The sequence below is a fragment of the Xiphias gladius genome, chromosome 6 (assembly GCF_016859285.1).
Source record: "Xiphias gladius isolate SHS-SW01 ecotype Sanya breed wild chromosome 6, ASM1685928v1, whole genome shotgun sequence".
NCBI classification, from domain to species: Eukaryota; Metazoa; Chordata; class Actinopteri; order Istiophoriformes; family Xiphiidae; genus Xiphias; species Xiphias gladius.
The window spans coordinates 17,880,502-17,941,449 of NC_053405.1; the positions used below are offsets into that span (position 1 = coordinate 17,880,502).

Here is a 60,948-nt window from a genome sequence, read left to right on the forward strand (position 1 = left end):
ATCTTTATTCTAAAATAGAGAGTGGGTGGAATATTCATAATTTTGGTATGCTTTGCCATAAATTTGTTAATTTCTAATTATCTAATGTGCACATTGACACGAGATTAACCACTTTGAACAGGAAGCTAAAGGAGCCTTACAAGCGCACAAACACAAACATCTTCAATGAAATTAACAGTGAAGAGAGAAATTATATTTCAGCTGTATTTTTTATGGTTGCAATGGAAAAATAAACTTGAGGAGACAAGGAAAGCAGAAAGGAGCCAAAATGAAAAGTAAATCAAGATGTTAAACAATGTGGCAAGCTCATACTTATTAAATATTAAAACCCCTAAAGGTTTCAGCTCTGCATACATTATCCTTGCAATGTACATTTAGAAGACGTGTATCATCTTCTTTCATTCCTGCTGCACGAGGTACCCAGTATTGCGCCTTGGCACAGTGCAATAATATGATTCTCAGGAAGATTGTTACCCGGGGATCCAAAGTTTGTGGCACTCGGGCACTTTTCTGGCTCCCAGGTGTAGTATACACTGTTAGAGATATTGGCCACCGCATACACACCATCTGTCTCTGTAATTCTCATTACTCTCCTCTGGAAGGAAACGCAGAACTCCTGCAAACTCCCAGCAGCTTCCAGGCTAAATAAGCAGTCACACACTGGGGATCACTTGCAGAAATTACACGTAGCAGATGAGTAAGGGACTTACTGACTAATGCACTGAGTTCCTACTTTGCTGTCTTTGCTTTAGCCTTTGCAGATAACTGGCTGATGCGCTTGTTAATGTTTAGCATATGTTGAGTGACCTAAGGTGACACATCAAATCAAGAGAACTAGTGGAGCTCAAAATTCTGGCTACTTTAACGATACTAAGAGTTGAATGAAATGACTGATGCAGGTCTGATTTCTGTACACGAAATATGAATCTACAGCCAGGCGACAGTTAGCTTAGCATAGCACAAAGACTGGAAATGGGGAGATAGCTATCCTGGCTCTGGTCAAAAGCAATACAATCCACTTACCAGCACATCTAAAGCTCACTAATTACCATGCTATGTCTTGTTTGTTTATTCTCTACAAAAACCAAAGTGTAAAACCAGCAAGTTGTGGTTTTACGAGGGATTATGTGCCAGACTATTTCTTGGCAACATGCAGACTCCAGTAAATCACTACTCCCGGCCAAGAAATAGTCCCACAAAAACTTCCTGCATAAAGAGATGTAATATTTTCTTAGTAAAATTTAGAGGCGCTGGTAGGCGAATTGTTTTTACACCTTTGGCCAGGCCAGGCTAGCTGCTCCCCCCTGCTCTCAGTCTTCATGTTAAGCTAAGCTAACTGTCTCCTGGCTGTAACTTAATATTTTCAGACAGAGACGAGATGGGGTATTGAAAGGAAAAGTTCAAAATGCTGAACTTTTCAGACTGTCAGGTTCGATCTGGTAAAAACATAAACAATTCTGTTACTTTCAGTGCTGGAAGATGTCCTTGACAGTTTAAGCTTGATTACATTTTTAGAGAGGAAGTGAGAAGAGGGTTTTTCTACGTTTGTGGTATGCTTCCCATATAAAAAAATACTCAGATTAACTGCTGAGAAGTTATGAATGTACAGGTGATAATAAATGCCATTAAATCTGGATTTCTAAATGGTCTTTTACTTATTTATTATACTGCACACAATACAATTTAATAAGCAGTGCATAAGCTCCAGACAAAGCTATCTACTGCAGACATTAGTAATCAGCTTTACTCTTCTCAGTAATCAGGAATTGTGTGACCACTGGACTAAACTCACAAAGCATAAACAACATGGAAACAAAGTACTGGGTGCTTTCGAAGATGGTAATGGAAGAATTTAACCTTAATCAGCTGTTGGAAAAGAATATCAGCAAAAAGCCCAATGGCAGTGGTTTAATTTTCCTAATTACTACAAATGAGTATGATGCCATGTATCCACAAAAAGAATGCAAACTTAGTGTAAAATTATGAGTAATTACAGAATTATAGAAGTTTGAGAAGTAATTAGGTTATGAAAATACTGAAAGTAAAACATAACAGTGAAATTAAAATGTCTAGTTACCACCTGCACAAGACGTCTATTTGCACGTTTCCCCTTAAAATAGTTATCTTGTTTTTTTATGTAAATGAGGTATGAGTGCTAAGGTACAATATGCGTCCGTGAAGAGCCAGAAGTAGTTATTTACATTTAAGTGGTTCACTCCAGAAGTGTCACATTCTCCTCAGCCTGTAATTGTCCAGACAGGCAAAAGCCATTGTTGAAGAGCTCTCTTTGAGAGCCGGCGTTATCTGCATTTTCTACATGCACCACTGAATGCCATAATTACTTCAATCACTTTTCAGTGCCTCTGCAGCACTCACACATGAACAGGTTTCACTTCTCCTCGACAGCTTTGCCATTCAATCAATCATGCACCTCACATTGGCAATTACGTGAATTCATTCACGTTAGTACACATATACTGTACAAGAAGACATGCATACACATTTTTATTCTGCAAGCTTAAAGTCAGTCCACCGCCATGTATTCTTTCCCTTTCTGCATCTTTTTGCCAGCTCTCTCACACTAGAGTAGACTCAACATCACTGCCGATCATGTTCCAAAGCATGCCTGGTTTCTTTTCATGGCAGTATGGTGTTACAATTAATCAGCAGAAACTGCTTGAAACTGGTAATCCAAGTACCCTTCAGCAGCTGAAATCTGAGCTCGCTGCAGAGGAACACAGCCAAATAACACGAACAAGTTATTACATTTGACTGTTGGCTAAACCTCTCCCCTCGAACAGCAACTGTCCGATTGTAGTTTAGCAACCGCAGCTAGGCACAGCAGGTCAAGCTTTGAATTTCTCCACGTGTTGAAGCGCTGTACAAAGAATAGAATAAACACTGTGGTTATCCACTTAAGAGTAAGCTGCAGTTGAACGTTAGCCTGTCCAGCTACCTAGCGTACTGCCGACAATGACCAAGCCTTACTTCTAGGGCTGCAACTAACGGTTATTTGAATTATCGATTCATCTGCAGATTATTTTCTAATTTAACAGGTTAATCATTTGGCCAATGAAACATCATAAAACTCTGAAAAATGTTCATCCCAGTTTTCCAGGCTCCAAGGTGTCATCTTCAAAAGTCTTAGTTTGTTCAGCCAACGGTCCAAACTCAAAGATATTCAATTTACTATAATGTAAGTTCAATAAAAGCAGCAAAGTCTCACCTTAAACAACCTGGAACTGTCAAAGTTTTGTCATGTTTGCTTATAAATAACTGGAACGTTTAATCAATAATAGTTGACGGTCACTGGGCTAGAAATGAAATGGCAACTTTTATCTACCTCTGTGCGAAGACAAGGACCTATTTTAATGTTTGACCAATGTTTCGATGGTTAATCTTAATTGTCGGATGTTTGATGAAGGAGATCTGTCAGTCCATGAAAACCAAACTTGATGAGTCTTGGAGACATTTCAGCTAGGAAGCCATTGTTTTTACATTATCTAGAAATTGTGGCAGATTAAACACTAAGAACAAAATGACGTGTAGTTTCTGGACCCTGAAAAAAAACAAAACAGGTACTGATAAACAAACATTTGCAAATAATCCTTTTTTGCACGTCTCTTCCACCATCACTCCAGACAAACCAGGTTACTCCCCTCAGATTACTACAACTAAGAGCTTTTAAAGCATGACTCCACTGAAGTGCTGCTCTAAACCAGACCAGACAATGTATTCCCTCAGGGAGGGGAGTGGGCCGCTGAGACAAAACCTCTCAAGTTAGAAAAGCACCAAGCTGCTGACCCGATGTGGATCTCATATCTCGCCAGCGTCTCCCCCGGCTACAAATATATATGTGTGTGTGTACTTTTCCATTTGATTTGTTGTTAGTGGTCAGGGACGATAATTGGGTAAACAGTGTATAGCTCACTGAGCATCTGGCCGACTGGAAAGAAAGAACTTTGTGGAAACTTTGCTGTTATGTATTTTTGTGGGTGGGAGGAGGAGGTGAGGGAGACTTAAGATATATTTATGTGAATACAGGATGAATACGTGTTTGTGTGTGTGTGTGTGTGTGTGTGTGTGTGTGTGTGTGTGTCTGTGTCTGTGTCTGTGTGTGTGTGTGTGTGTGTGTGTGTGTGTGTGTGTGTGTGTGTGTGTGTGTGTGTGTGTGTGTGTGTGTGAGATGCAGTAACATTAAGCCCCAAGGGAGATAAGAGCGGATGATCAGCAGTCTCTCTCATCCTTTTAATTTGTGTTCCATTAGATGAAGTGATCATAGTGGCACCACGCAGAGTGACAAAGAACAGAGACAGAAAAAGACACAAAAGGCTTTTGTGATACACAAAGATGCCACGGCAAAAGAAAGGAAATTTATTCTCCATTATATGAAAATACTTTGAACTTGTTTGAGCTGTTGGGAGCAACTGAGTGACGACGAACAAATCGCTTCAGCATCAGCAAAATTATCCTTTAATTCTTGAGAATTGCTCTATAATTTCACCCCTTCAGCCCTTTAAAAAGTTTTCAGGTAAGCAAGAGAAAATAAAGTAAAGACTCTTTTAGTCATAACCAATGAGGTATGCAACTATTGACAATGAGTGACAAGTAATCATTGCTTCGTTTTAATGTGTCACAAGCCAAAAAGCAATTAGACAAACTGAAAAAGATTTAACAAGAATTAGACACTTGAGGTTTACGCCTCTTTTGGTTGGTAAATAGATTTCAAGGTTTTCCTCGTAAAGCACTCTATTGGCTGCCTTCAGCATACGTTTATGAGTTTTTTTTCCCTTCACCTAAACTCAGATGATGCAAAAAAAATCTACTAGAAGTCCTCCAGATCTAGACTTCAAAGTAAAGATGATTGACCATTGGCTGTCTCTGGATCAGTCTGTTTTAATTCAACCTGCTGCCTCAGTGACTTTTTTTTAAATCTGTACAAAAGCTCTTTTTATACAGACTTTTTCCCTTTCTGCATTAGGTTTTGTTGTTGTGCCTGACCCATTTGATTTATTTGTGTTACCTTTCTGAATCGAGGTGCTTTTTCTTTGTATCGTCCAAATAATTTCTGTTATTTATATTGCGTCTGTAAAGTACTTCATAACTTTGTTTTGAAGTGCTATGCAACTACAGGTTGTTGTTAGTATTACTTTTTGAATAATGTGTTTTTAGATGTTGTCATGCGGAATAAAGTCAGTATTTCTCGTCTTTCGTTTGTCTTTTATTGTGAAGCACTTTGTGATGTCTGATCTATAAAGGGGATCCTTTATAAATAAAATTTACTTCACTTACTTCCAAATGTTTTTTTAAGCAACCTCTGTATATTATAAAACAACATAGAACATCAAATGTGAAATAATGTCATGAAATCCTCACATCCTCACTCCTTATTTCTGGAAAAACAATGAATTTGATACTAATTATTTACCCGTTCTTTCCTTAAAAGAATAGCTAAACAAGTAAATAAACATTCATTCACTTTTCATTTATTATTGGAAACTTTAATCAACATATACAGTATGTTGGATGTATGCTGCTTGCTTATAGACACATTTTGCATTTTTGCATGCTCAGATGACCTGCTGGCAATGAATAAAAGATTCTCTATGTTACATTAGCAATTAATTAGAAATAATCAAGTAGAAGTCTACCAACTGAAAACTGTCGCTAGTTTTCCTTGTAATTCATACCGAATTTGACAGGCCCCTCCGGGACACTTCTTGGAGATTATTAGGAAATTATGCAATGTTGCCAATTTCAAAAATCTGATCTTTGGGGATTTGATGTTCTTTGACTTCAATCCAATTTAATAGTAAGTTAAGAAAATCCTACTCCTTTGGTCTTAAAAATGAAAAGAAAACTTTTGGGGATACAAAATTTCACAGTGCAGCATATCTTTAAGACATCATATCTTGAATTATGCATTGTTAAGTAATCCTTGAGCTTCAAATCCTCCTGATGAGTTCAGTCTATCTGAGCCTCCTCTTCATCCTCCTCCTCCTCCTCCCTGCACAGCTTTGTGGATCTGGTGTACAGTGCGCGGAGCTCCCAGAGACGGATGTGATGTGTTCAGGCTGCAACGCCGCCGGACCAGAGCAGCCTTTAGTGTTTAATGACCTGTCTGTATGGCAGATATTTAGAGACACATACAAAAGTAGAGCCACAAAGGGGGACCCGCTGCCGCAATTCATCTTCATTTTAATTGGGAACATTTTGCGTTGCTCGCTCCTCCCCATTAATAAACCAAAGCCCTACAGCGGTTTCCCAAAAACTCATTAATGCATAAGATGCAGTCGGAGCCAGGTGTTGCAGGGGACACACCACAAAAGATATTTTTCTCGCTGTTTATCATCCTATTTATTGTCTATTTGTCCTTGTCTTTTCACCGTTATTATCATCATTGCCATAATCGTTCTCATCCTCATATTGCTTTCCATAGCTGCATTATTAGATGTGATGATATCAACAACATCACAAGTGATATCAAACAATAATAACAGAAGCATAATAATGCCAGAACATGAACAGAGGTAAACAGCAGCACTACTTTAGATTTTATTACAGAGTAAAAAAAGTCTTGTTACTCAAGTCAGTTTTGAGTAACACTCAGAGAGTCCGTATTAGACCAGGGCAAGATCTTGTGGGGTTTATCGATGCACAGTATTCAGAGAGACTCTTGCCCCCTCTGAGTTGAGCCATGTGTGTGAAACAGCACACAGCAAGGAAGAGGCGGTCTACAAAGTGCCACCTGCGGCTACAACTGCTGGAGCTGTTTTGGGAAACCGAGTGGTGTTTCATGCTGGCAAATTGATTCATTTCTTGTGCAGATAAGCACCCTTTTTCTTTGTGCCCATATGCTGCGAAGGCTTTGAAAAAACCTGTTGAAAAACACCTCTCCATCAGCACAGTGAAAAGGTACAGGGTGGGTACACACTAACAGCAACATCTTGCAATATACAGTGATGCAATCCAACTCAACATTACAAAGTACAGCTTCAACAATCACCGAGTCAAATCTGTACCTTTCTGAACATTATAAGATTAGCTTTGCTGCAGGGCTTTGTGTTGGGGTTCATTCTGTTCTATTTTTACACACTAATGTTGACAGGTTTATATGGAGTGTATGTTTGATAACTGCACTGCGTCCACCGGCTAACCTGCCTCAAAAATTTCAGCCCTGCCTCCGCTGTGGAGATCAAACAAGCTGCTGGACTTCTCGCCTGACGCTCAGCACCCAGGGGAGCCAAACACGTGTGTGTGTGTGGGGGGGGGGGTGTCAGTGCAGCTGCGGTGGTATCTGAGGGAGTAGCCGAATGTGGGTATGTCATTTGAGATTTACATAAAGAAATCCCTCATTATCAGCAAAGGGAACCCAGGCCCCGCTTCCCACCTGCTGTCAAATCCCCCCATCTTCCTCAGCACTGCCAATTTTTGCGAGACTCGCACACAGTCTCGGAGGTATCCGTCATATTAAATGTCAGCCATCCAAAATTGGGTCTATCCCAAACCAGAGCTCATTCTGTGAGTTTCCAGGCAGTGGCTTCCTCTTCGTAGAAACAGAGGTTATCTTTTCTCTTTTTCAAACCAAGTAAGATGAACAAAGGATAACAAATTGTGCACAACAGAAGAGGCCAAAACAAACCTCGATTTAAACCCCAGCTTTCATATGCTCACTTCACATCTGCTGCAGAGTTCCTCTAAGGTGTGGTTGTCCCATTAACTGCATGAGTCACAAAATGCCGGGAAAATATTCAGTATCCCAAGATGGAAACCTCCCTAGGTTAGCTCAGAGTGCATAATTAGCTATTAGCATCTACTGATCTGGCCAGAGGAGTTTAATAAAGTGGTGGTTCGTTTTGCACAGAAACTGATGAGGTACTGTGTGTTAATGGCTGTATTGTGGATAGTATAAAAGTGAGTTGGTAGATTTAATATTAAACAGCAGGAAGGTCATGCTAGTTTTGTTAATATCCAGAATGACGGGGCTCAACTGGAGCAGCAGGTAAGCAGCAGGAATTGTATATCCTAAAATAATTTTTTTTAAATGCTCAAGTTTTTGGCAGCTACATCTAAATAAAAACTACACTTCTTGTTTGTACCTGGTTTCACTTACTTGTTGCTGAACTGCCAAACAGCAAAAGAACCCAGTCTGGCATGTCTGTCTGGAGCGCCCAAAACTAGCAGTGGAGGTAGCCATGTTGGAAAAATGCATGTATACATGAGGATTTTTTTTATTTTTATGTCAGAGTATGTCATACTGTGAACAGGGTGAAAGTTTTCTCCTTCATGGATGTGACACCTTTGTTTACAGAGGAATTCCCGCAGCCTGAACCCCAGACAGGTTTATGGAAATGAGTGCTTTGTGAAAAATTCCAATGTATCAGTGTGATCCAAAGCCTGCAGTGTTTCATTTGAAAACTGTGGGTCAAAGCGAGCATGTGACTGCAGTCAGTGAGACCATATTTTAACTTGGTGAAAGAGCCTTACAGTGCAGCAAAGGGAAAATGCTTAACACAGACAGACGAGAAGACTCTCTTGCCGTATCTGCCAGGGAAGACGAACAAAAGCAAGCAGGGGAGTGTGTGTTCAAACGTTTGTTTTTAATGTTAACTAGAAAAAAACATATTAGCCCACTTTCTTCACCCAGGTCTACACAAAAATAATTAACTGTCACCGTATGAGACAAGGTCTCCCAATGGAGAAAAGTAGTTCACTAGCAAACACGCTCATAGTCACAGTTTATGTGCAGTTCGTAAACAATAATAAAAAATACAGCTGTTAAAAATCAATAAAAAGTATAGTAGTCATCAGTAAATGTAAAGTAGACTTATACATTTGCATTTGAAGGCATCATAAAGATTCAACAATGTAGCTACCACATCTGAATACATAAAGAAGCAGTGTAGAGATCAAAACACATTATATACAATTAATATAAGAGTAGAAACCACATAACAGACACATTGTGAGCTAATGTTCATCAAGGTCAGTTAATTTACTGAATTTCAATGTCATTTTTCACTCAACGCTCACTCGACACTCAATGATGCACACAAGGGTAGAACTCACACCTCTGATCAATATTATAACATTCCCCACTCCACACAATGATATAAATAAGACACACAAGATCACACTGCTACCTCGTATTTATATTCTTTACCCTACAGAGCAGATTGCCTGTTGGATTTTTTTCCCCACCTCATAGTGTGAATCGAGCTGTTTTCTCCCAGTCTCAGTTCCTTCATTTGTGACCTTTTAAAACTTGTCAGCCACCAGGTGTGATTTGTGCTCGAATTTATGATATTGATTTCAGTGAAGTGTATTAATTGTCTATTGAGCTGGCAGGAATGTTGAACAGAGATGGATGAAGATATTGGTGCAGAATCTCCTGAACCATGTCTGTGATGCACCTCAGAGGCACAAAAAAGACTTTTAAGTCGTACTGTTAGAAAGCTCCTGATGGCTTTATTGCTGTACAAGTACAAAACAGCCACATTTCAGAGGCTATGACCAACTGTATTTCTGAGGCACTGAAAACTACAAATTTGAGCGCTTGGAGGCGGTGGAAACAACCTCTAGGCACGACAAGGACATGCGGTACCATCACCTTTTAAGATGCTAAGTATACACATCAGCAGATGCTGAGCAACATTATCATTCGTCTGGAGTCGTGTTTCTGGCCACCTGATGAATATAAGTCTAATATTCACTCTTTTTAGCTCTATTTTTAGTATCTTCCAACTCATGAGGAAAATTTCTGTCTCTTTAGCCGCTAACTGCTCCACTATGTTCACCAGCTGGTCTCTAACCGTATCTGCCTGCCGTTCGGTGCTGGATAAGTAGTGCTCTGTGGTTTAAGAGCTTTTTCGCTCAAAACAGCTGCTTGTAATGTGTGGAAACGACTCTGGTGATAGCGTTGACAGTGAACCAAAAAATCAAAGTTGCTGGCCAGAAAACCAAAACAATGAGCTGAAAGACTCTTTAAAGCTATGTACAGCTAAGACAAACCCGCAGAGTTGGGTGATAAATCTCTGCGGGTTTGTCACTATGGAACCCATTTTACACACAAGAAATGATTTAATCCATTGTCAATAAATAAGTAGTAAAGGCGTATTGGACCTTATTCATGCTCTTATCATTCCCCTCCTATCAGTAAGACAACACTGATGAACAAATTAGGGTCTGTTAACGGATATGATGGTCAGGACTAGGCCCTTTTACTGTACATCCATTTAAGTTTTTCTTAACAGCTGTGGGGAAACATAAAAGCACAAGTGCAGCAGGTTGTGATTCAGTATCTCACATAAAAGCACTTCAGCAAAAAGGATGAATGCCAAATACAGGAGGATCCCTTAATCACCAGCCTACCAAAAACATATCAGCCTCCTTTCCCAGCGCTCAGCTGCCTCAAAGTACAGTTTAATTGGTGTTTGGCTAGGAAAAGTTAAGTTAAAAGTTAAGAGTTGCAAAACTCTTGAAAAGAAGCTAGAAATATCAATTTTTGGAAGCATTTGGTCTATAAATTTTTAAATGACATCAGCTTTCCTTTCATCCATCTTATTTCCATTGTGATTCTGTTGTCGTTTCTTGTGACTCACTGCTTGTACTGGCTGTGGATCCATTTACAGCTCCAATATATATCAACTCTACTGCCGCGTTCTTCCTCTAATTTTGAACACACAGCCTGTAGTTTATCCATATGTAACACAGGGAGCTGCATAATAAACCCTTTAGCACAGAAAGAGCAAGTGTGTGAGTGTGTGTGAACTTTCGCAGTCACAGTGAAAAATAAAGACTGGAGGTGAATGCAAGGATGCCACAACACATTGCTGTTATGACACCGTGGGACTATTGACTCAACAGGTGGTAGTTGCCCATGATAACTAGTGGAGACATTGCAGAACAGAGGTGTTGAACACAGATAATATGTAAGAAATATTGGAAACATTTTGTGTTTTTTCTTTTGGTGTTGGAGTGTGTTCAAGCATGTGCCACACCTGTATGGAACTGGTAGATTCAAATAAAGTATTTAAAATGTGCGTGACAATTGGTGGTGTGTCCGTGCGTGGCCCCATCTCCACTTATAAAAGTCATTACTTCTCTGTTAATCGCAGCACAGCACTTCAAAGCATCTCTGCTCCTGCTTCAATTACAGATAGATTCAGTCCCTGCATAACCCAAACAGTTCTTCGTCTTAAAAAAAACACAAAACAAAAATGAAAACAAAATCAAAATGGGGAAAAAAACGGTGGCGGAGAGAAATGAGGGTGATTGCTGGCTCCTCAAAAGTCTTGTTGCGTCTCCCTGTAGAGTCCTCCTTAAATGTTTTCATGTTTTCTACCTGAGAGGAAGAGGAGAGTGTGGTAGTGAAGGTGGTGGAGGCGAGAGAAGAGTACAACCTTGTCCCTTCTTTCTCCACATGCTTCTTCATTAACATCTGATGAGGGAGAAGAGGAGGGGGAGGGGGGAGGGAGATATGATTGTCTAGGCTTTAGAAAGAGTCAGAAGAAGTGATATTTTGGCCTTAATCAGAGCCTCCACTCGTTCAATTCAATAGTGCAATTAGAGACAAGAACAGAACAAAAGTTCAGATGACTCCGTAGTCCCTGAGAGACTTGAGCAGCACTGTGTCCTTGACGTCGCTGAAGACCCTGCGGATGTTGCTGGTGTCGGTGGCGCAGGTGAAGTGCGGATAAAGAGTCTTCCACTCGTCCCTCTTGTCGCGGTTGATGGCCTGCTGCTCGTACAACTTGCGGATGTAGTTCTTGGCGTCCTCGGGGTCTCGCCTCTTACCTGTTACAGGGGTGAGAAGGAGATGAGGGATGGAAGTGGACAAGAAAACGGCAGAGTATGAATTTGGGTTGGCAACCATTTTGATAATCGATAAATTGTTTGAATCATTTTTAAAGCAAAAGTATGAGATGATCCCTTGTCCCAGTTTTTTCTTTGTCTTATGTCATAGTAAATGAAGATGTCAACTTGTGCTTTAGTAAAATGCAACAGGCCTTTTCCAATTTTCTGACATTGAATTTGTCCATCAATCTTTCAATTAATCGTTTAATCTATGTAAAGCCAAAAATTGAAACAACCAACAGTCCAAAAAATAAAGATATTTAATGTACAATGACATTCAACTAGAGCTGCAACCATTAATCAACAAGTTGATCTACTATACTGATAATCAATTAATCATTCATCCAGTCATTTTTCAAGCAAAATGACCAAATATCTGCCGGTTTTAGCTTCTTAAATGTCAGGATTTGATGCTTTTCTGTGTTATATATGATAGTAAACTGAACATTGGTGCTGGACTGGTGGTTGAATGAAACAGGCTAGTTGCAGTCCAAAATTATACAGAAAAAAAGCTGCAAATTCTACTTTTCAAAAGCTGGAAGCAGCGATTGTTTGGAATTTTTGCTCAAATGACTCAATCAGTTTTGTGTCAATAGACTAATCGTTCAATTGATTAATCTTTTCAGTGCTAGTCCAATTTACCAAATTTTTCACTGTGTCAGCGTGGGCTACTTAACATCAGTTAGGCTTCAAGTGTAGTTACAGCAGCAGTCAGAAGGACCACACAGTCTCCACACAGGAGCGCGTCAACATGAGCACCAAAAGGCAGCCAGTGGTAGGAGCAGCTCAGAGTTGACGTTAAGGTCAAATTGACATCAAGGATCTTGACCCTCTATGAGTCATTATTTTACCCGGCTAATGCTGATGGTAAAACACAGTGGGCACATTGCAGATACACACACACCTACACACACACACACACACACACACGAACACAAATAATTACTTGCAATCACTAATTCCCACCCTGCACATACACACCTCACACATGTGCACCAGGGGGTTTGTGGGGGGTGCAGGGCTTGCGGGAAGCACAGTATCGGTCTGTGGTTGCCATGGGTAACAGAGGGAGAGGGTGGGGGGACTGTTAGGGCAATGCTATACAGCCTTTCACACCAGAGAAGCTACAGGCTGCCGCCACATCATTAAGCACACTAGGTACCTGGAAGTGACTCATTTGCAACTCTGTGTGTGTGTGTGTGTGTGTGTGTGTGTGTGTGTGTGTGGGGGGGAGGGGCAACAAATTGGCCAGAGGAAAACAACATCGCAACCCTTTTTGGTCTCTGAAATGATTCTGCCCACACTGTGATGAGAAAACACACCTGCAGACAATGAGCGGCAATTGTGCTTGGTGATGGTGGCGAAATCTGCTGGTGACCAGGCTCTGCCCCTGCGCTTTCCCTTCAATACTGTCGTCATTTCTTGTTTGGATATTTGAACCCCCACTTTGAGCTTCACCAAAGCATCGGATTGGTTTCGAAATTTAAAACCTGTTTTACTTGTGTCAGTGTTCCAACCAATATTTGAGCAAAAAATCCAAAACTAATTACAAAACTAGATCTTTGGTCACAAACCAAAGTATTGGCCAGATTAAAATTTTGACCTGACAATGATGCTAGAAGAAATGTTAAGGGATCCCTAAAGTTACTAGAATTTATCCTAAGAGGGACATTAATGGTGGCGTTAGAGGAAAGGTCAAGGGATCGCTAAAGTCATTAGGATTCATCTTCTGTGGCCCATGAATGTCTATAGAAACATTTATGACAATCCATCCAATATTTGTTGAGATATTTCAGTTTTGACCAAAGTGGTGGACCGACCACTGGCGTTGCTAAAAAGTGGAAAAATGTCAATTATAAGTTCCCAGAGCCCAAGGTGAAATCTTTATACAATCCAAAACCTAAATGTCTTCAGTTCACAATGAGAGCAGCAAATCTCCACATTTGAGAAGCTGGAACCAGAGAATTAATCATTTTTGATGACTAAATCCATCATCAGATTGTTGGGCCATTAATTTTTTTAATCACTTCATCCTTTAATCAACTAATTGGTTCACCACTAATCTAGTTTATCCAACAAGTGCTATTACTTCAGTATATAACGTCACTATAAACAAATACAAACACATGAACACACATTCACAGCTTACCTGTGAAGCTGGGGAAGTATTTCTGCAGGTCAGAGGTCTGGATTTTGTCAGCCAGGATGTCGGTCTTGTTGAGGAAGAGGATGATGGAGGTGTTGAGGAACCAGGGGGAATGGATGGTGGTGTAGAACAGAGCCAGACTCTCACACATTCGGTTCTGAGGAACAGAGAGAGAGACAGATATCATACTGGCAGCTCAGCAGTGTGTCCCTAATTTTTTTGTACTGTGCTCAACATAGGGGGGAGATTTTAATGTAGGTGAAAGAACTACACTAGCAAAGGCTTTGAGAGATGGACTTGATGAAGGAATACACAAGTCCTCCAGGATGGCTAGGCAGATTCAGATGGCTTGCAGGATGACGCAGAGGGAAGAAGCTGGGGGGGGGGGGTTTATGGGGGTCTGGAGCATGCAGGCCACGGTAGAGGTTAATGAATGTGTTGGAAGACTAAAAAGTGGCTGGGAGAGATAAACAGCTTAGTGACGGGATGGGAGGGAGGAACTGCACAAGAGGCCACAGAGAGCTGGAGAGGTTTTCTTGAGCAAGAGTGAGACCTGCTGGTGGATGGATGAAATGACTGCAGTTAGGATGAGAGGCACAAGAAAGAGCAGATAGATAGATAAATAGATAGATAGATAGACAGACTTTTACTGTTAATGGAGTATTTATACACTGCGGTGCGTATTGGTAGATAAGTAAAAGATCTTAGTTCAGATACATAGATACTAACTCCGCTTAACTCAGAAAAACTTTTTTCATGAGGTTTTTTCTGTTATTTTGTTCACATTCTGCAGTGGTGGACTGGGTGAGGGACCCATACTGTTGACAAAAAAGGCAAACACAGAAACACCCACACAAGGTTCTTACTATGGTCTCTCTCTCCTCCAGGACCTGGTCGTACTCGCTGAGGGAGGCTAGGAAGATGAGGGAGGTGACGTTTTCAAAGCAGTGGATCCACTTCCGACGCTCCGACTTCTGACCGCCCACGTCCACAATCCTGTCACGGACCCCAGCAGAAGAAGAATGAAAAGTTAAAAAATAAATAAATAAATAAGGCAAGAACGGAACAGTCTAGCGAACAATCTTCATATTTATTCATTAACGTAGGTTTTTTTTTTAATCTATTCAGCATTGGCCTGGAAGAATTAAAGGTTTGCTGCCTCACTAAAGAGTCTCCTAGCATGATTTGATGAGGGGGAAAACATGCTCACTGTCACCTCCATCAAGGATTCAAACTGGCAACCAGTCAGTTCCCACTAATACTGTTCAAACTAACATACATACAGTATACATACAGAAGTAGCTAAGTAGTTAGACCGACACGTTTTCTTTTGCTTTGGTTCTGCTTTTCAGATTTGAAATGAGGCCATGACACTTTGATTACCACACTTTTTTTCATGGACGGAAAAACATTCTAATTAACACTCAGAGTCAGGTTAGGTTTTCATTTTTCACAGCTCACTGTCAATCCAGAAAAAAGGGGCAAACTTGCTCATGAAAGCAAGCTTCATTAAAGATTTCCTTTTCTCAGTTTCGGTTGTTTTATTCTGAACTCTACCTCATGATTTAGGAGTAGGTTTCGTTTCATTCAGGAAGACAATGTCCCTTATTGGTGAACTTCGGTCTTTGTCTGCGTAGCTCTGTCAGAACTATACCAACTACATCAATACATATCGCATGTTCAAAATAAAACACACAGAGCGGCACCTCACTTCCCGGCAGGAGCTTTGTACGGAAATGTGATCCTATTGCTTCCAAGCAGGCGTGAGCAGACAAAGCCCCTGTGAGTCAATAGTATTTTTTTCACAGTGCAGTGAATAGGGTCGTATTAGATTTGTCCCTGTGAGAGGTTGATTTTCTGAGGATTGGCCACCTTAGTGTGATGGTTTTGATGGTGAAGGAATAGTCATGGATGCCCGTGGTGGGGAATCTAACTCGCAGCACGTCCTGTTCTGTGGGGATGTAGTCTTGGCCGGAGATGCGTTCCAGATTACTCATGTAGCTGAAGGAGAGGAATGAGGGAAGAAAAAGAAAGAGAAGGTTTTACAAAAGTGCTAAAAAAAGTTTTTTGACACTAGATGAGACTTCTGGTAAAACATATTGCCTCTGTTTACATCACATACAGCCTTGACCATGTCAAAGAAACTGAAGTAACACAAGAAGTATGATGAATTAGTGATGATAAAAATAAAAAAAAAACGGTAATTAAAAATACAAGAAGGGAGCACACCCTTTGTACAGATGACGGTTTTACGGCTCGTGTTGATACAAGCTCTCATTAGCTAATGTTGACTGCCCGTCTCTTATCATGTACACACCATGATGATTGAGCTGCTGGGTAAACACAGAACAGCAATAGAAAAGAGAGAAAACAGAGGGAGGCTGAGCCCAGGCTTTGTTCTCTGACACATCAGATACTTGGAGCGTGAGGCTCACACCTACTCGGTGTTAAATCTTTTCATGCTGATTAGAAAGACCCACGCTGAGGGTAGCTCTGTGGTACCTGTTAAGGTTTTCATTATCAGCTTAAAAGTTGATTAATGTAGCCAGCCTCACAAGACGGTTTCTTTTTTTTTCCTTAAACTCGTACATCAACTGGTGATCTCACATGGCTCAGAAATGAATAATTACTGTGAAGTCTATGAGGAACTAGCCCCCTCCAGTGGTCTGAGTACAAAATACTAGGACACAAGGATGTGGGGTTAGAACAAAGACAAAAATGAAATGCATAAATCATGTCACTGGATTAAAAATCTGAAAGCCGTATGAAAAATATTTAAAAAGGTTTTTTTTTTATAGTGACCATATCAAGAAATAAGTATCTTTTGTTCTAAGATAATGTCATAAAAAGCTTATTTTCTTGAAAACATAATTAATGATTATGTTCATTATCAATTGATCTGCTGATTATTTTCTTGATTAATAGATTAATTGTTTGGTCCATAAAATGTCAGAAAATAGTGGAAATGACAATCACATTTTCACAGTGTCCTCAGAACCCCTGTTTAGTCCAACCAACAGTCCAAAAACCAAAGATATTAACTGTAATATCAGAATTAAAAAGAAAAGCAGCAAACATTCACCTTGAAAAAGCTGAAATTTTTTTTATCATTTTGACTTTAAAATGATTCAAACAATTGTTCAGTTATCAAAATAGCTGACTACTTGATTTTCTGTTGATCACCCAATCAACTAATCATTTTAGCCCTTAACTGATTTATCACTAAAACAAGGCAGTTTTCACATAATGACAAAAAAAAAAACACAAAATGAGAACCAGTAATCACTGTAAGAGGAGCCCAAGTGTAAAGCAACTCATCTAAACCGACCTTCTTTGCTGCGTTTCCACATGTGAGTTTTGGTACAAAGGTCAGATGTGGTGTAGACAAACAATACAACAATATGTGCCACATGTTCTCTTGTGACAAATTAGCTGGTAACAATATTATATTCTAATGGTATCAATACGCTTGTACCAAGTATAATTTTTAGCAAATGGAAAGTTTTTTCAGAGGTTGTGTCCTTACTTTACTACAGATATTAAACTTCTGGAACTGTTGTGCGTTGTCGCTGTTCAGCCTTTTACTTATGTTTTGATTTTTTTGTTTTATGCCTGTTTGATAATACAGTGGAATGATGACACCTGCTGTTATCCCTTGTGTTATCTAGCCATGCAGATAGTTTTTAAGTAAAATGGCCAGATATCTGTTTCGGAGATTACTACCACCATCCCAATACAATAACGATTAGTAGGACTTTGTTAGTGGTTAACAAATGGTTGAAAAATCACATTTAAATAAATTGACATCAGCACATTGTTCCATACTGGATAAGTCACAGATTTCCACATCAACAGAGGAACTACTTTCTGCCAATGAAATAGTTCCTGTAGATTATCCACAGTAACAGGGAAAGAGATGTATCTGGAAAGAGACATTGTTATTGAATTTTAAGTCATTTGTCATGACTGTGAGCACCACAAACAAAACTCTGTTCATCTCTATTGTGCTGGTTGTCAGCAGAAATCTCAACAACAAAAAATCCTCAAAATATTTCATAACAGTTTAATAGTATCAGTCATTTTTAAAGGAAAAATGCTAAATATTTTCTCATGTGAGGATTTCCTGCTTTCTTTGTCTTATATTCTTGAGAATTAAATATGTTTTTGTTTTATAACTTTTGGTTGGAAAAAAAACAACCCATTTGAAGACATCACCTTAGGATCACAATGTCTGTGAAAAAAGAAGAAAACACACCAAGATTAACAAAGCTAGCGGAGATTTCCCAGATCTCATCTAGCTTGGTTAATCTTGGTTTGTTTTCTTCTTTTTTCTCAGACATTGTGATGTTCTGTCTTGAATAATACTGTCCGCCGCCTATCATAGATTCCTGTATTGTGGGGTCATCTTTGGCAACGTGCTCTGACAGTGTTTCATCATGTGACACTGTTAGATTCCCAGTGTGGTACAGGGTAGAGAGCTTGTATTACAAACACAGCTACTCACTACTCTGTGGAGTCCAGGAGTTGGTACTCGCAGCGGCGGCTGTAACAGACCCGGATGCCCGGGTCTGCCCAGAGGCGGCGGATTGCCTCGACGTAGCCCCGTTCCAGCTGGGTGATTTGCACAGTGTTTATGTCCTGCAGCCATTTAGCAAACATCTGAAAGGCAGCGAGAGACCCAGCATGTTAGTCATAAGATTTCGTGATGATGAAACTCAAGCGTTTGTGGCAGTTAACAAAACTCTGTGTCTGTTAAACCAGACTGAGTGCATCCTGTTCAAGGATTCCGTTTGTGTCTGTTATTGGTGGTGCGCCCAGATTCTATTTTTAGACTACAACACGCTGTGTGTGTGTGTGTGTTTCTGTCCTCTTCTTCAATGCAGGCGTTAAACTAGGTAAGCTTGCACTGATGCCCGCACACCTGTGCTGACGTCTGTATTTCTGAGCGAGAGGGTGTGTTCATGCGTAAACAGGTGCGTCCATGTGTGTTTAAGCTGGTGGAGGTCTGTGTACTGTATGTGCGAGTCTACCTCGTTCTCCGGGTTGGAGTAGGGGATTTTGAGCGCGGCCATGGCTCCAGCCATGGCCTTGATGGCCGTGAAGATGTTCTGGAAGATACATTTGGCAAAGGCTTTCCTCTCCTCCTCTGAGAAGCCTCGCCCGTGGATGATCCTCATCTGTCGGATGAAGGTGGTTTTTCCACTCTCCCCGGTCCCTGCGCCAACAGATGATAAAAATATGAGTTACCAAAAATTCTTACTGGTACGATTCTATCAACAGGGCAGCTCAGAGGTTAGCAGCACAGCGATAAGGTCCTCAGCTTGAACCCACATGCTGACTGGGGCATTTTTACTATTCATGTTCTACATGTGTCTGCGGGTTTTCCTGCTTCCTCCCTCAGTCTAAAAGCATGCAGAGTAGGTGAATTGAAAACTCTAAAATGTCTGTAGGTGCATATGTGTTTGTTTTGCCTCTTAGGACCCTGAACTGGATAGATGATTGATAAAATGGACAGATAACGGGGGATGAAAAAGACGCTAAATCCTCCTGGAAATTTTTCCATAGTAGAAACTCTTGGGACGTGTTTGTCTGGTATGAGAAAAGGCTAGAGGAACTCTGGAAATTTCACCGCAGTTTAGATTCCAGCTTTTCTGGGGCTAATTGGTCTGAAATACTAGCTATAAACCAGATTTTGCTGTGCTCTAAAAACTGCTCAGAAAAATCATGAAATAAACTTTAAACCTGCACGGAACAATATTGTTAACAAGGGATCAAATAACTAACAAGGGGCCACTGACAGTGACTATCCCACAGAGAATTACTGCTCAACTCTCCAGTTGCCCTCAGCTCTATCAAGCATTTTAGCATCTTTCAGCTCATTATTTTGGTTTTTATGTCCCCCAACTTTAGTGTTTTCTATCACTTGTTCTAATGTGGCTTTGTGTCTGCTGGATGTGTAAATAAGCAACTGTTTTTGACAACTGTTTTTGACAGCACCATAACAACTTTCACTAAAGTCTTAATATGTTAATGTTTACAGCTTGTCCTACTGCCTCTAGCGGCCAAAAATGAATAACGATGCTTTCAAGCAGCACATAAAGAAATGCTCATTTTTAATGAGATGGAAAGAGCACATTTTGAGATGTCAAAACACAATTATAATCGGTAACACTGATGAGTCATCGTCATTGTTCTCAGTTTCAGCTGTTCATTTCCTGCTATAACAAGTCAAATAGTTTACCGTGAAAAAGGTTTTATCGAATTGAAATGGATGGATAAGAGGAAAAGGATGTTTAAGAAAATATGTCTGAAACACTGCCCCTTCTTTTGGAATCAAACATTCACTTAATCACTCTTTAGCGAAGAAGAGTGGTAAAACCCAAGTTGCTCAATACTGAGAGTTACTACAGCATCTACTTCTGCACTTAAGGGATGAAAAGCTAAAAGCCCTTAAAGGAAAACTAGCAAACCACAACTGATATGCTGTTGAACCAGGCGTTACTCTAATACATGTGCATTTTCTCTGTGCCGTTCGTTTTCAACTTCAGAGATTAAAATCAAATTCAAAGGAAGTGCCTGGATTAGAGCTAAACTGAAAGAGAAAAGCTTGATTTATTTTCTTTGATTGCCTCATTTTTTAAATACTGCACTTGACATTCTATGGATTCCTTTAATCTATCTATATTTCTGTATATCTTAACAAGTTTTCTGACACACACACGGAAACAACAGGCTGCAGAACCCACAGCACGTCAACTCGTGATTTGGTTGTTCAGGAGGACTGCCTGGTGCTTTCTGGACGTGATACGTTCATTCATTCATTCATTCTGCAAAAGGGAAATTAAACTCTTTGCTCCTTATTCTGCCGAACACTTTCCTGCAATTTCTTGACACTGCTTTCGAGGAATAGCGTATAATCCTCGCGCCAAGCTGTGCTGTTTTACTGACAGCCCTGTTCCCGCACGGCAACACTTGTTGTCAGTAATTCTACACAGTGACAGAGGAAATAAGAGCAGGCAATAATTCAATATCATTCTTTACTGTCGCTCCATATCACTGAAGGGTTTCCCCCAGGAAGTTGTTTATCATAGGTACTAATCCCCCAGGATCGTGTTGCATTTTGTCTTGTTATCCATTTAGTTTGCTGATAACGGACTAAACAAAAGACACACTCATTAAATGTGTGCCATTTACCATGTGTAATAGTGCCTCTGTTCTTTTTCAATGAATGTTTACTTGAAAGAAAGCTTATTACTTTTCCAAAGTGGTCTTTACTTCAGGTGAGGTCGTCCACTTTCACAATAAAACATTAAAACACTGCAGGAAACCAGCTATACAGTTGTCATATCAAGATGCTGCGGTTCACATTGCTGTTGAAAAAAATGGTCAGTTAATCAATTGGTCAAAAATAAATCAACCACACTTTTGATAAGTAAAAATGCCAAATGTTCACTTGTTTCAGCTTTTAAAATGTGAGAATTTGCTACTTTTATGTTTCATTTAATTTTAAATCAAATGTCTTTAGCTTTTGGACATTTGGTTGGAACAATTAAACCGAATCGAATTGTAAAAATATTTACAATTTAATCAAAATTAAATACAATCATTAGTTAGTAGTCCTGTTTCACGGTTCTAGTCTAAGAAAAAAATATGGGATTTCCCTCTATTGCAACCCTAAAAAAACATTAGCTCAACTTTTTGCACTGTGATTTTGAATACTTTTATTATCTATCAAAAGTGAGAAACTGCACTGATAATTATTAGGTTGTAAATTTTGTCCATATGACCCTAAAATAAAACTACATGGAGATATAGTCCCTGCGGTTTTCAAGTACAACCAATCCCAATCTGGACCATTCTTTACATACTCACGTGGTGACACATGCTTTACATAGTTTTCTCACTTGACTGCGAGCGACCAAACAGGCCAGGCAGTTTTAATTTGTGTGCAGGGTGTTCCTTATAGCGTCTGCACCTGTCACCCCCCTTCCTTCGGTGTCAGTTTCATTTCTTTAACTTGCTTAATTGACGAATTGTGTATTAATTAACGTGCCCTTGTAGGCCCCGTACTGTACGTTGCCAGAGATGAACAAACAGCTGTGTGAGGTGCTCTGTGCGTGTGTGTGTGTGTGTGTGTCACAGTCACTGACCCAACAGGAGGATTTTAATTTCCCTTCTCTCCTTTTTCTTCTGCTGCTTGAGGATCCTCTTGATCTCCTTGTCCACAGCGATGGTCCTCTTCTCCTCCTCGGACAGACAGCACACACAGGTGTGGTGGCACCACTGCCAGCAGCCGGCCATGGCCAAAACCACTGCAATGAAACTGTTAATGAATAATCAGCTGCGATGAGCCGATGAGCACTGACAATAGACTCGTTGTCGAGCTGCCATGCAGTGTCCACTTGATGCCCCTTTGATTTTAGTCGGGATTTTATTCTAACGCGACCCTGGTCGCCCGCAAAGTCTTCTTCGGAGCTAAAAACATACCAGCTGCCCCGAGCTTTAAATGCCGCTTCACACTCTCACAGTGGGGCAGGAGCTCCGCCGGTCGCCGGCACGAAGCCCGCGGCGCCCAGAACCCGGTCGAGTCATTTCTCATCGGCTGAGGCTGCTGTGTTAATGTAGGTCTGTGAGTTACAATCGGAAAACGCTCGCAGCTCCTTACCTCCAGTCGGTCCGTCACAGTCCCTGGGAACCAGCAGGTACAGACGCTGACAGCCTCCCACGGTCCATTTCTCACCGCGTCGTCCGTCCGCAGCTGCTGCGGCTGAAGCGCACGAACAGCGTCACTAGGTCACACCGATACGGAGTTTCTTTCTCTTTTTGTTTTTTGTTTTTTTTCCTTTGCTTTTCTTTCTTTATATTTCCCCCCCCCCCAGGCTCACAGCGAACCGACCAGTAGCTCGGGGAAGTCCACCGCGCCTACAGAGGAATGTGCAGCCTATATAGTCCGCTGCAAACACTCGCTAACTGGAATGCGCTCTGGGCGACGCTGCGGCAAGGGAGCGGAAAACTGCCACAGCAGCGTCGGAAGTCAGGCGGCTGTGCCTAGAAAGTAAGAGCGTCTTGTCGCTATTTTACAACGTCCTGGGACGATTAAAACATCACAGATTCAGTCATTAAATGGTGAAATATAACAGGACGTTGTGTAATGCACAAACCCGAAGGTATATATAATAAATACCCCCTCCTTCTCTGACAGGCAACAACATTAAAATGCTGCTTACACATTAAAGAATTAATGATAATAATCCACTAGTATAAAGCATACTAATAAAACTCTCACCCATTTTCTGCTTAATGAGTACTTACTCTTTTGATAGTTAATGTACATTTTGAATACAGTAATTACATACTTTTCCTTAAGTAATATTTTGAATAAATTACTAAAACTTGTAACGGAGCATTTTTATGTTGTGTTACTGCTACTTTTAACAAAGGAAAGCATCCAGCGACTTCCACCACAGAATAAAAGCACAATTAAAAAAAAACAATTATTTGAAAGGGAACATACACACTATTTAGAATAAGGCTACTTTCATTTCATTTTCTTAAATCAAAAATTGCTATTTTCATATCAACCCAACACTATCTAAAATGTAATTTTCCTTTGTATTGTACAGTACTGCACATACCCTTATTTGTTACACCTAAGACACATCTATTACAGCTTTGAGCTGCTTCTACAGCTTTTTCAAACCACTTTTAGACTTTTGGATCAAATCACATGTAGTAAATCTTCTTATCAACACCTATTGTTACTGTGATATAATCGGCTGTATTGTGATCAAAGGTGCAGCATGCCTAAGAAGTTGAATGCATACAGTTCAGTGCCGCAGCATTGTTCTGCCCTACAGTATGGGATTCACTGTTGATATTGACCACTCCTCAGGTAAAGTGATCCAAAGTACATAAACTGGTCATGAGTCATACACGTCCTGCATGATATGCTGTAAGTGCAGCAAAAACTCGTGCATATGTTGACAGCAAACGTAATATAATAGCTTATGTCTGTGGTTGAATATTGCAGGACTTTGCACCATCTGAGACCTTGTTGATGTTGCTTTTAATGTTTGACACCTTGTAGATGAAAAGTGCAGTTTTGTGAGTTCTTGTTTTGGGACCCCCTTGAAAACAAAATGATACATCTCAAGGAGTTTATCCTGATATAATAAATTTGAAACGTGAAAAGTACAGTAAATGCTACTATACTGGCACTGGCACATTCAGATTTGCAAAACTGTCAACAATACATGTATTTTGTCTATGGGACATGGATTTATTTCTAACTTAATAGCCACAAAGATGCTGAGTGTAATGTTGGTTTGTAACTAAATTTCAAATAATGTATCCTGGAACAATCATTGGAGCTCAGGGGACATAGTTAGATGTTATTACAAAATGTGTAATAAATTGAATATCAAATACTAACTGTTGATTTTATTATATTTATTGTTGTTGTTTTGCGATGTCCTTTTGTTTTGTTTTTTGTTTTTGTTTTTTTTTTTGCATGTGGTATCTTAGTCAGTTCTGTGTATGTCTGTGTGTATGTAACTGAGGTATATCTTTACATAAGTCAATATAAAAAAGAAAGGGGGAAAAAGTAATAAAGAAAAAAAATAGCCATCACTACAAAGATGGCAAAAACATTTTTTACTTGGAATGGATTAAGTGATCATGGGATTAATGGAATACAACTCATTAAAAGGTCTCCTAAAAGCACTCATAATTAATAAAACATGTATGTACATTTCTTGTTTAAAACAGAGATCATCTCATTCAAATAGTCTGACTTTTGTGTTTAATATACGTCGTTGTTTTGTGTGGGGCTACGGCCAACCGGTCAGAAAGCAGCATTATTTTGAAAGGCTTTTACCGGAAGGTGACTGTCCTAAATTGAGCTGGCTTTGAGCAGGATAAACGAGTGCGCTGCGCCGCGGATAAAGTTTCGGCTCCTGGGTTCATGTCTCCTCTGAGCTCGGGAGAAATCACGGACACACATAAAGCTTTCCTGCATTATTATTTATCATTGATCACGAAAGTCCAACAAAGATTTCCGCTTGTAATTTTTCTTATGAAATTGATTTTTTTTTTTTTTTGTCCTTACCGTATTTATTTGGAATCTGTATTATAGTCGATCTCAATGCAAAACATTAAACTTTCATCAGCCCATGGAAAATATAATAATACAAGAAAAAAAATGCGGGCAGCAGTGAGTGTAAATAAGATTCACATGGCAGAATGTGGTGGTAGAAAAATCATTTTTCATAGTGCGGCAGTTTGTCCGGTTTTCGGAGTGTAGTCTTACAACAGGTATTTTCTAACTCCTTCTCCTTGGCTGCTGTGTGGATGCCAATGTTTTGTCTCAACCAGCCGAACAGGTTTGCCCAGGCTTTCGCGGTCTCAGATGATGAGATCACCTGAGCTCTGCATTGCCATGGGAACAAGGTGAGGTGAAAGAGCACGAGAGGTGTGTATGAAGGGGTCTCGTTAGTTATATTGTGCTGTACGTGCATAAAGGTTTAATACAAACCCACGTGTGCTGTGTAATTATTGCATTTCACATGATGAAGCCTATTCTACAGAGGTGTTATTCTTGTAAATGGGCCCCCCTTTACATATTTGTCACGTGTTTTTGCAGCTAATGTGGAATTTTTGTGTGTGTTTGATATTTGAGATACATATAGTTTTACAACAATACAAGTTACATGAGCATCAGCTGCACAAAGGACACATACTGTAAGCGTAGTGAACATATCCCTAGTGTTTCTGTTGAGAACATCATATACTATGTTTATTTATAAACAGTACAACACAAGCGTAACTTGAAATACATTTATATATATGATTTTATGTGTTTCCCATTTTATGTGCGTGTTGTTTTGCTGTGTTCAGAGCAATACACAAATATACACAAAATTTTTAATACACAAGCATGCTCCTTTTTGAGGAATGAAAAGTTATTACAGTATTAGTTAGTAGTATTTTTTAGTAACTCAATCCCAATACATCCCTTTTTTTTTAACAAATGTTTTTTTCGATCTTTTTCCATTTCTATGAAATCAAAATTGCATCAGAATTGTGTTTAATGACAATATGTCAAGATGAATCCGCAGAAGCAGAGACACCAGGAGGAAGAAGAGCGCGAGGAGACTTTGTTCCCTGTCGCTGGCTGGTGTGGGAAATGGGATGATCAATAATTAATCTGACAACAGCCCTCAGATACCAGGGCATAGTGGAGATGATGGAGTTTCCTTTCATGTTAACATCACTTCAAACAACAAATGAACATGCATGGATAATGCAAAATGTTGTTCTGCTATATGCATTTAAACACAATCGTTCAAACAAGATTTTTGTGGGAAAATGATCCTCACCTTAAAATGTCAAGCAGAAAATATAGTTTGCTTGTGGAATGATGTGGCAGATAGTTCAAAGTGACTGAATAAAGTCGCCAGTCACCTCTGTGGGCGGAGGCTTGCGGCATAAATTGCAGCCCAGTGAGATGTGGGCAAGCAGGTCAGGCTGTAATCTCCTGAGTCACATCTGAAGATTTTCATGATCATACCAAACATACCAACTATGACTTTACTGAAATCTGAAGCACTTCGTTCTTCCAGGTTACATTATGTGTCTTTGGCATTTGCGTTTCTGCAGGTCAAACTGGAAAACTGCAAGAAACTACAAGCCACGTTAGCCAACTTTAATCTTTTTATTTTTCCTTCAATCTAATGATTGAAGTTTTGAGGGAACTTGATTATTACCTCTAGTAGTAGCCGCAGCCACGCCCCAAAGACTAATGTACTCTACTGATTTAAGTAAATGTATATGAATGAGGATTTGAATGTGATTTGAGCCTCGAGGAATTCATTTAAATTAAAATTTTTGACACTTGGGTTAGAATTTTCTTGCGACTACATTGCATGTCCACAAGATGTCACTTGGCTCAACAACACAGCCTGCCAGCTCCTTCACATAAAAGAATTTAGGAACAGAGTGACAGAGTTGTAATGTTGTTGTTACAGCTGGGATGATGATGGCAGTGAACGCCTCAGAAATATTTCTCCTTTCACTTCTGTCATCATCACCATCCTCCGCCTCATTCTCAGGGCAGTAGCAAAGTGGGAAACCCCTGGTCCCAGATGATTGAAATATTTACTCGACTGTGGTGGTGCAAGGTAGATAAGTATATTTACTCAAGTATTGTACTTCGGCACAGTTTTGAAGTAATTGCACTTGATTATTTCCATTTTCGGCTGCTTCATACTTATGCTTCTCCGCATTTCTGAGGGAAATACTGTATACCTTCTACTCCCCTACATTTATTTGTCAGATGTTAGTAGTTGGAGATTATGATTTTATGCACAAAATATGACACAATCTTACAGATTAAATTCTCCAACAGTATATAAAGTAGTGAAAGATTTTTGAAATAAGGAGCCCAGGATGGGGCTGAGTCTTGCAGGAAGGTCGCTAACTATTTATTCTTTTTTTCTTTATTTATTTTTTTACTGCATCCTGATTTTTGTCCCAGCTTTGATATATCCATACAAACACAATAGTAAGAATAACTTGGTAAGAAACCCAAACTGCCACACAGAGAGGCCAGAAATTTTGGGGTGGCACTGAACCCCCCCCAGCCACCTTGCTGGATCTGTACTTTCACTCAAGAAACATTTCCAAAGCAGGACTTTCAGTTTTAACAGAGTAGTTTTACACTGTGGTATTACTAAATACTTCTTCCACAAACGTTCTACTGTATGTGGACCAGAACATGGAAAAGACAAATATATTGACAAATAATCGAAACCAGAACAAGGTTATAGGTGTTGAGCTGATTATAATTGAGGTTACACAGCTGCCCAGGTGCTACATGACTCTGGGTCATGACCTTCTGTAAAAAAGGAAAGCAGCTGTTAAATTTGTAATGGGTACAGTGTTTCTTTGACTTGAGCTTGCATTGTATGTGTCATGTTACCAAGTAAATAGGAGACTCTCTGTTTTGTTATACCAGGTTTGCAAGAAAACATGACACTTTACTTATCCTATTGACACACTCTTTGAAGTTCAGAGGGGTAATGTTCCTTGGGTGGAAGTGACAACAACTCGTAGACATCAGAAACACAACAAGGACACACAACTACACACCACTTTGTTGTTATAGATTACAGGCCAAAAGGTTAGGAACCACTGATTTATTCTTTAATGCTGTGTTTTATTTTACGATTACCATATTTTTCTTTAGGTTAAATCTTAATCTGAAAAGTAACTATAACTGTCAGATGTATGTAGCAGAGTAACAAGTCCAATATTTCTCCGGAAGTGTAGTGAGGTAGAAATATAAAGTATCATAAAATGGAAATAACCAAATAAATTACCTCACAACTGTAGACTACTTAAGCATAGTACTTGAGTAAAAGTACTTGGTTTCCTGCCACCGCTGCTTACAGACAGATGTTTGACTAGTTCCAGATGTGAGCTTGTGAAACTCTTGCAGGCAGCGATAAAGACGAAGAGAATCCAGCAGCAGCTGGGAGTGGGGATGAGCGTACAGCGTGTGGATCTGCAGGTCTTTGACAGGAGATGGGCGTTGCCCGTCCAGTCAAATGTCAGCCGCCTTCGCCGACACGCCTCCAATAGGAAGACTTCCTCTCAAGCAAACTTGGAACGTTTGCCATCCGGCGGAGGCCCGCCTCAATCGCCCACAAGCTCCGTTTTTATTCGCTCTGCCGCCGTCAATCAATTATATCCCAAGTGACGTAAGCAGCGGCGCCACACCGGGGCTAAGGAGTGGGTGACGGGGAGCGATCACTACCACCAGGAAAAAAAAAAAAAAAAAAAAAAAAAAAATACCAGGAGCCGTAAAATGCACGGACTACAAGGGTCCATTGACTGTCAGTAAGACGTTTTCGCATTTTGAGGGTTTGTTCCCGGCGAGTTCTTTTGGAGAACTCTTGTTTAATACGATGGAGGTCCTCTGTCAGGCCGAGCTTTGTGGTTTTTAGACAGTCGGCTGCAAATCCAGGGATGGCTAGCTGAGCTAACCTAGCCAGCTAACAATTAGCCTGTCCATTTAGCTATCCTGGTCACTGGAGCCTTGGTCTGCGAGAGGATACCTGCTCTGAGCGCGATTGTAAAGCGGTAGTGTCATTGGGGTTGCTGCAGGGCGTACTGTTCGTCGAGTGCTGCAGACGGCGGGACAGCCTCTCTGTTCCTTCAGTGGATGGACAGTTTGACGGGCGCTCATTGTCACTGCGCGGGCGTACGGTGTTGGTTTCGGGGCGGCTAGGCTTGTGCTCGGCCGGGCAACCAGCGGAGGGATTTAACAAATGTGGCAGTGGCAAGCAGTTGTGTCCCGCTGTCTTTGGGACCGAAGTTGGTAGTGTGAAATTAAAAACCGTATTTTTGAAGAGTGTTTCTCTTACGGGCTAACCAGCTTCGAGGGAAGGGGATTAAAAAGTGTTGGCACGCTGAAAATTCATCAATTTGTCACATTAGCAGCGTTTAGCTTGCAAAGTAATATTAGCTCTGCTGGAAAGTGCATCAAATAAAATGGTTATTTGTACCGTCGCTAGTCATCTAAGATGTTTGCAGACATTTTGCATTGCAGATTTTCTGTGATCACCTGTCAGCCCCTGTAGCCTGAGGATTTACATAAGACTTCGACTAAGCTGTCAAATATTTGACACTTGACAGCAGTTTTACCATCAACAAGGAAGGCCAGAATCCGCACCAAGCGGCAAGCCTGTCAGGCTCGGTTACCAGCGTCTGGAAGTAACTTGCTGAAAACGGACTGTTGCTCAGAGTGGGTTTTATTTATTTGATACTTTGTGTGAGGTGTACCCCGGCGCCCCTTGTCAGACGGGCTTTTTCAGCTCATGCGGTGATGACTTTAGACTCCATGATGGCTTGTTGCCTGAGTGAGGAGGCGAAGGAGTCCAAGCGAATCAACGCTGAGATCGAGAAACAACTCCGGCGAGACAAGAGAGATGCAAGAAGGGAGCTGAAGCTTCTCCTGCTGGGTAAGCCTGCGTGGTTTCTAAAAGGTTTCACATACTGTCTCACACTGGCATGGCTGGACCCTTGCACTTCATCTCAACCTCGGATATACACACACACACATACACACACACACACACACACACACACACACACCCACACAAGCACAAACACAAGCACAACACACACACACACACACACACACACACACACACACACACACACACACACACACACACACACACACAAACAATCCATCCATCTGCAAAAGCTATTGATTTTGATTGTATTGTACAGGTTTCACATGCAAAACGCTGCACCCACAATGACACAAGACGCATTACTTTGGTCACCACAGGATTTGTCTGTTGATGTGATATGCAAATCAAGATGTGGTTCAAATGGAGTTTCCAGCCACCCTAACGGGAGCTAGTAGCGGGAGAGCTAAGAGCGGCAATTTACCCAGGATTTTAGCAAACTTTTTGAGATGCACTATTGGTCAAAAGTTTTAGAAAACCCCAATTTTTCCCAGTGTTGGAACGAACTGTGTTACTACACCCTCTGATGCTTTATTAGGACAATACTATACTACAGGATGTGGTACTGTATGTTGCTGTCAGAATGGTGAGTAAAAGACAAGTAACAAAGGAAGTCAGACTGGTTGGTCAGGGGTTCATCCTACAGCAAGATAATGACCCGAAACAGAAGAAAAAAAACTAGACAGTGGCTTCACATAATGGAAGACCAGCACAGTCTTAGAGACTTAAACCCAACGGGGCTGGTTTGGGATGAACTGGACAGAAGGTGAAAGCAAAGGAACCTGCACACATTTCTGAGAGCTTCTGCAACAATGTTGGGACAAACTTTCTGAGCTATATTTGATTTCCACTGCAGAAAAAAACGCCACGAGTGTGTTCAGCCGCCGGATGATTAAAAAATTTAGGTTAAATTTAGTTCAACAAGAAGATTCGATGATTTTTTTTTTTTTTTTTAAATCTCCAGCTGTTTATTTGTGCTGTGCTTTAATTTCAGAAACACTGAAAAATTGAATTATTTTAATTTAAATAACAATTGGAAAGATTGAGGAGTTATAAAAGATTTGACTGGAAATGTGTGTATATATATATATATATATATATATATATATATATATATACATTTTTGACTGAATTAAATTTGCATTTGCAACATTATATATGTGCTGGGTTTCCTCAAAGCTACTATAGTTGTCCATCTTTGGTCACATAACTTCACAGGAAAAAAATGGGAAAAACTCTGCAGCTAATAATTAGATCACAGCTTGTGTCACCGTTTTGGGCGTGTTCTTGCTTCACTTTTACCTGTGGCCCTTTGACATTGACTGTGAGGTAGATGAAAAACTTATAAATAAGTTAGATGATCAATCATAAGATGACAGAGGCAGGAGACTTCACTACCTGATGGCTCTCACTATGTGTCTGTGTTGCTTTGATGGTTGAGGGGATTTGTCTTTATGTCAGCCTCTCAGCCTATGTTAGTGATAGTTACCCAGGCTTCATTTTGATTATGTTGTGTCTATGCTACAACTCACAATACACAAATAGAAAGTGTTTTTATATAGATAAGAGACACGTCTCTTGTTGCAAATGAAGACTTTTGTTAAAGGTAATAGAAATAAATGTGGATATCCTCTAGATTTAAAAGTGATTTTTATATATATGTGTGTATATGTATGTATGTATGCATGTGTGTGTGTGTTTGTGTGTGTGTGTGTGTGTGTGTGTGTGTGTGTGTGTGTGTGTGTGTGTGTGTGTATATGTATATTTATTTATTTATTTATTTATTTATTTATAAGTAGTGAGTAAAAACCATCTATCTTATTCTAAATTATATAAATTATCAAGTATGACTTTGTTTAAGAAAAGCTTTTCACAACCAGCCATCAGCAGTTCCCTCGTATTCACACCTTTTGTTTAGTCATCTTCTACATTGCTGTGTTTTTATCTGCCTGTGAAACTTGGCTTTAATTATGAACAAGAGTTGGTTTTAATTAAATCTAAAAACAAAGGAGACAGTGTTTGGTCTAGAAAAGGCCTCCACTGAGGTGGCCTGCTCTGGGAAATAACTGTTCTCCAGATAATAGGCTGTGCCATCCACAGACTATTTTACATGTTTAAGGAAGAGTAGCACAACCATTGAGCATTTTTAATGTAATATTATAAATGACAGAAAAGCCTGTTCTACACTACAGTAAACTCAAACTTGGGTTTAGCTACGCATCACTAGAACTGGCAGGGGTTCAGTATTGTGCTAAAGGACATTTCAGCTACTCTGTGGTTTGTGTCTTCACATGTGAGTGAATTCACACGTCGGATTTTAAGGATGCTCTCACCTATAGCTTTATCAGCTTCCGTCACGGAAAGAAATGGCAGCTCCTAAGAAATAACTGTTTTCTTGTCTCTGTTCTCAAACAGTTCCTACTTATGGGTTGTAGTATCGCTACCAGAACCTCAGGGGAGCTGTACTCATTAATGCTGCGAGAATAATCATTGTTATAGCTTTAGTGTCATTAATACAAGATGATCAAATTTTATTATTAAGTAGACTAGTGGATGGCTCTTTATCTTAGAATATGATCAGAGTACAGTAGCTTTCCAGAAGATCCATTGAGAAACCCTCTATCCACAAAAAATAGTCAATTGGATGCCAGTGGAGTTAGTCTGGAGGTGGGATAGCCCAAGGCAAGATCTCCGTAACCGGTCTGTAACCCTATTGACACTTCATGCTTTTGGGTCAATTGGAAAGCTTGAAAGGTACTTTCAGCAAAAAGTGTAAATCCATCCATCTGTCCAAAATGCATGTGCAAGATGCAACGTTAACTACATCAGTTAGTGGAATGTGGAAGCAGAAATAGGCAGAAAATAGCCGTCAGTCTCCCTCTCTCAGTAAAGTTACAGGAATAAAGTGGTTCCAGAGATTTAAAAACTTATCGTCATACAGACTATGCAATAAAATTGATGTGTTTATCTGATGCTGGCTTGTGAAGACGATCAAAACACTTGCCTCACTTGTAATTCATAAATGCATTTCATCAGTGTGTTGGTGTTAGTTAATGGATAGTTGCTAGCTATCTAGCTAGGCTGTTGTTGTTGTAATTAAACTGCCAGATTGCCCAAGGTGTTGTTCTTGTGGAATGTTTTAGCTTTACCAAACAGCATGTGCATTACCTTTACTGTCTGGACTGGAGTAAGACCAACCACGATTTATATTTTGCCTGGGAAAACAAAGACCGATGTCAGATCGGATTTGTAATCTGGCTCCGGTAACTATGTACGGTTTAGGGTGAACAAAAGTGTATCAAATCTAGGGATGCAACTAAGGATTGTTTTCATATTTGATTAATCTGTTAATTAGTTTCTTGATTAATTGTTTGGTCTATAAAATGTCAGAGGAGGGTGAAAAATGCCAATCATAACTTACCAAAGCCAATGGGCTTTGGTCTGTTTTGTCTGAAAGTCCAAAACCCAAAGATATTCAGTTTACTTCATAAAAGACTAGGAAACCATTTATTATATGATTAGAAGGGTTGTTAGATAAAGCTGGTTAGATACAGCTACGGTTGGACGGATACCGGATTTTTGAGGCTGATACCAATATTGCTATTTGAGACTAATCATATTTGGCTGGTGAATCAGTCAGAGTGGCTTTTGAATGTTGCTAACCACCAATTTCTGTCATTTTTTTTAGTTAAAAAAATGTGAATCAGTCATTGTCTGTTTTGAGTAGAGTTGACCAGATATATCTTTGTCAAGCTGTGTAATAAATATAAAATAACAGACATCAAACTATTTGGAATTTATTGTTATTTTTATGTGTACTATGACGTCTCTGTGTCGACACACTGCTTCTCCACTTTTACAATTAAAGTCCCCAAGTCTTTTGGCCTTGCTCATGTGTTCATGGTTAGCAACACACAAAAGGCATCTGTTGGTTCAGTTCGCCAACATATTGCCAAACACTGATTAGATATATAAAAGTGTTGTTGGCGGTGAAACATATTGTTATTGTCATGCTTTTCCTGCTCACAGATGACATGCTGGCATGGTGACTCATTGAAAGAGATAGATTTGGAAGATATCCCTTTTCAGCCCTTATAACCCAAATTTTTTGAAACACTGTACCTGTAACTAAATATATCAGTTTTCAGCTTGAAATATTCAGGCTTGGTATTGCTCTCACTCACATTTTTCAATTTCACTGTTCTAAATTGCATATGAACTTCAAAACCTTTTATTTAAACTTAGTTTAATAAGGAGCATTGGTGGTTTTGTCTGATCTTTTAAGCGCAGGCAATTACTCCAGCTGTTTATCAGCAACAGGCTTGCTTTCCTCAGTGGTGTGGTTAACTAATGTATGGTAGACATGCAGGCTGAGGAAGAGCTGGGGTCAGAGGAGTGCTTTGTCTCCTGCTCTGTAGCTAATGAAAGTCACAAGTAATTAAATGTGTACAGCCGGAGCTCAGGGAGCCACAGTAGCAGCACCAGTTTGTCAGCTTTCTTCTGCAATATAGGAGCATTTGTACCAAAAAAAAAAAAAAAAAAAAAAAAATGCTGGAATGACTGTCTTTATAAGTGCAATTGTGTTACACTGCTAATGTTAAATGTTACAACACTAAAGTATGCAGGGGATCTGATTATGAGTTAGCTTCCTGTGCAGTTTCCCCTTGATCTTGAATTTGATCAAAATATTCTCAAGTACTTGCGTTATATTTTTCTCAGGACTATGTGGTACCAACTTATTCTATTATAAAAAGAAACTTAACTACATATCGATGAGAGAAGTTTTTGTTTTGTTTAGACAAATTAATCTGGTATGTTGTAATAACTAAATAAATATTTCATAATGTTAAATTACCTTTTCATAATGAGAAGTCGGATAGTGTCAGAGTATGTTACGTATTGTGGCAGTGTAAAAACATTGACTTGAGACAGTGAGACACTTTTCTATGTGGATCCACTGTTGACTGAAGGTTAAGTCAGTCATATGGATGGAAAACCCTGTAAAACGTGTACTAATGCAATGTTGCACAAATGTGCCTTTTTTCTGCTGTGGAAGTTTATTCACATTGTAAAACCTGTTTTTTTTTTTAAAAATCAAGAACATTTGAATCATCTCATAAACACATTGTATTGATCATTTGTGGTTCTTACATTAAATAATACAAACTCACACAAAAAAATCCTTCGTTTAGTACTATAAAAAAGAATGTTAACAGTACAACATGAAAAAAAGTTAAAATTAATGCATTTGTGACTCTCATTATTATGCGACTTGCTTCTGTTTGGGTTGAAGTCATGCTCAAGTTTTGGAACTACAGCTCCCATGATGCTTTGGAGGATGTAAACAGGAAGTATAATGTTGCAATGGATTCAGTGAGTTATTCTGTGGGCTACATCTGGAGCCCAGTGAGAGCTTGTGACTCCAAAATCAATATTTTTGACATACTTTTTTTCACATGTTCAAACAATACTGGAAGTGCGTTGCTGAAATAACACATCCATTGCCATTTTTTACTCTTTAATTCGTGCACACACATGCTAATTCTTAACCATGTTGAGGGCTGACATTCTGGTCATCATCTAGTTGCTTGACAGCTTACAGATAAATCATCCAATAAACAGCATCCTTATCATAGAAATTATTCCTGAAATTATCAGTTCAGAGTTAATGGAGATTACAAAAGATTTTAAATTCCAGCAAATTTTTTTGAATTCCAGCATGTATGGAACACAGCACTGACATATTATAACCTTCAGGAGTTAATATGATGAACTTACTAGCAAACAGTTGCCTATTTACAGGTCCAGGCAGATGGGAAACAACTTTATCATTCATTTGCAATCAAGCTTGCGAATGTAACTCCAATATCCCCTCTCTTCTAGCTCTGTGTTTGGTCTCCTAACGCCAGAGAGGAAAATTCTGTGTTTTTTAGCTGCTAAATGCTCCACTATGATCACCACACAGTCGCTACCTTCGGCTGTCTGCTGTTTGGTTTCGAGCAGGCGGGGTACAGTGGGGTTTGACAGTATGAGGGCAGTAAGACTGAACCAAAAACAGGGAAGTTGCAAGCCAGACAGCTGAACAATGAGTTGAAAAATGCTACAAAGCGCAGTCGAGCTGAGGAGAACCGCAGTCGGGTGATAATTAACTGTGGGCTCAACTGTGGGTATGAGCAACCCCCCTTCACATACAAGTTGTCACATGGTCCATTTTTGATATAAAAAGTATTCAGTACAGACACTTCAATATAACAATAACAAAACGGGTTTAACCCCGTAAGGTTCTGCTCTGTTACGACAGTCAGATCAATACCGTTTGCTTCATTTGCATGAAAGTTTATGCTAAAAATTCAAGATAAACATACAACACTTTTGAGTAATTTTTTAAAAAAACAGCACAGCTTTCAGAATATTTTATGCTTTTTTGGTTCATTAAGTGCATAGAAAAAAACTTTTCGTGTGGTATACATTGTTAAGGAGGGAGTGTTTAAAAATTTAAAGCCTAGAATTAAAATAGGTTAAACCATGATCTAGTTCTGTCATTCACCTTTTCAAAAATGGTTACCTGGATTCATTTCTTCTCACGTGTACTTGCGGCCTGTCTGGGCATTAAACACAGCGTTTTTCATGTGAAAGCTCCCTATGAGGAACGTCAGAGAAAGAGAGCACCTAGCAGCGGTTATGAGCCAAATTCAAATCCACGACATCAGGAGCACATTCTGTACACCTGAACGAGCTAAGGCACTAAGCAGCACAGGATATTTAGCTGAGCTCATAATTGAAATGGGAGTCAGGATATGGCGCACATACACACACATACACACATACACTGAACACACATACACACACATACACTGAACACACACTGAGCGCACACTTCATCTGTAAATGTGCACACCGCTCAAACAGGTTGGTAGTATCTGGGTTAATGAGTGTTTGTTTTTTGGCAACACCCAAGGATGTCTCATGCATGGATCCTACCTACGCCTATTATGGTTTCTCTTAGCAAGTCTTACAGTAAGCCAAGCAGATAAGCCCAGTGTTAGCCATATTTATTTGGATCCCTGTTAGCTGCTGTCAAGGTAACGGCATTCATGGCTGGGTTCTGTAAAAATAACAAAATTTCAGACAATACAGATGAACAGCCCACACACACACAATTAAAATGACCCAAAAGAGATTTGTGAGAGTGTGCGTATGTGCAGCAGTATTGTGGGCCATCATAGAACAGCCCTGTAGTGTCCAAGCTATCCTCATAGGCACAATAGCAACCCCGAAGGCAGAGTTGGCAGATGACTTCCTGTATTCTTATTCCCACAGTTGTATGTCTACCAGCTCTGACTGAATCTTAGCCAAGGTTGACAATGCTAATCATCCCCCACGTGAGATTATATCCCAGAAATCTCAAATTTGCTAGACTCATACAACCTGACCTGGGTCTCTGATGTGACCATACCAACTAACTGCCAGTTATTTTATCCCAATTCATATTGGTTTATATTCAAATAGTTTATGCTTTGTTCCACCTTGCAGTAAATTGTGTCTTGACCCATTATGAATTGTGTGGCACCTTCTTCCTGTCAACAGGAAGCATTGCCAGCCATCAGTGGTCTAACATTGCATTTATAGCAGTGGACATCAGATGATTATAGTTGTCATCCAGTGTATTGAGGAAATTATTAGTTTAATAAGTTGATTCAAATAAAAGGAATCAGTGATAATTAATAAGTCATTTATTAGGTTAAAAATACCAAACATTTACTTGTTTTCAGCAGCTCAAATTTTAGGATTTGCTCATTTTCACTGTATAATTTCAATCTAAAGTGAATAGTTTAGGTTTTGTAACTGTTAACTAATTTGTATGCCCCATTGGTATTGAGAGAGACTATACCATAATGTCATAGACAGAATAGAGCATATGATCCATCCTTGCTCTGAAATAAATTAAATACTTGTTATTTCACTTTGTGTATTTCGTGTAACTATACCTGTGCTGTGTCAGCCATCCCAACTATTTCTGTTTTTTAGAAGTATAGATATGCAATCCTAAGCTCCCGTGCTTTGTAGATGAAAAATTGAGTTTCACAGTGTGGTACGAAGGCAAGGCAGGTAGGTGTTTGTAGTTCTGCACTGTTTGTCTGGCGGCTCTGTTGGTCGAGCAAACTGATGTTGACACACCCAGAGTTTCAGCAGTTATGTGGCAGTCAGGGCCTGTGAAAGACTGCCTAGTACTTCTCATGTCACTGCCTGTCTGGTTTGTTATTACCGACACGTATGGCCCCATTAAAACCTTTTCATATTATATTAATATCTTGATCCATTTCTGAGGTCTACGGAAGAGCAAATGTGGAATATTTTTAATAAAAAGTAGATGACTGGTACAGTTATGAAAAGGGTTAAATTGTTGAATGTACCAGTTTACCAGTCAGTTTCAGTTTGTTGACTGCTAATCACCTGATCTTTATGGCTTATAAATGATTATTTCTATAAGTTGTAGCATTTGTTTTATCAGTTGAGTGCCTGTGTGTATTTGTGTTTGTACACATGTGCATATGAAAATCAACCAGGTCTGAATACTTAAAAAGACAAAAACTTCACTGTCCTTTTGGTATGTTTATTCAGCAACACATTGGTGGCGGGCAAGTTCCCAACTAAGTCTTGGACTAGAAAGAGGGAAGTGAGATTGAAGAAGGATCACAATTAGTTGAGGGACTGCGAACTGCAAAACCTGTGTCCAGTGGGAAATACTGCTGTTGCAGTAAGACAAGCATTTTGATTAAATGGGAGCCAAAATAGGCAAAATGATTAAATTGACATATAAGTCCTTTAGAAGGAAAAGTATGCCAGGAATTTTCTCAAAACTAGAATAGAGATCCTGGGCTTGCCCCCCCCCCCCAGTCTCTTTCATCATTGTTTCTCTCAGCATAGATCTAGATGTGCTCTTACAGTCCATGTGCTCCATGCAGACACATTTAAGACATCCAAATGCATCACAGGAGAGACTCGGGTCCTCATCCCTCCCACCCATTCCCTCCAGTCGCCCTATTATTAAGAGGGTGTGTGAAAAGTGAGTAGATGAAGATGTATCTTTAAATGATATAACATGGATTGTTAGTTGGAGGAATAGCTTGGCTTGGTAGGTGTTAATGTCGGAGCCTGGTGCCAACTAGTCCATTGATTTCTTCTATAGATGGGCCAGAAATTTGTAAATTTTTAGGATATTTTATAGTTCCAAAATAAATGTATCATTTTTAACAGACTCATGTCAGCATTTGCTCAGGTGTGTGATTTTTCTCCTGCAACTCGCCTGCTACAAATTGTTATAAACAAACAGCCCTTTTGTCACCTGGTGAAATGGATGGCCAAAAATGAGAAGCCTGCAACACAATACAAGAGCTGTGCAATAAATGCCTGCCTGTAAAGGCATATATAATCAAGTTTTTAGTGTTGTATATTGGATTTAATTAGTATATTGCAAAGGATACGCAGATGGGACAAAATTAAAGGAGCACCTTACAACATAATGTAGTTCAGGAACTCCTGACAGTAGAATGCAGATCAATACAACAGAACCTCAAACTACTAATTGCATGTTTAATATCATATCATATCAAAAATCTAATATTAATTTAAAGATTTTAATTTAAATGTACTATATGAATTTAAGTTTAATACATACAACTAAAATGATCAACAGAATATACCAAAATAACAGTTTTGACATTATTTCAAAGACGTTCATGTATTGTGTTTCAGACATATCTACTGAGGTTAGCATGCTAACCAGCCAGCCCCGGCCCATCCCGTCTCGTAATAACAATTTAAACTTCAAGAGGCGATCGTGAGTCACTGTGGTGGCCAGTCTGGCCTCAGCCCATCATGAGGGGATGAAGAAGTAGCACTGCTCGGAGGGCAAGAAACCACGTTCAGCAGCAAAGAAAAGAAGTGATAGAAACAGAAGCAGAACAAGAGTTAACATTGGTGTTGCTTTCCATCACTAGAGACAACTCTTGGCAAGTAAAGAAATTAAATTTGATGCTGACCATGCAACGTTTCTTCTAGACTGGTAGATAAACAGCTAAACATTGCTAACGTTGGTTATGTAACGATAGCAAATACTTACATATAGTACCTGTAAGGCTGTTGTATTCGATAGTAGTCCAATATTTTTAAATCGGTCAGTTTGTCTGATAATATCAGAGCTTCACTCACCACTGTCTTTTTTCCCAGCCATATCTGATGAAGATTCCTGCTATCCACCTATAACTAATTTCCTTTTCCATTATATGTCCCTTTTGGTCTTGTCTCTGCTGTCTTGTAGCTATAGATATAACCAGTGGGAGGAGGATTTGGGGGCGTGGTGGGGTGGTAGAGACAGGGAAAAGTGACATGGGAAATGAATATGAAACAAATTTTTATCTTTCACACACAAACCCTGTTCTTATGCAAGCAGAGGTTCCTGCCATCAGTCAGTCAGCCTTAATGGTCTGATGCACATGTAAAAGATATGAATCCTACCCTTCACAGTCACCAGATCTCAACCCAATCGAACATCCATGGGAGATTTTTGACTTGTGTTAGACAGTTAATTATAGCTGTCAAATAAATACAGTGGAATAAAAAGTTCAATATGTCCCTCTGAAATGTCGTGGTTTAGAAGTATAAAGTAACAGAAACTTGGTGATAATAAAGTAAAGTATGACTGCCCCAGAATGGTACTGAAGTACAATACTTAAGTAAATGTATCTGTTCACTTTCCCCCAGTGCCTCATATTGATACAGTTGGTGCTCGCCTGTTATCTGAATATATGCTATAAACAAGCTGTGGCAATCGTTAAACTTGTGTTTGCCCAGTCAGTGATGCTCAGTATGGCAAGGTTAACCCCAATAGTTCCTCAGCCAACAGAAATGTGTATGGAGTATGGACCTCTTTTGGGATGCAGAAAAAGTAAGAACCAGGAACTAAACCTAGAACTGGGCTCCTTTGGGTCAAAATAGAGCTTAGGTTACTGAAAATGTTCTTGGAAAAGTTCCTGCAGGCGGAATGGGCCTCTAGACAGTCATTCAGTCATTTAGTTTGTAAAGTCAGACAGGCCTCCAGCAAGCCTTTCCCAACGCTGAGCTCGAGTGGACATAGCTTCCTGTTTGATGTGCTTGGGGAAGTTTTAAGGAATCATTTACTCAGAGCGCACCACTCCTCCACTCTGTCACACTTTGCACCTCCTTCCTTTCCCTCTTGTCTCCTCTCCTCCCTTTTGTCCTTTCCCTTTCAACGTGGATGTCAAACTCTGCTTCAAGTTATTACTCTTCATGTAAACCATAGCTGAAATGTCTGCCGTGGCCTCCAGCTAGCCCGAAACAATGAGACAGATCAGTTTCAACTATTTTCTCCTGTTCTTTGTGAGTTAATGGTTATTTAGCAGAGTGACTAATACCCTGGTCAGTGCATTATGTGGGCAGAATGACACGGTTCTGCCTCGGTTAACGGTCACAGCTGTGTGATTACTGGGCTTCTCCTCTCTCTGTCCGGGCTTTGCTGTGTTGGGGATTTCAAAATGGCTCAAGGTCTCTGATAAATCTGTGTTGGTTCTCAGAGACCTAATGTTGTGAAGCTTCTCATATGTCAGATTTGTATATGAATCTACAAATTTGTGGATTTAGTCTTACGTGACTTTTGCTACTTTTCATATTCTTTGTAGATGTGTATGCTTCTTCATAAGGATATATGGCCTTTAGGGGAGCATTTCTTTCTTTGCTTTTTAGGAAAAGCAGAGATGGGATTATCTCAAGTTATAGACTACAAAGTCCTAACAGAAAGCTTTTGTTTTAAACTGGGGGGCATGGAGTTTGAAAGACATGGGAATTTACCAAGCAACAAGGGTCCTATTAAAAGATGCTATTGGGTTGCATTATGGGAAATGTAGGAACTTGTGGAAGTTGACCCCATGCTAGGGTCAACAGGCAGGATTTCTTGGCCTCTGCTTCTATTTGATTTAGTGCTTTTTTTAAAATTTGTGCTATGACATTTCTCGCTAAGTAATTGTGCAACATTTTTAAAATATTGATACACACATACATACATACATGCCGTATAAAAAAAATTGAAGAAATTCTTTCATTTTAGTTTTGAGTACTTTTTATGGAGGTAAAAAATCGCTATAATGGTTTTAATCCTGTACCAACTAAATACCTAATTGTGAAATTGAATTACCACTGAACACACAATGTTGAAAATTAAATACCACTGAATTTATAGCACTGAAATATTTTACTTTGAAAACCATCTATCTGAATTTATGTGGTCTGAATAACCTTTGAAATCTTTAGTAGCCCTTTTCAAGCTATGCAATTTATAAAAATGTGTCAGTATATGTATATATTTTTTAGGGTTCACAAATTCAGATAGAGAATTCAAGTACTAAATATTCAGAGGAGAATAAGATGCTTATAAGATTCATAACTATGTTTATTGTTTGCTTCCTAATTTGTAATTCCCAGGTTCTGAGAGGAGAGTAGTGGCTGTGGACAATGTGTTGCATGTTTGGCTGGGCTCTGTGGAGACGTACTGAAGCCTATCAGCTGGGCCTATCAGCTGGTGTTTCTGCCGTGTATTTATGAGTCCAGAGCAGGAGTTGCCATGGGAACTAGCATTACCCCTCAGGAGTAGCTCAAGTGAATGTACAGTAGCTTGTCCGAGAAAAATGCTTCTGCTGGGTTTTCCAGTTAGGCAGGAGAACAATGGGATCTGTTGAATTAAGCTGATCATGCCTGAAAGACATGCCCCTCTCCTCTGGTTCTGTGTGTGATTTGTGAATACGCACACACATACACATACGCACACGCACACGCACATGCACCCACACAATTAACCAACAAAGCTGATGTATCTATCCCATGTCCACTCCCTTCATTTCTCTGCTTGTCAGTTTTAAATTTGCCTCTACTCAGTAACACTTGGTGAGGAAAAGGAAGGAAGAGAAAATATACTCAGCATTTTTTTCTTTCTTACTCTGTCCCTCACATCCCAGTAAAACCCCTCCCTTCTGACAGCTCTTTAGTCAATGAGAAAGTGAACTCTCCAGTGCTGTTCCTTGACAACTGCTATTTATGTCCCTCTCTCAAAGACATACTTTGTCTGAAGGGGAAACTCCAATGTTGCCTGACCTGCTTTCCACAGTGAAAGATCCTGTCTGGTTAGAGGGCAGGCAATGCTCAGGGCACTCCTTCACTGTACACTCAACTGTGCTCTTCAGTCAGCAACAGTCAAACTTGACTCTAGACATCCTTGGAAGACATTTCAGCTACTTTGCCTTGGGAATACCAACTGTACTTTGTAACACAAAGCACATTCCATTATCTAATCAGCCACTACAGTTCTGCTTAGACAGTGTGGCTGTGAAACATTATCAGTGTCACTAGTATGTTCTTTTTTTTTTTTTTTTTTTTGCATATTTCCTTTGTTCCCAGTTTGGTATTCCCAATCCCCAATGTGCAATTTTACTTTCACTGTTAACTCCCTCCCCAGTCTGAGGAGGGCACTACGGATGGCAGTATCAGTAGATCCATTGTTTTCTTCCAACTACTTCTGTCAAAATATCTTAACTATTACATGGATTGCCGTGAAATTTTGTACAGGCACTCATTGTCCCTGGAGGATGAATTCGAACTCTCCGACTTTTTGTCTAGTGCCACCATGAGGCTGACAGTTGTGGCTTTGAGTGAAATATCTCAATGTACGGCCAAAGTTTATTTATTTTAATTTGTCCAATACTTAGGTTTATGACCTATTACCTGAAAAACTAATGACGTTCCCATCAGCTTCTGCTGTACTTTGTGTTTGGTGCTCATTAGCAAATGTCAGCATGCTGACTCATTAAAATAACTTGGTGAACATTGGTAAAAATTACATCTGCAAAGCATTAGTATGTTAGCATTGCCACTGTGGACATGTTAGCATGCTGACACTAGCGTTTAGCAAAAAGCACTGCTGTGCCCAAATACAGCCTCACAGAGCCACTACAGTTGCTGTTGACTCTGTCTTGATTCATCTGCCACTGAGGAGCTTCAGTATTGAGGTGAAATATTCACAAAGATTCATGTTTTTGATCCTGTGCTGTGGAAGAGAGGAGGATTGCTCAAGAGAGAGTTGCACAGTGAAACTAAAGGGTGAGTTTGGGTTACCTGCCTTGTCTTGTGAATGATCCTCTCTGGATGATGACCACAGTATACAAAACTCTGATGCCTTCTTTCTGACTCTGGCATCTCCTAAGCCTTGAGTGGTAATTTGCTCACAGAATATGCCCATATAAAGATACAGAACCTGCTGTGGAAGCTATCATGGAGAAGTCCGTGTGTGAGAGAGGGATCTGTGGGGCACAGTGTGTCTTGTTCTCTGCATGTGCATGCAAGTTTCCTTCACTATGACTTGGTGTTTCTGTGTGTTTATGCATGCGTGCATATGCATGGTCACTCGGATACAAAATTGGAGGAGTGAACTCAATTTACCCAGCTCTTTGTTGAGCTGAGGTGAGCCATGCAGCCCTCATCTGGCTACTTTGGGCTGCTCTACTTACCCAGACTGTCAGTCAGGCCTTTTGTGGTAACGACTGCCAAAACACTGCAGCACACATCTCAGGACACTAGAACCAAAATGACAAGAGGCTTTTTGACTTGCAGGGCAATGGCTAGACCAAAATTAGGCCCAGAAACATTTGTCATACAAGTTTAGGCTTTTAGTCTAAATTCTTATTTAGGGTCACTTACACTGAGTTATGCAAGTCTTACATTGCTTGGTCATTAGAAATATATACAACTATTAGTGAGTAAGTGTAAGTTTCTCAGCCATTTTTGCCTTAAAGTTCCCCACTGTATATTTTAAAAAAAACAAAAAAACAAAACAAAAAAAACCTTGAATATATATTTTTTCTCGTGTTTAAATGCACATACACAAGATAGGAACACTTTACTGTTTTAATGTAATAAAAAGGTAATATAACAGTAGGCGAACCAGGAGCTGACACCATGTGGAAGAATGACCAGTTAAGCTAAGCAGCCTGTATTGGTGAAACACCAAGACTGGGGTTGGTATTGAGGTCTGGACCATTGCCTGGGAGCATGATGGTGCGGATTCCTTCACAGTCTTGTGTATCGGCACCAGAGTGTAGGTGGACAGACAAGGTCAGCCTGTTGCAAGGCCAGTTTTTTACCACAGAAATATGAGTTATATAAAAAGGCTACAATTTGACCAAGTTAGAGTTGTGCTTGCTTGACCCTGTTGAGTACAGCTTAGCACCCACAGGTCTTTTTTATTTTACTTCTTAGTTTGGTCTTAGAGCACCTGAAATACTACATGACTACATGATACTGTGGGTTGTATTTTTATGTGAATAATTTGGGGGAATGGGTTATAGCTTGCCTTTATTGTGCTGTTGACTCATTCTTCAAACAAATGTACAAATTCATTACTCAAATTTGTTCATTCACTTGTTCAACACTGTTTGCCTCATTTAGCAGGTTTCAAATTTACTCTATATTTTTTCCAGTTTATCTTTACACAAGAATTATCACCGAATCTCATTTTAGTTTTTTTTTTTTTTTGGGGTTTTTTTTTTTTTTGGTAACACTATAGTTGACCTTAACTTTGTATTTTGTTCCTGGGTTGTGGCAAAAGTAGGAAGAAAACTGTTGTAACTTTTCACACTATCAGCAATGTCGCATAACCATTTCTGACCCATTTTCAGTTGCTGGCTAACCTCCTATGTCTTCTTCCCCCTCTCTCAGGTACTGGAGAGAGTGGCAAGAGCACTTTCATCAAGCAGATGAGAATAATCCATGGGTCAGGCTACACAGACGAGGACAAAAAGGGCTTCACCAAACTGGTGTACCAGAACATCTTCACCTCCATGCAGGCCATGATCCGTGCAACTGAGACCCTCAAGATCCCATTCAAGTATGAACAGAACAAGGTACGTACTGTCAAGTGTTGAGGTGAAAATATTGTTGTGTGATGTGTTTATTGAAATGGATACCTACATCCAAATACATCTATTGAGGCACATATGTACATTGATTAAAGACCTTGATATTTTTTCAATCAACTTCATCGTATGAGTAATGGGATCCTACAAGATCACGCTATTTTCTGCCAAAGTTAGAACAGTTTTTATTATTTCACATCAGATATTTCAGTATTTCTATTTTCCTCATGGGTTTGAAGTGGGCGGAGCACATTTGGAACAAGCTGATGTAATGTTGTTTGTTTGGTCACATTTTTGACTCTTAAGCTCTTAAAATAATACCTACAAATATTTTACTTTAATCGATGGCTTAATATGTAATGTTACAGACAAATATTTAATTTTATTATTCTCCAACCTAACTATTGGCCCTCGAGTTTCATTGTGGGTAATGTAATTGCCAGGTTTTGACAAGTAATAAGAATGTGTTGAATAAAAACGCGACATGTCTGATTCCATTCATCAATTTGATACTTTTTTTTCTCTTTTTGTCCATTGTGAGACTGACTGTGTCTCAGGAGTGAAATGCTAAATCGGTGGAGTACTCTTTTACTTCTTTTTTTTTTTTTTTCAAGATTAAATGATCTCACCTTAACCAAACAAAGTAATTTAAGAGTTGTCATGACGCACTGTGATAAATGGAAGCAGTTAAATTATGTTTCATGTGGTTGGGTCGGGTGAATCAGTTGTAACTGGCATTCTTCATTCACATTTCAGCCATTTAGCTGACTCTTATCATTGAATTGTAATTGGCGAGCCGGTAGAAGTTTAGTGTCTTGCCCATAGACATAAATCACTTTACACAGGCAATGGAGGTCACTCTGTGTCACTGTGAATTCTTAGTCAGTCTCCTATGAAATGCCTGGATGCCGTCAGCATGGCCAGTAATCACTGTGTTTGATTGCTCAGTCCAAAGCTTGTGTGTCCAGTTAATCTCATGGAAAACACATTTAAATAGATCATAAATCTTGCAGTAAAATAAGATGTAAAGTAAATGGAATTGCTCTCCTCCAGTGAACCGTGGCCTCTGATAATTTACCACTATAGCTGAATGAAAATGACATTTAAAAGTGGGGATGTACACTTTATTGAATGTAGTACTACAGAGGTTTTCAGTATGCTCACTATATGAATAAATTACAGGGCCGTTCTGAGACCTTCAGACGGGCAGGTGCTCAAAGTTAAAAAGGGACACATGGAACAAGATTATAAAACCCCATACACCGATGTAATTTACAGCATAACCTGTTAAATTAGAGCAACCCATATTCAAACAGAATGTAACATGGAATCTTACAACAAACTTCATTATACTATATCATTGATCGTCACCTATTAAACATCAGAGTAGCATTAATCTTACCAATAAGTGGACAGGGTTGGATGGAGTTGTTGTAGAACTCAGCGCATATAGCACAGTGACACACGCACACACACACACACACACACACACACACACGGAGTGACATTACATACCTTTTACAGAAATCTACTAGGGCCCCAAGTTTTCTCTATAGCCACAGCGCTGATCCAGTAGCTATCGTTATTATGCATTTCTAGTGCTATAATTACATAAAGTAATCAATATTGAAATAATGTATTTATATTTACATTCAGTTGAACTATTTGTGTCACTATCCGCTTTGCGCAAGGGAGAAAACGTATTAAATATTTAAATTGCAGAGATCCACACAACTTGAAGTGAAACTACATAGTTACTTTTAATTTCACATAAGATCCAAAAGTACTGAATCTAAATGCTGTTGTTGAAAGTTTGCTCTTTTTGCTTTGCTTTGTCACAGAATAATGCCCAGCTGGTGCGCGAGGTGGATGTGGAGAAGGTGTCATCATTCGATCAGCCTTACATTGGTGCGATAAAGATGCTGTGGGCCGACCCTGGCATCCAGGAGGCCTACGATCGCAGGAGAGAGTACCAGCTCTCCGATTCAACCAAATAGTACGTCTATGATGAATGGCCTATTATTTACTTTATGTGTAGAAGTGGTGAAGCAGTCTCAAACCTTTTTTAGTAGTTTTCTGTCCGTTACACTCAAGCAGAGGAAGGGAAGAGGGTTCAAGCAGCTGGAGAGAGTCAGGGTAAAGGAGGAAGTGTTGGCAGGTTTATAAACGACTGATAATAATATCAGGGCTAATTCCAACCTGCATTAATCCATTTCAGACCAATATGGCTCCTTAAAAAGTTGAGGACTGGGAAAGAATTCAAGCTTATGCATAGCTGTATTTGTGTATTTTCTTTATGAGCTGCTGCTGGCTATATGCATATTTGTTTTGTAATTGTATTTTTTTGACAGAAAATTGTTTGTGTGTTTATTCTTAGCATATAAATGTACGTGTGGTCTCATACTGTTGAGACTGGTGGTTTGCCTACATGTGGATCTCTTTCATATGTTCCCTCCCCCTCCACAGTTACCTTAGTGATTTAGAACGAATAGCAACTCCGGGGTACGTGCCTACTCAGCAGGATGTGCTGCGGGTTCGAGTGCCTACCACCGGCATCATTGAGTACCCATTTGACCTGGAGAATATTATCTTCAGGTACTCGCGTCTAGTGCTGCCGATGATGTCACTGGTTAGCTAGCTGCTTGACAGTTAGTCAGTCAGTTGGAAACCGTCGATGCCGCTATCTCCATCTACCCTGTGCTGCACAACAGGGTTCAGCACTTTAACATGTCCCTGATGGTGCACTCTCAAAGACTGGCCCCAACGATGGGCCCCCAGCCTTCCTGTCAAGACTCACTAGAAAGGCAGTCATTTTTATTTTCACTCAGGCAGTCAAAATTGGCCTCTTGAGTGCTAAATCATCTTTTTGGAGTCAAGGTAAAAGTTCCTGCTTCCCTTAAACTTACAAGCCGTCACAATGATCACTTTGAGAGGAAGCAGAGGATTGTTTTGTCTTTGGGAGCAGCCATCAAGGATGAAGCTAAATTTCTAAGAGAAAATTTTTGGGGTGGTGGTATGAAATGTCACCTAATCCCCTCATAACTCTTGGGAGTGTTTTTTCTTTGGTTACATCTGGACTGTTCCACTTGCTTTTGGAGAGGGTGTGCTGTATCTGCTGTTATGCTTCACTTTCTCTTTCCTCCCTCCCTATGTCTTGTTGTCCTTCCTGTCTCTAGCTATCTAAGTGATCTGGATCGCATTGCGGAACCATCCTATCTACCAACCCAACAAGACGTGCTTAGGGTTCGAATCCCAACCACTGGGATCATAGAATACCCTTTCGACTTGCAAAGCATCATTTTCAGGTAGAAGAAGAACTACACTATTTTTACTAACCCTAGTCTTGTACCCTACTAGTTTTTTCTTCTTTTTTTTTTTCTTTTTTAAACTCATTTTAAAATCCAAAAGGCCCTCTTAAGTCTGAGTCAACTTGTTTGTGTATCCTAAAACATGATTTATGTCCCCATTTGTGCATTTAAATTGAGTGTCCTAATATGTCCCCAATCTATTCTGTTATTTACAGTGCATCCAATGTGTAATGTTAAAGTTGATTCTACCAAAGCTGCAGGTAGTTTATCAACAGAAAATTAAACTATTTTGATAATTGATTAATTGTTCAAAGTCATAAAGCTTAAGATTTCAGTTCTGGTTGATTTGGTGACATCCGTGGTTACCATGGTAACAACAAGTGCAGTTTAGTACTACAGCAACTGGTGTATTAGTTTACAGCACAGCCAAACAAATTTGGTATGTTAATAAAGAAATGCAACCATGATCTTATTTCATGCTGCGCACAGCGCAGTGAGTTTGCCACACCTTTGTTAGATTTCTGAGAAGTTGGAGGTGTGCAGCCTGTCGCCTGCAGTTCTTCATCTAACAGCTCACTGTGGCTTCTCCTTCTTGTTCTGTTACTACCTTGCAAAAATTAATAATCATCCCCCTGAAAAAAAAAATGCTGAAAATGACCGTTGTATTGTGGTGTAGATGCCTGGGAAATTTCTTCACAATAAAAGCCACCTATTTTTAACCCGTTGAAACAAGATAAAAGAAGCAATCTGATGACATTACCCTGGAGCAATTGCGATGGTTATTTTTCACTATTTTCTGACAATTTGAGATCAAACAATTAGTCGAGAAATTAATCAGAAGATTAATTAATAATGAAAATAATTTTTGGTGCAGACCTGGTTCCTATATGCATCTACAGACATGTGACAAATTAAAGGAAAAACATGAATAAATGAGTGGAGAAACAGGATGACAATTCCCCTATCCATAGGGTATGAGCGGTCACTGAATGGTTTGATGAGTATGTCAATTAATGAAAATGAATCATATGCTACGGCCTTCACAGTTACCAGGTCTCAACTCAGTTGAACACCTATGGGAGATTTTGGATCGATGTGTTGGACAGCGTCCTCCACCACCATCATGAAAACACCAAATGAGGGAATATCTTTTGGAAGAATGGTGTCCATCCCTCCAGTAGAGTTCAGAGACTTGTAGATAATGTGTTGGAGCATTGCAGTTGTTCTGGCGGCTTGTGATGGCACAACACCTTACTAAGAGACTTTATGCAGTCTCTAATTTGGCACGATAAAAACAGACCTCGATAATTAGTATTAGTATATTAAGATCCATAAAGATTCCCAAGCTGTACTCTTAAGAGGTGTGCATGTTTAGAAACGAAAATATTAAAGGCAGTGTTCTTACATCATAGTCCCCGTTTTCCTGTGTTGCCCAGAGTCACGACCCCCAGGAATCGGCACGGAGGCAGTCTTAGAACCTGCCACCAATACACAGAGCAGCTTCCCTTCTTCCTTTTCTTACAAAAAGAGAGAAGATGAGGAGATAGCGATAGATCCAGGGAACAAGAGTGATTACAGAAGAGTGCAAATCAATAGGAAGCCATCATGTCAGCCCCCTCCTACGCTTGGCAAGGCTAGAAATAACTCTGCTCGCAATGACGTTGTGCTGAAGAGGTTTCCCAGTAGCCATTCTGCAGCTAGCCGATAGGCTCTACTGCGCTTGGCTGTGCTGCTGATGATGAATCACAAATATGAAGTGGGAATGAATGTGAGGTGTCAGGCTTTATTGAAAGAAGTGCATGATTATTGATGTTACTTATTTCAGTGATTTATGAGTGTGTGTTGTCATATTCTTACCTCTCTTAAACATGGAGCACACTTGGTGCAGGATGAGAAGTCCCCCAGCCCAGTATGTGGATAGTAACAAGCACATGTGGGATTAAACTGCTTCTGCTTGCAGCTGACAGGGCCATAGCCACAACAAGGAAGCCTTTCATAGACAAACATCTCCATTAGGCTTGCTTCCTTCTCCTTTAATTGGCTTTTGAAGTCACAGAAAATGTCATTTCACTTGGCTTATCCGGCATAGGACGGTTTATCGTACTAAGTAGGTCACTCATCCTTGCTAGAGGAAAAAAAGGAGGTCGTCTGATGTGAAGGAGTTTTATTTTAGGCTGGCTCTTCTGGAGGACTCCATTTATCAATGCCCTCCCAGCCTCTGGCAGACTCACTGACTGAGTTCACCTTTGTGATGTGTGATCAAACTTTCACTGTGTAGCTGCAGAATCATATTGGATATTTGGTGAAATTATAGAACTGAGACCTAAACTCACATAACTGATGAGTACAGTCAGAGTTTTTTCAATTGTCTTAATTTTTTATTTTCTGTAGCAGTTAAGTTAGTTAAAATGGACGGATAAAACTGTCTGACTTTTGCCCTTTCTGCCCTCTTCCATTTTTATGTAGCAGTATTAGGTCTTCAGTCTAATTTAATTTCATTCATTTTAATTTAAAACTCATACACATAAAAGGTGAACCTTAGAAGAGGGGGGACAGAAAGCTAGATTATCCGAGAGTCGATCCAGGTCTCCTGCCCCAGAATCAGAACTCATATATCATGCCTTACAAGCCGTTGTTTTGATTTTCTTGCATTCTTCAACGTTTCTCTCGAGATTTCCCAATTCTTTTATATTCCATTTTTCCTCATCTTTTTTCCTCCAAAAATTCCTTTCGTCCTCCTCCAACCTTTAACTATTGTTCCCCTCATATCCCTCACATTTAGCACCTTTTATAGGCACTTCTAAACTGAGAAGTATTCCGCAGATTTACTCTCTATCTTCTGCATGGACTCTCCAGCATCTACTTTGCGGAGAGGGGAGAGAACGATGCCATTGTTTTTACATACGCATACACTTCCTTGTAGTTATTTCGGTTCACCTAAGGGAAGGTTTGCTCTGTTCTCTCTCTGATTCACGCTGCATATTCTCATTTCTTCTCTTTCACATTCTCAGTGAAAAAAGGGTGGTTGGCTTGAACTACACTTGACTCTTTGGATTTTATGCCGAAGTGGTCGTCTGTCTGTCAGACCATACCAGGCTTGAAAAACAGTGATTGGCCACCACGGGATACGAAGCTTAGTGTAACCGAAAATTAAAAATTGTGGCGAAATTTTTCAAGATGAATACCTCTTTGCACTGACAAATTTCCTACTGGAAAATTGCACTCCTGTGCTGAAGTGACCCAGATCCTTCACTTGTCCTTGGCTGGATCACTTCAGGGTTTCCTTTCCCGTGGCTCTGTTGCAAACTTTAAAATAATTTAAATGAAATGTAATAAATGTAATGTTTGATTTAGATTTGGGGGTACATGATATTCTGTGCTTCGTTTGATTTATTTGACACCCATGGCGGTTCCAAAGATTTAGCTAAAGTTAAATCTTTGAGATAATGATTAAAATCAAAATACTGAGTGGTAGATTTAGTGCTAATTTTAATTTCTTGTCTTTTAATGCGATTCGTTCGGCCATCTGTCGGTGGCCCTCAATCTCACCCCATCATGCTCCAATCAGGATGGTGGATGTGGGGGGTCAGAGGTCAGAGAGGAGGAAGTGGATCCACTGCTTTGAGAACGTCACCTCCATCATGTTCCTGGTGGCGCTCAGTGAGTATGACCAGGTCCTGGTGGAGTCGGACAACGAGGTGAGACAGAGACACAGAAATAACTGTGATTTCTGAATTGTTGAGTTCCTCTATCTGTTTACTCCACAGATATCTTGTTTGCCCGTGTCGTCAGCACCGTCTGTTCTGACTTCAGATAGAATTATCTCTAATAAAGCTAATGTGATCAGCCCCTGCATGCCCTCTGCTCCTCTCCTGACAACAAACCCTTTCTCTGACCTGGTCAAAACTGTGTTTCATAAACCAGACCCAGCTGCCAGCTTTTACTCTCCATATCTGCCGTACATCACTACACTGTCATGGTCAGCAGTTTAATGGAGTTGATACTTGTCCACAAAAGAGGCAACAGTTTGTGAACTGAGCACACATACGCTACTTCATCTGCACTGGGCCTACTCAGGTGTGATGCCATATTGAACACACAAGGACAGGAATATGTTTTTCTGTTTCTTAATGGTTGACGGCTAAGACGAGGCTAGGCACCGTTTAGGCATCACAGTCTGCTGAGATTATCCTCTCGTGTTGACAGGCTCAAGACCGAGACTTTGACTAGTCAGAGCCTGATGAGATTGTTTTCAAACATCTTTGATTTCATCTGGTCAAGTCTAGCGAGGATTATATTACGAGTTGCCAAGATTTAGCTGGAGGAGTTAAAATCAGAAATGGGAAGAAGAGTCACGTTTAACAGCAGCTGTTTCACTTTTTATGTTTGCTAGAGAGTTTTGTTTAGAGGAATAAATCTTACATTAGAAACATGCCTGGATCAATTAACTTAACATGAAAAAGTCTTGTGTAATTCTTGTGGTTGTTTTAACAATCTTGAGTGTTCCCAACTGTTTCTCATGTTACTACAACGCCCTGTATTCACTCTAATGCGGCATTCCAGCTGCCACACCATGATGCAGTTCACCTACATCTATCACCAAGCTAATGTTTGTGTGTCAGAAAAGGATGTTGTCTGACAAACGTTAATACAGTTACTTTTAACTCTATATGTTTTTTTTTCCCCACTTATGAAGGGTTAAATGAAGCAATGAGCACATTAGCTTTGCTAACTGGCTATTGATCATAGCTAAGCGATGCTACAAATGTTAGCAACGATATAATAAGATCAAGTATAATTTTACAGCAGGTTTAGGTAAATAAACTCTCAGTAACTGCTCTTTTGTTTCGGTTGGCTTGTTTGTCTTTGGAGAGACACTGAATGTTGTTTTTAATGTTCCTGGTAGTATTTCTGCTGCTGTCTGGATTGTTACTTGTTTATTTTTTAATGAACTCCTAGCATGGCACCAATCGAGAGACCCCACTGCCCCTCCACCCAAAACAAAAGGTGGCAAAAATACAGTCCATAGTGAAGTTTTACTGGAAATCACTCAGGTTCTACTTGGTATTGCTATTAGCTCTATTCAGAAAGTTTCACCAAATACACATACAGGTAAATAGCAAACAAAGTCAAGGTTATGCCTGCGACATTTTCACATTCATAGACTGAGCACCGGTAATGTAACTGCCAAACAACACAAAGTCACGCAAAAGACTCCCTAGGCTGCTAATTGAGTGTTGGCCCAGAATGTTTTAGAAGTTATCCTTGAAATCAAATATGTACCTTGTAATAACTTGTGTAATGTTAATATTAACATTAGCGTCTGGACACTAGGCCAGAAATAATAATACCCCTGTGTAGTAATTGCATTCACAATGAAGAGTGAATCAAGCAGAAGTTGAAAAGTCTTGGATTCTGAATGTATCCTGACCTTGTGTTTCTTTTCTTATCATTATCTCTGTCCCTCCTGACCCATTTCAGAATCGTATGGAGGAGAGTAAAGCTCTGTTCAGGACCATCATCACATATCCCTGGTTCCAAAACTCCTCTGTCATCCTCTTCCTTAACAAGAAGGACCTGCTGGAGGAGAAGATCATGTATTCTCACCTGGTTGACTACTTCCCAGAGTTTGACGGTAATTTGGGTTATGCTTTTCTTTAACCTTTACTCTATTAGACCTCTTGATAGCATTATAACGTTCATACAGTCTGCCTGTCCTGGGATGGTTGTGTGTTGTAGGACCATGCTGTTAGATGACACTCAGTAGTGAATTCAGTTCCAGGATTTATTTAATTAATGATCCATTCAGGTAAGAAGTTGAACCATTGGTCAAGCTCTGGCTTTAATCCTGTGGCTGTGTAGTTAATCTATGCGGGATCCTTTCACTTACTGTATATTTTTGATTGTAGAGTGACACCCTATGGTTATAACACTGTACTACAATGCAACCTGACATTGAGCTTGGAGTGACTGAACACAGCAGTTCTCAGTCTTTTTGGCTTATGATCCTGTAAAATAAAGCAATCCCTACTCACCCCCTTCATCATAGTCATATCTAGCATACATGTCATCCAGAAGTGACCCCCCTGCCTATATCTTTTCCTGTTTATTTGTTAAAGGATTCACATTTTTTACCCCTTACTGAAAGATGCTGAAATTACATAATGATTAAATGACAGAAGAACAATAAAGGCTCAATGATGCTAATATGATGTTCCATAAAAGCTAAAAATTAGAGTCTTTTCCTCTCCTAGGTCCCCAGCGGGATGCTCAGGCGGGTCGAGAGTTCATCTTGAAGATGTTTGTGGACTTGAACCCAGACAGTGACAAGATCATCTACTCCCATTTCACATGCGCCACTGACACGGAGAACATCCGCTTCGTCTTTGCAGCCGTCAAAGACACCATCCTGCAGCTAAACCTCAAAGAGTACAACCTGGTGTGAAGGAGAAACCGAAGGAGAGCGAGAGAGAGAGAGAGGTGCGGGGGGGGAGTGTGAGAGAGAGCAAGCAAGACACCTGCAGTCCCAAACACACACACACACACAATGCAGAGTCCAATTCTAGAAACACACACATCTGCATGAAACACAGTGCTGCTCAAAGAGATAAGCATTGCTTCATACTGAACCAGACCAACACTAACCATGTTCTGTCCACTTAACTCCTCAGTTGTTGGTTTGCCCATTTTTTTTAAAGAATCTGTTTTGTGCTTCTATAAATTGCTCCTCTTGCACAAACACACATGAAACACACTCAAATATAACACTCCCTCCATTTGTCCCCCTCTCTTTGGGGTTTTGGTCTGCTCCGGGGCTCTTCTTGGGCCTCTTTTGGCCCTTGGCGTGGCTCACTTTTTTTTATTTTTCTTTCTTTACACTACATTATCACCAGTGCTTGTATGTACGAGGTGGGTAGAGGGCCTTCTCTGGGCAGAGTAAGCTTTTATGGACATAGGGCTCTCTCCCCTTCTTCTTATTTAACCCATGCATGCTATACACTACAGAATGAAGGCACGAGACCAGGCTGCAGACCCTGGACTTTGCTCAAAGGGTAACTAATTATGATGATAGAAATATATTATCAGGCTGTGCTGGGGTGCAGTGAGATTCTCGGTTCCCCGTGGGTCTTGAATAGTATATTTGAATTTTTATTTGTTAGCCCTGCCCCAAACCAGAGCACAGGCGCTCTGTTGAATGTAAATAAAGCTTTCATGCTGCTCACAAAAGGTGAGGGCTAGACAGAGACGACTACGCGTTCTCTGTAGACTTAAAATATTTTCAGCTATATACATTTTTTGGTTATATTATTTGCTACTGTTGTTCTCCAGTTAAAATTGAATTGAAGATGATTACACACAAGAATGCAACCCTGCAGAAAGAGTCACAATATGTTCCCAATACACAGCCCCTCATTTTAATGTGTTAAAAAACATAATGAAACCATCAAATTTAGAGACAACACTTAAAGTATTTACATTCTGAATATAAGCCTCCCCGTTATTTTGCATTGCCAAATTCAAACCACATACATTTGTTCTGTAAATATAATTACCTTGCCAGTATCCTGTTCATCCGTTCAGTGGTTCAGATACTAACAAAACTTATTAGGGAACTGGTATTGCCAAAAATCAGTGCAAATTTTCTCTCATGTTGGATAATTCAGATGTTGATGGCGTAACAACTCACTTTGTGTGGCATCTCTTTTATGTCGACAGTTGTCTGAATCACACGTGTATTAGTACTGTGATTTATTTTCCTTGTTTCCTTTGATGGTGACAATAATCTTCCTGTGCACAACGTGTGAATAATGATACCAGATTAGTACAGTGCAATAGTCAGTTGTAGATGAAATAAAGCTTTTGTGCTGCCAGTTAGCTTCTGTCACAAGTTGGTCTTGATCATCCAAATGGCTTCTCTCCGTAATCAACTTTATTTTGCCATATTATTTGGCCAACATTTGATAAACTGTAACCGATATCAAGAGAGTAAATAGTTCTTTTTTTGTATGTCTAATTTATCAATCAGATCTACGTATTGTTGACACAGTAAATGAGACTTCCTCCCTAGTTTCAGCGCAAAGTTTTTCCAACCTAGGAGATGGGAGGAGATTTTATACTGCTGTAAAATATCAAAACTATTTTATGGACAAGTGTTCTATCTTTCTAATGATACTTCATATATTTAGTTGTTGCAGTTCTGTTTTGAAATTCTTGACAATGGAAAAACACTGTTTCCTTGTCGGGTTTGTGCTTTATGCAAATAGGAAAACGAAAACAGACAAAAAACTTTAGTGGTTGAATATTTACTGTTCAAAGATGCTTGCATTTTTTTGTAATTTTTAAGGATATGTGTTGGCTATTGGTACCAATCCCATATCGTGTCTCTTGCCTGATAGTTGTTTAAATATTCCATTAAGCTGAAACTTGATATATGGCTATTTTTGTCTTCACAGTGTAATTCAGGTAAGTTTTCATAACTTTTTCATCACAAGGGCTACTACTAGCAGCTTTCATAGAAATGCAAGGACTCTATGGACGGCATAGAGCAAAAGGTGAAATTAATTAACGAGGTGAGGGTGGATGTTGACATCCTGGTGAGGTGATGGCCGCAGGTTCAGTGAGGGAGGAATGCAGCAGTCCACAGATATGCCTACACGACATTCCCAAGGGAAGTCCGGTGGCTGTTTGGCTCTTTGTTCGCTATCTTTTTGCCTTTAGAGGAGGAGAATGGCTAATGTCAAATGAAGTGGAGGTTCCCAAGGTGCAAAAGCACATTTTTAGTGTCCTAGCTGTCACACCTAAATATCCTTTTGCTCTTCGTACGAACTGTGTGCTGATATTCTTGGCTTTACAATAATTTCTACTATGTGGTTTTGCATATTTGGCTTATCTTCTCATTGGTAGTGTTGACTTTGACATTGCCTGTGTTGGAGTCAGAAAAAAAAAAGGGAGTGCTGGGCTACTTTGAACTTTTTGTGCACATTTAAAAAATTGACAGTCAGATTAAACATCAAAGAAATCATTACCTATGTTAAATTGTTTGCCAAAAGGTTTACACGTCAAATCTTTTGTAATTTTTTTCTATAGAGAAGCAGTGTGTTCTACCTACTTAGCCTTGATTTTATTTAGATGCACCCTGTGAGAGTAATCTTTGCAACTCTCATGCAAATGTGTTTATTATGTTGGTAAAGCCGTTGTCTCGTACATTTAGGCTTTGTGCATTCTGAAACACTTAAAGAAGGAGGGACTTGTATATTCATGCTAAGTGCCACAATTTTGTATGAGATGAAACAGCGTTTGAGATGTTAAAGGGCTCTGACTTTTGTCAAAGCAAGTTCAGTCTGGCTGGGATCTTGTTTATTCAGCTTGCATAGGTAAATGGTTTATCTTTGTTTCCCCAGCCAACATTTAAAAGCCTTTCCTTGACCATTTTGTCCCATGTTTAGGATGAAGCTTCACACACTCACTCGCTAACATTAGGTAATTTTGTGGGTGCCACAGTTCAGCGCACTTTTCAGTGTGAAATTTTAAGAGCTTGTGTAGTTTAATATGTGAATGAATAAACTAACTGACAGACTTAGAGTTTGGAAAGGAATATTGTGTTGTGCTTCGCTGCTGGGATTCGTGTTTTTAAAATTCTCATCTTAGCTTTCAGGGGAGACACTCCATTCCCCTAAACTGTATATTACCACCTTGAGGGCAGGTGTGTAGCCCCTTACACTTCATTCTCATGTAGATGATTTTTTGTTTAGCAAATTGACTTGAGAGGACTGCTGTGAGGATGATAAACAAAATGAGGGTGACCCCTCCAGGGACCAGTGTCGGCACGATGACGCACTCTTTACAAAGTTTGCTGCATCAGTTTTCGCCTGCTGACAGCATGTGGACTTAATGCCTTCTCTGGTTATGAGGGCACCAGAACCAGCACAGAAAAGGTCAGATGGCTACACTACCAGTAATATGAGCCGGAGAAGAGCTGGGTCAGGTATCTAAAAACCTTTCCATTGTATTTGTTTTATCTGCATAGAATGCAAGTTGGAGAAAGTTCGCCAGTACGACAATCCAGTACAAAACACTATGCCAAGCAAAATCAATCAGCAACAGAAAAGACATCATAAATTAAACATTTGTAGTAGCTTGACCCAGATCTGTGGTAAAATTATTGCGACTTTTGTATTCCACTTTGACATTATGATTTTGTTTTTCCAAATGGAGCTTGTGTGTTAAGCCTCAGTATTAATGTATTTATTGAAACACTTGCCAAGTGAAGGTACTGAAATGGCCATTTTGGTGGTTTTAATAACCAGTGAGTGAATATGCTGTGTGTTTACATGTAAGCCATTCTCCGCTCTCTTTTTTTTTTTTTTTTTGTTTGTTTTTTTCCCCCACTTGATTGGACTGTGTATTCTTTCCCTGGGTCGAAGGCACTGAAACTGCACCACTGCAATGGGCCTGCATTCATGCAACTTAGAAGTGCATTCAAGCGCGCTCGTTGGTACTCTAAGGTGTGTGTGTGTATGTGTGTGTACATTTTTGATGGCTATTGCTTATGCTTGAGATCCATTCTGTTTAGAGGGATGGACATACAGTGATATTAAAAAAAAAAAAAGCTATCTTTGCATTTTTATTTTTTTTCTTTTGTAAGGTTGAGACACCTTAACATGTATTTAGGACCACTTAAGATGACAGACTTTTTTAAGAGTTAAAATAAACTTTGTGTAGTGGTGTACAAATTGAAAGTAATGTATTTTTGTTTGAATTTTTTTTTTTTTTTTTTTAAGTATACCAAATGTAAATTATGTACAATGAGTGTGCCAATCCCCTTTTCTTTGTAAAGCCAGACTCTTAACAAGTGCCAATGTTGTGAAAAATCAGAGGGCCTGTGAATTTCATGGTCCAATTTTTAAAACAAATAAACAATAAGTATGTGATTAATTAACAAAAAAAGGACAATTTTATTCTATATTTAAGATTAATGATGAACTGCTGTTTTTAAGATAAATGTCATTTTAATGCATGTGTTTGTCAGGTTGGGGAGGGAGTGGGTGGGTGAGATACTGTATTCATGAAACGCCCTCATGAAAAGGGTCCTAATGGTTATTGATTTACAGTATTTTAGCCATATTTCTCTTTTGTATGTTTCATTTCAACCACTGTTGCCTGAACCTCATTCAAACATGAAAATGATTTTCATAGCCTTCTCCTTTAAATGTTTTAAATTGGAATAAAATATGTTCCTATGCTCTCGTATTGCATCCTTGTACGTCCTTTGGAGTGGAACATTGTTTTCTTATGTATTGTGATTAAAGGACCATACGACCTTTTATACATGAGTATACATGATACTACAAATCATGTATAGTTTATATTACTGACAAGATTTTTCAGACGTTTTCTACCTTTCAGTCAGCTGTTGGTTTGCCTTGCTACCACCTCCCCACTCTGTAAGTGAATGTGGACATCGATTCCATCAAGTCATCACCGACATGGAATTCTCAAGTTACAGGGGCAAAAAGGATCAGGTTAACATTTAATGGGAAAGAACGTAATCTCTGCAGCAACTTGATTCTGAAAATTTTTTGTTATTGTAAAGGTGGGTCATGTTAGTTTTAATCCAAAAAGCA

General features: G+C 39.7%; 2 protein-coding genes across 3 annotated transcripts; one reads left to right on the forward strand and one right to left on the reverse strand.

Annotated features, from left to right (window-relative positions):
* Positions 1-11,590: 11,590 nt before the first annotated feature.
* Positions 11,591-22,303, reverse strand: LOC120790919 (guanine nucleotide-binding protein subunit alpha-11-like). Its single transcript, XM_040128908.1, has 7 exons — positions 22,153-22,303; positions 19,033-19,217; positions 18,507-18,661; positions 15,875-16,003; positions 14,869-14,998; positions 14,006-14,159; positions 11,591-11,796 (listed from the first exon to the last, which is right to left on the reverse strand). The coding sequence occupies exons 1-7, from the start codon at positions 22,301-22,303 to the stop codon at positions 11,591-11,593; spliced, it is 1,110 nt and encodes a 369-aa protein (XP_039984842.1).
* Positions 22,304-28,851: 6,548 nt separating this feature from the next.
* On the forward strand, positions 28,852-60,558 carry LOC120790386 (guanine nucleotide-binding protein G(q) subunit alpha-like). Of its 2 annotated transcripts, XM_040127825.1 has the most exons (8): positions 28,852-30,024; positions 45,820-46,004; positions 47,858-48,012; positions 48,483-48,611; positions 49,193-49,321; positions 52,893-53,022; positions 54,806-54,959; positions 55,579-60,558. In XM_040127825.1, exons 1-8 carry the CDS (start codon positions 29,889-29,891, stop codon positions 55,767-55,769), a joined length of 1,209 nt encoding a protein of 402 aa, XP_039983759.1. In that variant the 5' UTR covers positions 28,852-29,888; the 3' UTR covers positions 55,770-60,558. The 2 variants fall into 2 exon arrangements, with proteins under 2 accessions (XP_039983759.1, XP_039983758.1); XM_040127824.1 differs by lacking the exon at positions 48,483-48,611.
* The last annotated feature ends 390 nt before the right edge of the window (positions 60,559-60,948 follow it).

Bases quoted from the DNA above. Each gene is read 5' to 3' on its own strand.
- LOC120790919 (XM_040128908.1), bottom strand. From the start codon at position 22,303: ATGGCCGGCTGCTGGCAGTGGTGCCACCACACCTGTGTGTGCTGTCTG. The intron at 16,004-18,506 runs GTGAGTAGCTGT...CCTCTCCTTCAG, and splicing joins CTCCTGGACTCCACAGAGTA to CTACATGAGTAATCTGGAAC. The intron at 11,797-14,005 runs GTAAGCTGTGAA...CCCCTGTAACAG, and splicing joins ATACTTCCCCAGCTTCACAG to GTAAGAGGCGAGACCCCGAG.
- LOC120790386 (XM_040127825.1), top strand. From the start codon at position 29,889: ATGACTTTAGACTCCATGATGGCTTGTTGCCTGAGTGAGGAGGCGAAG. The intron at 30,025-45,819 runs GTAAGCCTGCGT...CCCCTCTCTCAG, and splicing joins GCTGAAGCTTCTCCTGCTGG to GTACTGGAGAGAGTGGCAAG. The intron at 46,005-47,857 runs GTACGTACTGTC...GCTTTGTCACAG, and splicing joins TCAAGTATGAACAGAACAAG to AATAATGCCCAGCTGGTGCG.